The 72089-nt window shown below is 39.2% G+C and overlaps 2 protein-coding genes and 1 long non-coding RNA gene across 5 annotated transcripts; 2 read left to right on the top strand and 1 right to left on the bottom strand.

The window, feature by feature from the left end:
• The first annotated feature begins 29620 nt into the window (after window positions 1-29620).
• Window positions 29621-31560, top strand: LOC107777772 (acyl carrier protein 1, chloroplastic-like). Its single transcript, XM_075234247.1, has 4 exons — window positions 29621-29807; window positions 30215-30328; window positions 30439-30558; window positions 30814-31560. Exons 1-4 carry the CDS (start codon window positions 29706-29708, stop codon window positions 30937-30939), a joined length of 462 nt encoding a protein of 153 aa, XP_075090348.1. The 5' UTR covers window positions 29621-29705; the 3' UTR covers window positions 30940-31560.
• Window positions 31561-31728: 168 nt separating this feature from the next.
• LOC142171536 (uncharacterized) lies at window positions 31729-39558 on the bottom strand. Of its 2 annotated transcripts, none has more exons than XR_012701178.1 (3): window positions 38899-39558; window positions 34483-34722; window positions 31729-32336 (listed from the first exon to the last, which is right to left on the bottom strand). It is a non-coding gene; the product is annotated as an uncharacterized LOC142171536 (long non-coding RNA). The 2 variants fall into 2 exon arrangements; XR_012701177.1 differs by lacking the exon at window positions 38899-39558 and adding an exon at window positions 37898-38033.
• Window positions 39559-46932: 7374 nt separating this feature from the next.
• On the top strand, window positions 46933-57589 carry LOC107759474 (protein transport protein SEC24 A-like). Of its 2 annotated transcripts, XM_075234248.1 has the most exons (12): window positions 46934-48443; window positions 48545-48683; window positions 49754-49944; window positions 50881-50988; window positions 51066-51269; window positions 51429-51660; window positions 55271-55420; window positions 55503-55659; window positions 55889-56016; window positions 56118-56440; window positions 56523-56711; window positions 57388-57589. In XM_075234248.1, exons 1-12 carry the CDS (start codon window positions 47322-47324, stop codon window positions 57418-57420), a joined length of 2976 nt encoding a protein of 991 aa, XP_075090349.1. In that variant the 5' UTR covers window positions 46934-47321; the 3' UTR covers window positions 57421-57589. The 2 variants fall into 2 exon arrangements, with proteins under 2 accessions (XP_016432913.2, XP_075090349.1); XM_016577427.2 differs by lacking the exon at window positions 57388-57589 and having other exon boundaries at window positions 46933-48443; window positions 56523-56870.
• Window positions 57590-72089: the final 14500 nt, after the last annotated feature.

Raw genomic sequence — 72089 nt, forward strand, 5'->3', positions numbered from 1 at the left:
ACGAAACTCGTCAATCCATGCCCAAGTTCACTTAAATGTCAATATTACAAACCATAACAAATTCGCAACTATCCCTCTGCCCTAACTGTGATCCTACATGCCCTATAAACACAATCAATAATAGTAGGCTCTCCACTTGGGTAAAATTATACATTTTTGAGTTGTCACGTCATTTCGTCAATATTCAAGCTTTCTCAACCCATACATTACTAGATACAACACATATCATGATGATTGTCAGAATGGAATACTGAATTCGATAACATTCGTGTTAATTCTTTTCAAGTATTTGAACTCTTTGAATTATCTATCGCTCTTTAATATGGTGCATGACAGTCTTCATATTGTACGTCTTACACTTATTTTAATAATTAATCATGCCACTATTCGCTGAGTTTCATACTCAACCTTTTACTATATTGGTGCATTAAGTGTTATACTTAAGTCTTACTTTCTCTCACATATCAAAATTTATTAACGGACCCAAAGTAGTCAATGATGTACACTTTACATCACACAGTGCCACTATCAAGGTCATACTCAACGCACTTAAATTAGAATAGTCATACCACAATTATACTTATAACATTACCATCACGATATCACTAGTAATATCGAATCACTTAAAAAGGCATTAAGCTTATAATCATACAAGCACCTTCATCAGAATGTCTTTCACACCAAGCCTAACAGTCTAGTGGTGTTTAAGCTATTATTACCTTATACTTCTTACTTCTGCATTCAATTCTTTTATTCTCCAAATCAAACGCATAACATGGAGTTATTTTAAAATATCATGCTTATCTGGTTTAACTGTTGTACATAATCAGCTGACCTAGTCTTAAAGACTAGGTACCATCACAACGCCTATGGTAGGATTTTGGGTCGTGACAAGTTAGTATCAGAGCTCTAGGTTCATAGGTTGTATGAGTCACAAGCAAGTTTAGTAGAGTCTTGCAGATCGATACGGAGACGCCTGTACTTATCTTCGAGAGGCTATGGAAATATTCAGAAAATTCCACTTCTTTCATTCATGTCGTGCGAGTTTGTTGATTTCAAAGTTTGAGCCTTTGTATCTCTATTCTCTCACATATGGTGAGGATACGCGCTACAAAATCAGTTGAGTAGACACTCGCGTCCCCTGCTAGATCCTCGAGAGGTCAGGGCCAAGGTAGAGGCAGAGAAAGGATACGTGCTCCAGCTAGAGCACCTGTCAGAGCAGCAGCTGAGGAACCACAAGTAGCTCTGATTGGGGGACAGGCACCGGAGGCGCCTATTACTACTCTCAGACTTCAGGAGACTTTAGCGCAGTTCTTGGGCATGTTTGGTATATTGGCTCAGGCGGGATTGATTCTGGTTACACCAGCCACTTCACAGACTGGGGAATGAGCTCAAACTCCCATCGCCTATACTCCAGAGCAGCAGACTCATATTGGTCAGGTTTCGAGTGTTATGCTGGTACAGCCTGCTATTCCAGTTTAGCCTGATGTCAGGCCATGGGCATCAGAGGAGGAGTAGAAGAGGTGGATCAAGAAGTATGATCCACCTACATTTAGTGGCACAACTACCGAGGATGTACATGATTTTCTAGAAAAGTGTCAATATATTCTCCGCACCATGGTTATTGTGGAGGTGAGTGGAGTTGCTTTTACTATATTTCAGCTATCAAGAGCAGTGTATCAATGGTGGCAGGCTTATGAGGAGGGTAGGCCAGCCGATGCAACATCACTCACTTGGGCTCAGTTTTCAAATATGTTTTTGAGGGAGTTTGTTCCCTAGACTCTCCGAGATACGTGGAGCACAGAGTTAGAGCAACTGCACCAGGGCACTATGACAGTGTCGGAGTACGCCATCAGGTTCAGCGAGCTATCCCGACATGCACCTGCTTTGGTTCCTACAGTCAGAGAGCGAGTCCGTAGATTTGTCGAGGGGCTCAGTTATGGTCTTAGATTGTCACGACCCAAAATCTACTAGTCGTGATGGCACCTAACCCAACCCGCTAGGTAAGCCAATTAACAATAATCCAATTCAAATGAGATTTACTGAGAAATAAATGATGAAATAACTAAACTTTATACAATAATCAAAGGACTGGTAGTACAAATCATGAACTTCTAAGACTTAGATTTTACAAAGCTGGTATGAAATAAATACATCATCTGTTGCAAATATACATAAAAAGATTTATAAATCTAAAGCTACCAGAAATAAGAGATAGTTATAACCAGAACGTAGGTACATCTTCAATTTCAACTCCCTCCATACACAGTAACATCAGCTCCAAAATATACACGTAAGGTGCAGAAGTGTAGTATGAGTACAACTGACCCCATGTACTCAATTAGTAACAAACCTAACCTGAGGTTGAAAGTAGTGATGAGCTTGGAAAATGGTTAGAGTCCAACACCAATAGCCAAGAAAAACTTGTAACAATATAATGAAAGCAGTATAAGTAATAACTCAAAAGATATTATGTTCAGCTAGTTCACAGTTACGGAAAAATAGACTTGTTTTTCAAGTACAACAGTAAAACCCAAGTCTTTCACTGAAATCACCAAAATATGAGAGTATATAAAAAAATTGTGATTTTCCCAAACTTTCAATAACAAATAAGATATTTCATTATCAGATAACATGAGGAAAGTATATCTCTATGCTTACATGTCAATATGTATGACAAGTCATCAATTATCATATACCGTCTAGCATGAGGAATATACATCTTGGTGCCTACATATCAAATGTACCTGTCAATCATGAATGTCACAATACCGTATGGCATAAGAAAGATGCATCTTTACGCCTACATGTCAATATTCTTGTCAAATGAATGGTTCCATGGTGATAATCCCAGATGCTCACACTCTTAGAGTACTCAATATGTCTGTCTCAAACTCCCACTCATCATAACAATCACTCAGCATTGTACGATACCTGTGCTCACTGTTGGTGTGTCAGACTCCAAAGGGGCAGATCCTACCCAAGCGCTAACATAAAGCCATTATGGCATGATGTGGCGTGCAGCCCGATCCCATAATAAGTCAATAACTCATGTTGTGACGTGTAGTACGATCCCATAAATGAGCAAATAAGGCCTTACTGCAGCGTGCATCCCGATCCCATAAATAAGCCAATCAGGCCTGCTGTGGCATGCAACCCGATCCCATAAATATCACTCACAATCCGGCTCTCAAGCACCAACTCAGTCGTCAATCTCTCCAATCTCACGGGCTCACAAATGTCATACCACTCAGCCCAAATAATGAAAACATGATATAACAATAAATGATAACAGAGACTGAGATGTGATATGCAAATGCATGAATATGACTGAGTACATAATTGCAACATAAGCAAGTAACTCAACAACAAAGATGACCTCAGTAGGTCCAAACATGTAATGACCCGATCGGTCATTTTGAGCTTTAGCACATCGTTCAGAGGTTTGAGGCCTTGAGTAGCTTCTCTTGTACGTGTGGCCGGTTTCAATTTTTGGGAAGTTTGGAGTTGATTTGGAAAGAAAATTCTCAATCCGGAAGCTTTAAGTTAAAAGAGTTGACCAAGGTTTGACTTTTGAGTAAACGACCTAGGAATTGGGATTTGAAGGTTCCAATAGGTTCGTATGATAATTTTGGACTTGGGCATATGTTCGGGTTAAGTATCAGATGGTTCGGGAGCATTTTGGCGCTTATTGTGGAAAGCTGGCATTTTGAAATTTTTAGAATTTTCTAAGTTCGAGTTGAAGTGGGTTTTGGTGTTATTGATGTACGTTTGGGATTCTGATAATTGGAATAGGTTTGTATTATGATTTGTGACTTGTACGCAAAATTTGGCGTCATTCCGAAATGTTTAAGTATTATTCGGACGCGTTCGGCGAAGGATGAAGATTTGAAAGTTAAGAGAGTTTAAGAAATTGAGTTTGATCTTTAATTCTTGGTTTCGATGTTGTAATTTATGTTCTGAGCCTCTGAACAACTTTTCATAGGATATATAAACTTGTTAGAATGATTGGACGGGGTTCCTCGGACCTCGGGTGAGTTTTGGGGTGGTTTCAAACCACTTTTAGGCCTTTTTGAATTGTTGTTATCTGATGCCAGGGGTGCTCTTCGCAATCGTGGAGGTCTGGGTCGTGATCGCGAAGAGAAAAGTGCATTCCAGGCCTTTGTGAAACGCGATCGCGGAGGGTAGGCCGCGATCGCGTATAAGGATTTCCTGTTGTCAGTAGTCTGACTTCGGGAACTTATATCTTCCAATATATAACGAATTTAGGGATTATCCAAAAGTGAAAGTTGTAGACCTTTGAATCTAGTTTTTTTTAAAACTAAACCGTTTGTCATTTTGTATTTTGTACCAAAAGTTATGACCATTATATTGAAAGGTGTCTGTGAAGAAGAAAACATAATTTGTACATCACGATCGCGGGATTTTCGCCGCGATCGCGATGAAGGAAATGATGCTGGAACTTTTGTTAACTATGATCGCATGGATAATGATCGAGATTTCAAAGAAGGAGGCTTGTAGGTGTATTAAACATCTCAGTTCGGGATTTTGAGCTCATTTCTTCACTTTTAAGTTCTTGGAGCTCATGTGGGGCGATTTGGGGTGATTCTTGAAGATCTTTTTCACCATATATCATAAGGTAAGTTATTCTTACTTGTTTCGAGTTAAATACATGGGTTATACATGGATTTTAACATGGACTTTGATAGAAATTGTGAAAGTTTTGGAAGAAAACTTTAAAATGGTATGTTTTGGATTTTGACCTCGAAATTGGACATGGAATTAGGAATTAATTATATATTTGAGTTCGTGATGTTATAGATAATGTTTATCTTAAAAAAAAATTGGAATCCGAGCACGTGGGCCCGGGGGTTGATTTTGTTGACTTTTTGAGCGGAGTTGGGAATTGTTATGAATTGTTAAATTATGAGTATTAGAGTATATTTTTATTGGTTTGCATGTTGTTTGACAAGTTTTGGATCAATGAGCATCGGTTTGGGTGTTAGAGAGGCTTGGAGCCGGTTATAGAAGTTCGAAGTGAGGTAAATCTCCTTTCTAACTTTGTGAGGGGGAATTTACCTCGTAGGTGTTATACTTATTACATGCTACATGTTATGGGAGCTACGCATGTATGAGATGACGAGTGTCCGTTCGTATGCTATAGTTCCTGATTATATCCGGGTAGACTTAGATTCACGCCATGTTTTAATTGTACTAATTGAGTTATTCTTGCCTATTTAATTACTTTAATTCGCATTATGACCTGAGACTAGACTCGCTATTTTAGATATTTGACGAGCTACTTGATTAGCCGTAAGAATTGTATTTCTCTTTTGGATTTTTCCCGCATTGTGCGTATTCATCGGAAAGTTTCTCTTGAATTCCATAACTCACGCGTATATTCGTGAGTTCATAGACCCATAAAAGCTTCACACTCTTATGGTATCGGGTCGTTCGCCTCGGCAGGATATTGTAACACACTCTTATGGGATCGAGTCGTTCGCCTCAGCTGGATATTGTAACACACTCTTATAGGATCGGGTCGTTCGCCTAGACAATATCACGTATCATATTCTTATGGGATCGGGCCGTTCACCTTGGTATAATTATGTATCACACTCTTATGGGATCGGGCCATTCGCCTCGTCAGTTCTATGAAATACTTTATGAGATCGGGCCGCTCGCCTCGGCAGAATTGTGCGAAATACTTGATAATGAGTCCGCGTACTCATGAGTTTCCTAACTTGAGATGTGACCGTTGATTTGGTATTGACCATTACGTATTCCATTTGAGGAGGTATCCGATAATTGAGGACTTTTGTGTTCATTGTTCAGCTGTAGACCGTATTATTTGCCTATATTTGTACTCATTATTTACTTACCATGTTTCATACTTGTCTACTTTATTATATTTGATTTAATGGACCACTAGTAAGTGTCAATGTCGACCCCTCGTCACTACCTCTTCGGGGTTATGCTAGATACTTACTAGGTATGCATTGATTTGCGTACTCATGCTGCACTTCTGAAATAAATATGCAGGATCGGACAGGTTCATTTGGTGGTCATTTGGGAGCGTAGGCGCAGCTGTTGAGGGGACTTTATGGTGAGCTACATTACATGCTACGATTCGCAGCACACAGTATTTCCATCATAATTATTTACTTTATCCTGTCTATCTTGTATTCTAGACAGATATTGTATTGTTATTGTACCTCCTAATAGATGTTCATGCACTTGTGACACCGGGTTTTAGGGTGTTCTAGAATTTGTTTATGGTTTGATTTACATTGACACACTATTACTTTATATTATAATTAAATTGTACGTATCTACGATTTTTAATGCATTGATCTCTCTATCTAATAAGATTCATGATTTCAAAAATAATAAAATGAATAATTAAGTTGGTAGTTCACCGTTGGCTTGCCTAACAATGACGTTGGACGTCATCACGACCTATATTGAGATTTGGGTTGTGGCACAACAGAATAATCACATAGCCTAAATATGGTTTCTAACATGAATCACAGCTCAATTAATCAAACAAGTAGGGAGAATATGGATGTAACAAGATATAATAGCAAAACAAGTCCGATCATAGTCTAATAGTGAACTAAAATCATGATTTCCCCTGTGCACGCCCACAGGCTCATCACCTAGCATGTGTGTCACCTCAATACATCTCTTATAACATAGTTCCCAGGGTTAAATACCCTCAAATCCAAGTTTAGATATGTTAATTACCTCGAACAAGAAAAATCCAATACCGAGCAAGCCAAACAATATTCTAGAAATGCCATCCTGTGCATAACAACCTCTGAATGGCTCGAAACTAACCAAAAGCAACTCAAATACATCAAATAATGCCTAAGGAAACAATCCCAAATGATAAAGGTCGATTCTTTACATATTTACTAGAAGTCAACCAAAGAGTTAGATTCGAGCCTGCACCTCGGAACCTGACAAAACTCACAAAATCCGACAACCCATTCAATTACGAGTCCAACCATACTAATTTTACTCAAATCTAACTCCGAATCAATGTTCAAAACTGAAATATTCACTTTAGGAAAGTTTAGACAAAACGAAGATGGAATCACGGAATATAATCAAAACCGAGTATAAGACACTTACCTCGATCCATGTGGTAAAAATTGCCTCAATCCGAGTTCCATAGCTCAAAATATGCTAAAATGTTCGAAACCTTAAAAAATAGAGTACTTATAATCACACAACACACCCATAAAAAAGACTCTACTAGACACAGCCTGTAGACTCCCTAGGATAGAACTGCTCTGATACCACTTCTGTCACGCCCCGAACCTGGGGGGCGAGACCGGCACCCGGTGCCTCACCTATCCTTGCATACCAACTTGCGACTAAGGGAATCTGAACATATAATGTCATACTTTCGCCATGGGCCACATTGCAAGACAATTTGCAAAGCAAAATATAAAACTGAATGTATACCAAAGCTGACTAAACATCAATATAAAGCTGGGCCGACAAGGCCGTCATAACTACTACAGCTGACAAACCAACAAAATATACATACAAGGCCTACAAGCCCAACATACTGCACTAACTGACAGGATATGTCTACAAGCCTCTATTGATGGATGTACCATAATCGGAATAGGGAACCGACCTACTCATAACCTATATACATATATACACAAGATGTACACAAAACTCCTAGACCCGGCAACTCCGAAGGACGTGGAGCTTACCGATAAAGCTGAACTCGGGCAACACCTACTGAGGAGGTCTACCCGCCTGCATGTCTGAACCTGCATGCATGAAATGCAGCGTCCCTAGAGAAAGGGACGTCAGTATGAAATAATGTACCGAGTATGTAAGGAAACAGAATAACTGAAAACTGAAACTGAACTGATAATATAATAACTGAAAGTAAGTGGGAGTCAAATATAATCTGAAGATATTCTTACCTCCTTATACTGACTCAACTCTCTCAATATAGTAAGTAAAATAGTTGTCCGGCCCTATAAGGCTCGGTATATATACAACTAGTCTGCCGTAGTAGGCTCGCTCATAGGTGCTCGGCCATACTAGTCTCTGTATCTCGGCCAATTGGGCTCTCTCATAGGCGCTCGGCCACAGTAGGCTCGGTATATAACTTACCATATGATCAGAGGTTGCCCAATAGGGGCCTGCCCATCGATTATAGCTCGATGGTAATGAAAATACTGTAATACTGTATATATAGGCTCTCTGCTCTCTTGACTGGAAGAAGACAATACTCAATTAAATATGAAGTCCCGATAAGGAGAATACTGTAATTTATGAGACTAGGATAATGTTTATAAATTCGGGAGTATGAACTTCTCTTTATGCCTCGTTATCAAACACATATAATTACGAGATCATGCCAAAATGAAGGAAGGACTTAGCCTTAACATACCTGGAGTAGGGAAAAGTCCGTATGATATTCTTGAGAAGGATTGCATCGTACTCCCTTAAAATTGTAAAATCTCACGTTGCTTAAGATGCTATGAAATCTTTGTTTGAATTATTGAAGATTCGTACCTTACTTGTTGAAGATCACGGTGTTTCAGATCACACCATACTTAGAGTCTTTGCTATTTTTGAATTGTTGAAATATATGTATCTTTCTTTGAATTAAAAAGGCCTTATGTTTGAATTGGTGTGGGGCCCACCCATGTGGTGGATTAACCACACCCCTTAATCATTGATTTTTGCCACATAATCCATAATGACTAAGAGTCATATATTTTGGTGGTGGCTTGCTGCCTCGTGGAGGTGGGGGAGGTTTTACTCTTTATCCCATAATTCATTAGTTAATTAGATAATATTTTGTTACCCAATAATTAACCAATTACCGCATAATTAAGAATTATCTCAACTTACTTAAAATACTACTCACTTTTAACATACCTTATACACCTTACTATCATGTTCATATAGTACCTTGTATGACACTAGTCCATAAATACCGGGTATTATGGCTCGTACCGTATTTTATCCCAAATCAACAACCTTCAACGAAACTCATTTTCTTTGATTCGTTTACCCTTTATCTTTCACGACACTTACTTATTGCTTGTTATAAATAGCATAAATACTTATAACCTCAAGAAAATCACACCCCTGAGTCTACGTCAATTAACTGAAGACGAAACTTTAACATACGAAAATGCGAGATGTAACATCCTTCCCTCCTTAGAAACATTCGTCCTCGAATGTTTACTCTTAGAGACTTTGGGAAAATTTTGCCAGTCTCCTCCATGCACTAGACTAAAACCAACCTGTACGCAGCCAGAAAACATACTATACATTCCACACATGGCCAATGTCTATAATTAGCAACACTTGGCTTCACACAGCTGTCCATTATAAATTCTGAAAGTCAAAAATAAGAGCTTACCTGATGACCTACTGGCCTGAATAGAGCTGTGCTAAGGTATCCCACCTCGAGCCATATCTTTAGTTTGAAATAGGTGGGGGTATTTAGACTTCATTTCTTCCTCCGCTTCCCACGTCATCTCTTCCACATTCTTGCTTCTCTATAAAACCTTCACGGAGGCTACCTCCTTATTCCGTAGCTTGCAAATTTGTCGGTCTAGGATTTCAACCGGAATTTCCTCATATGAAAAGTCCTCTGTAATCTGTACATCATCCGTGGGCACCACTCGGGTAGAATCGCCAATGCACTTTCGTAGCACAGACGTGAAAAACGGGATGGACAGACTCCAATTCTGAGGGTAATTCTAACTCATATGCTACTTGGCCCACTCTCCGAATGATCCTATAAGGCCCAATATACCGTGAGCTGATCTTTCCTTTCTTGCCAAACCTCATCACTCCCTTTATGGGTGACACCTTTAAGAATACCCAGTCATTAACCCCGAACTCTAAGTCTCGTCGCCGCACGTCAGAATATGACTTCTGATGACTCTGGGTTGTCAACAGTCGCTCCCGGATAAGCTTTACTTTCTCTACGGCGTGTTGAACCAGGTCTAGCCCATGTAACCCAGATTCTCCAGCATCAAACCACCCTATATGAGATCTGCACTTACGCCCATACAAAGCCTCGTACGGAGCTATCTGGATACTGGAGTGGTAACTATTATTATATGCAAACTTGATAAGAGGTAGATGTTCATCCCAATTTCTTTTAAAATCCAACACACATGCTCGTAATATATCCTCGAGCGTCTGAATTGTGCGCTCGGATTGTCCATCAGTCTGTGGATGAAAAGTTGTGCTGAGATTCACCTGACTCCCTAGACCTTTTTGAAATGACCTCCAAAAATGTGTTGTAAACTGGGCCCCACAGTCAGATATAATAGATATTGGTACTCTGTGTAGCCGCACTATCTCCTTAATATATAACTTTGCATAGTCTTTTGATGTATATGTAGATCTGACCGGTAGGAAATGAGCTGATTTCATGAGCCTATCGACTATCACCCATATGGAATCGAACTTACAATGAGAACGAGGTAACCCCGTGATAAAGTCCATGTTTATCGCCTCCCATTTTCACGTCGGGATCTCTATAGTCTGCATTAGCCCTCCCAGCTTCTGGTGCTCTACCTTAACCTGCTAGCAACTAGGACAGTGCGCGACAAACTCAGCAATGTTCTTCTTCATATCGTTCCACCAGTACACATCCTTAATGTCATGATACATCTTCATCGACCCAGGATAAATGGAGTACCACGAATAATGTGCCTCTAACATAATCCTATCTCGTAGCCCTGCTATATCTGGAACACAAATGACCCCTATATCTGATAACCCCATCTCCCCTGAGCTCTAAAAACAGCTTCTTCTGCTTCGAAACTCGCTCTCTCAACTCGACCAACTCTGGGTCCTCGCACTGCCTCTCCTTTACTTCAGCTATGAGAGATGATTTTGCAGTATTTTGGAGTACAACTCTACCATCGCCAGAGTGTACTAACCGAACCCCCAAACAAGTCAATTGATGAATCTCTCTAGTTAATTGTCTTTTCTCAGCCTCTACATGTGCTAAACTACCCATAGATCGGTGACTTAAGGCATCTGCTACAACATTAGCTTTCCCTGGATGATCGAGAATTTAACATCGTAATCTTTCAATAACTCAAGCCATCGCCTCTATTGCAAATTCAACTCTTTTTTCTTGAAGATATATTGCAAGTTTTTGTGATATGTGAATACATCAACATGAACACCATATAAATAATCCCGCCATATCTTAAGTGCATAGACAACCGCAGCTAACTCAAGGTCGTGGGTCAGATAATTCTGCTCGTGCTTCCTTAACTGCCTTGAAGCATACGCAATTACTTTCCCATGTTGCATCAGGACACATCCTAACCCGACACCTGAGGCATCATAATATATGGCATAACCATCTGGACCCTCTGGAAGTGCTAGAACTGGCGCTGAGGTCAACCTGTTCTTAAGCTCATGGAAACTCTGCTCGCAAGCCTCCGTCCACTGAAACTTAGTTTCTTTCTGCGTCAACTTTGTTAATGGTGCCGAAAGGGAAGAAAAACCCTCTACGAACCTTCGGTAGTATCCTGCTAAGCCTAGAAAGCTACGAACCTCTATCGGAGTGGTAGGCCTAGGCCAGGATTTCACAGCCTCAATCTTCTGAGTGTCTACTTTTATACCTCCATCGGATACAATGTATCCCAAGAATGCTATAGACATCAACCAGAACTCACATTTAGAAAACTTAGCATACAATTTACTATCACGGAGGGTTTGGAGTACCGCTCGTAGGTGGTCTGCATGCTCATCCTCTGAACGTGAATAAACCAAAATATCATCAATAAATACTATCACGAACAGATCTAAAAATGGCCGAAATAGGCTATTCATCAAGTCCATAAATACGACAGGTGCATTCGTCAACCCGAAGGACATGACAAGGAACTCGAAGTGGCCATATCGGATCCTGAAGGTTGTCTTGGGAATATCTTTCTCCCGAACTTTGATCTGGTGGTACCCCGACCTCAAATCTATCTTTGAAAAGCATCTAGCTCCCTACAACTGATCAAACAAGTCATCTATCCTTGGAAGTGGATACTTATTCTTAATAGTTACCATGTTCAGTTACCTATAATCGATACACATCCTCAGCGAGCCATCTTTCTTCCTTACAAACAGTACCGGTGCACCCCAAGGTGAGGTACTGGGCCTGATGAAACCTTTCTCCAGCAAATATTTTAACTGCTCCTTCAACTCCTTCAATTTGGTAGGTGCCATTCTATATGGAGGGATGGATATTGGTTGAGTTCCTGGAAGCAAATCGATGCCAAAATCAATCTCTCGCTCTGGAGGAATACCTGGAAGTTCATCTGGAAATACATCTGCGTACTCTTTGACTACTGGAATAGATTGAAGTATAGGTATCTCAACATCTGCATCTCTAACTCGCACAATATGATAAATGCACCCTTTTGCGATCATTTTCCTCGCCTTCAGATAGCAAGTAAACCTACTTTTGGGTGTCGCTGTATTACCTACCCATTCAAGGACTCGCTCACCCAGAAAATGAAATCTGGATGTCTTTGCTCGACAATCAACTGTGGCATAGCAAGCGGCCAACCAGTCCATGCCCATGATAGCATCAAAATCCAACATCTTTAGCTCAACTAGATCGGCTGAGTTCTAACTACCACAAACTATCACCGTACAACCTCGGTAAACCCGTCTAGCAATAATCGATTCTCCGACTGGTGTAGATACCGCAAAAGGATAATTTAGTATTTTAGGCACTATACTAAACTTCCCCACGACAAATGGGGTAATACGCGATAAAGTAGATCCTGGGTCTATCAAGGCATAAGCATTGTGAGAGCAAATGGTCAACATACCTGTCACAACGTTTCGTGAAGACTCTTGGTCTTGTCGACCCGCTAAAGCATAGCTACGATTCTGGTTACCACCTTAACTGAAACCTCTACCTCTACCTCAACCTCTACTAGCCGAAGACTGAGACTCATGCCCTGAAGGATGCATAGACATAGATGATCCTGTTGCTGAATTCGCTGGTTGTGCCATACCCCCAGAATCTCTATTTGGGCAATCTCGCATCATATGACCCAGACGTCCACATGTATAACAAGCATCGGAACCGGCTCGACATTGGCCCAAGTGTCATCTACCACAGATGTCACACCGCGGTGAAAATGGCCATGTCTACCCTAAACCTCATTGTCACTGTAAACCCGATGCTTGGGAGCTTTCACCTGGTCTTGACCGAGTATAGCAGTCATAACTGTAACCGTGTAACTGAGGTGGCTGAGGCCTAGGTGGTTGTTCGAAGTACTGGGGCCTATAACTACCTTGAGACTGCTCCTGAGACCTGGAAAATCTCATCCTCTTACGCTGTCCTGACTCAGTCCTCTTTGTACCATGCTGTCGATGCCTACCTCTTTCTATATTCTAGGTGAATGCCTAAATCTGGGAGATATCCATACTATCCTGTAATGCATCGGTGGCACATGCCTTAGTCAACTCTGGGGCCAATCCTGCTATAAACCTGTGAATCATGTCCCGCATAGTAGTAACTGTGGATGGTGCATATCTGGCCAATGAGTCAAAACGGAGACTTTATTCTCGAACACTCATATTGCCCTACTTGAGGGCTAGAAACTGATCGACTCGAGCATGTCGGATCTCCCGCGGTAAGTACTGGTCAAGGAAGGCATCCGAAAAGTTCTCCCAAATAGCTAGAGGTGCATCACGTCCCCTAAACCTCTCCCATCCCTCGTACCAAAGGATGGCTATATCTCGGAGTCAAAAAGCTGCTAGCTCAACTTCCTCTTTCTTTATGGCATGCATAACCCGAAATATCCTGTGAAGCTGGTCTATGAAATCCTATGGGTCCTCCCTCTTATCTGTCCCCGTGAACTCTAGGGGACTCAAAGAAATAAACTCTCGGACCCTTGAACTCCCAGACCCCTCAGAAGATCCTGCACTAGCGGATGCCCTAGCCTATTGTTGGGTAGCTACCAACTGTGTCAAGAAATGCACCGCACTCCTCAAGTCCTGATCTGATGGAAGCGGAGGGGGAACTAGATGTGTGGTCTCCCTAGGAATCTCCTCAGGTGGTGGAGGAACTGGTAATGGCTGAGTACGGGTCTCTCCCTGGGCCCCATCTACTTGGGGTACCCTGTTAGTCCCCTCACCTACTGTTGTATCTCTCCTATGGCTAACCGTAGTCTTCCTAGTCACCGTCATCTGTGCATACAAATGCCAGCACGTAAGTTTAACTCAAATTTCCTATAACTCAAATCTACAGCACGATTTAGATTTGAAAGAAGGGTAACCAATTCCTAAATGCCTTGTAGTCCCCTACTTATATAATGTGGTGCACCACACATATATAAACAAGACCCTACTAGACACGGCTTGTAGACTCCCTAGGATAGAACTGCTCTGATACACTTTTGTCACGCCCCAAACCTGGAGGGCGAGACCGGCACCCGGTGCCTCACCTATCCTTGCGTACCAACTTGCGACTAAGAGAATCTGAACATATAATGTCATACTTGGGCCATGGACTACATTGCAAGACAATTTGCGAAGCAAAATATAAAAATGAATGGATACCAAAGCTGACTAAACATCAATACAAAGTTGGGCCGGCAAGGCCATCATAACTACTACAGCTGACAAACCAACAAAATATACATACAAGGCCAACAAGCCCAACATAATGCACTAACTGATAGGATATGTCTACAAGCCTCTACTGATAGATGTATCGTGATCGGAACAGGACCCCGACCTACTCATAACCTATATACATATATATAAAAGATGTACACAAAACTCCTAGACCCGACAACTCCGAAGGACGTGGAGCTTACCGATAAAGCTGAACTCGGGCAACACCTACTGAGGAGGTCTACCCGCCTGTCTGTCTGAACCAGCATGCATGAAATGCAGCGTCCTTAGAGAAAGGGACGTCAGTATGAAATAATGTACTGAGTATGTAAGGCAACAGAATAACTGAAAACTGAAACTCAACTGATAATATAATAACTGAAAGTAACTGGGAGTCAAAGATAATCTGAAGATATGCTTACCTCCTTATACTGACTCAACTCTCTCAATATAGTAAATAAAATAGTTGTCTGGCCCTATAAGGCTCGGTATATATACAACTGCTCTGCCGTAGTAGGCTCGCTCATAGGCGCTCGGCCATACTAGGCTCTGTATCTTGGCCAACTGGGCTCGCTCATAGGCGCTCGGCCACAGTAGGCTCAGTATATAACTTACCATCTGATCAGAGGTTGCCCAATAGGGGCTTGTCCATCGATTATAGCTCGATGGTGGTGAAAATACTGTAATACTATATATATATATATATATATATATAGGCTCTCTGCTCTCTTGACTAGAAGAAGATAATACTCAATTAAATATGAAGCCCCGATAAGGAGAATACTGTAATTTATGAGACTAGGATAATGTATATAAATTCGGGAGTATGAACTTCTCTTTATGCCTCGTTATCAAACACATATAATTACGAGATCATGCCAAAATGAAGGGTTTAGCCTTCACATACCTGGAGTAGGGAAAAATCCGTATGATATTCTTGAGAAGGATTGCACTGTACTCCCTTAAAATTACAAAATCTCACATTGCTTAAGATGCTATGAAATCTTTGTTTGAATTATTGAAGATTTGTACCTTACTTGTTGAATATCACGTTGTTTCAGATCGCACCATACTTAGAGTCTTTGCTATTTTTGAATTGTTGAAAGATATGTATCTTTCTTTGAAGTAAAAAGGCCTTATGTTTGAATTGGTGTGGGGCCCACTCCATGTGGTGGATTAACGACACCCTTTAATCATTGATTTTTGCCACATAACCCATAATGATTAAGAGTCATATATTTTGGTGGTAGCTTGCTTCCACGTGGGGGTGGGGGGAGGGGGGGTTTAATCTTTATCCCATAATTCATTAGTTAATTAGATAATATCTCGTTACCCAATAATTAATCAATTACTCACATAATTAAGAATTATCTCAACTTACTTAAAATACTATTCACTTTTAACATACCTTGTATACCTTACTATTATGGTCATGTAGTACCTTGTATGACACTAGTCCATAAATACCAGGTATTATGGCTCGTATCGTATTTTATCCCAAATCAACAACTTTCAACGAAACTCATTTTCTTTGATTCGTTTACCCTTTATCTTTCACGGCACTTACTTATTGTTTGTTATAAATAGCATAAATGCTTATAACCTCAAGAAAATCACACCCCCGAGTCTACGTCAATTAACTGAAGACGAAACTTTAATGTACGAAAACGCGAGATGTAACAGAATGCGGACAACCCCACGCGAATGCGATAGAGAAATCACCAGCTCCCAACTCTCAGCTCAGCTCTATGCGAATGCGCTGCACTATATGCAAACGTGAACAATAACCAGACCAAACCTCCACGAACGTGTACTATATGTCGCGTCCACGATGAACAAACCACCAGTGGCCAAAATACACTTCTCAATCGCGGCTCGACCTTCGCAATTAATACCAAAAGCAACATGTAATAGTAGAAAACCAACAATATCAACATAGCCCAAAGTAGTCTGAAACACGTCCGAAACTCACCTAAACCCCTTGGGACCCAAAACACAACACGAACCTAATCGAGGCCTTAAATAACATATAACAACATCAAATCCATGAATCCCACCTCAAATCAACTTAATGAACTTTTGAACTTTCAACTTCCAAAACTTGTGCTGAACCATATCAAATCAACTCAGAATGACCTCAATTTTGCACACAAGTCCAAAATGACATAACAAAGCTATTCCAATTCACGGAAACACAATCCGAACTTGATATCATCAAATTCAACTCCCGATCAAACATATGAACATTCCAAACATTCAAATTGTCAACTTTTGCCAATTTGTGCCGAAACCTTCTAGAAACATCCAAATGCAAATCCGGACATATGTCCAAGTCCAAAATCACCATCCAAACCTAACGTAATAATCAAAACTCCGATCTGGGGTTAAATACACAAAAGTCAAACTTGATCAACTCTTCCAACTTAAAGCTTCCTAGTTGAGAATCATTCTTCCAGATCAATTCCAAAACACCTGAAAATCAAAACCGATAATTCACATAAGTTATAATATATCATATGAAGCTACTAAAGACTTCAAATAGTTAAATATAATGTAAATGCTCAAAATGATTGGATGGGTTATTACATAGATTCAGCATGGCTTGGGAGTTGGACATTGATACTCCATTTCAGTAGGTTATGGAGATTGCCAAGAGGTTAGAGTGTATTCAGGGTGAGAAGAGGGATAATAAAGAGGCCAAGAGGTCTCAAGGTTCTGTAGGATCCATTGGATTCTACTCTTCAACTACGAATCATCATGGCGGAGGCTCAAGCAGTCGGCCAGTCCAGTCTGCACTTCAAGCTACGTCAGGGATCTCACGGTACATATGGAGCAGTTGTCTTTTAGTGCACCACTTGCACGGGGTTCCTACAATAGTTACCCCAGTCATCCCGCACAGACTCAGTACCAGCATCCATGCTCGTAGATGGGTGGTTATGAGTGTGGCGATACTAGACACACCATGAGAGATTATCCCAGACTCAGGAGAGGTGGATTTCATCAGGGCACTCAGGCTATGGGCTCCATTCCAGTTGCTACTCCACCTGCACAGCCTGCTAGAGGTGGAGGACAAGCGGGTAGAGGGCATCCTAGAGGGGGAGGCCCGACCCGTTGATATGATTTCCAAGGTAAGGTTGAGACCGCTGTACCAGATGGTGTCGTTGCAGGTACGATTTCGATTTTTCATAGAGGAGTATCAGTCTTATTTTGATTTGGTCCCATTTATCGGTGTGATTACTCCTATCTTGCTTCATATATGGATGTATTTCGTGATTGTTGTACTCTGTTTATGTGTTTACCCCTGTTGAGAAATTCTATAGTTGTAGCCTATGTCTATCATTTTGGTCTGCTCACTATAGAGAGTTATGTGATTAGGATGAACTTTTTGATACTTAATACAGTAGGTTTTGATGTGATTACTGGATGGTTTCCCTACGACTTGTGATTTAGGTACTCTACTGGTATGGGAAGTCCGTTATGTGTGGTAATTTTGTTTTGCAAAATTGAGTTAGTGAAGGGTTTTCAGTTGGTGTGATGTCTATTCTACTTGTGATTTAGAGCTGAGGATGGGATCCTCGTGTTTTCATATGGATTGATATGTTTGGACTGGGCTACATGCCGTGGTGGAGTTATATTAGTATGAGATCTTTGTGATTAGTTCATATGTTTTGTTTCTCCCTTGAAGATTAGATTCATAGTAGGATACCGATGGGGAGTTTTGCCTGTTGGATTTGTTTTATAGTTCTCTCATGAGTTTCTCTTTCCATAATCGAGTTGTGTTTGTGAGTTTAGATTGAGAGGTATGTTCCCAGGTGGCGTTGGGTGTGACTTGTTGATTGGGTGAGTGGTTATGAGATCTTCATGTTTCCTATATCATTAGAAGTGTTGGGAAGGTTTGGGGACATAACTCTAGATGATATGAGTTTGTTTATCAGTATTAGATTTGGTAATGGATAGTTATTGCGGTGTGTTATTGCTATGGGTATGTGGATGATGTGTTACATTATATGGTTATACCTTATGGGTCTATGATTGTGCTGTTGAAGCTGGGTGAGGTTGATACCATGTGTTTATATTGGAATCCAGTCTTTGGGGGATGATCGAATATTGAAAATTTTAGTTCTAAGGCTTATCGCCATGGGTGGAAGGAACAACTTTCAGTTGAGATGGTGTTGTTGGGCTTATGTGGATTGGGGTGACGTGGGATCAACCGCAAGTATATATATGGTGACTTCATTCAGTGATTTCATGGCTTCGAAATGGTTCTTGGCACGTTCAAGGACGAACTTGTTTAAGAGGGGGAGAATGTAATGACCTGATCGATCGTTTTCATCTTTAGTATTCCGTTCGATGTTTTAAGGTCTTGAGAAGCTTCGTATTATGTATTAGGACTTGTGTGTATGGCCGGTTGCGGTTTTCGGGCGTTTCGGAATTGATTTGGAAGAATGATTCATGTTTTAGAAGCTTAAGTGGTAAGAGTTGATGTTGTTTATACCGGTTCAAGAGAATGAAACTTGACATTCATTGATCATGCACATTTATTCTTGTATTACCTGCTTCCATTGTGGTATTAAGCATGTGATCACATCGGGCGGATTGTGATTGTGAGCTTGTGACCATGCCGGGCGGATTGAAATATTGGCACGTGAGTTGTCCGTGTGGTTGTGATTAATAAGGTGGGCACAAGGTGCCATGGGTATATGTATTTTGAAGTGAGACTCGTGACTTGTGTTATAGGATGAGGTATCTCGGAGAAAAGTTGTGGTGAAACTTATGTTAGAACAATTTGATTATTCAGTTGCCATTTGTTTTCCTTAATTGGTTACACTGGTATTTTAACGGTGTTCAGATTATTTGCTGTTTATATTACATGTTATTCCTTGTTGCCAATTTCTAATTCTTGTTTTCATTATTAGCTTTATACTTATATACTGCATAGGTTTTATGGCTAGTAGGTGCCTTAGCTCGTACCTCGTCACTATTCCACCGAGGTTAGTCTTGATACTTACTGGGTACCGACCGTGGTGTACTCATACTACACTTTTGTACATTTTTGTGCAGATCCAGGTAATGGAGATATCGGACTCAGGCAAAGTTAGCTTCTTGATCGCGAGGATTCGAGATAGAGTTGTTTGGTCGCCGCAGTCCCTTGGAATCCTTTTCCTTCTGATTGTACTGTTAATTAGTTATCCGAGCAGTATTGTATTTCATTTTTGAGATATTTCTATGTATTCAGGTAGAGTTTGTGACTCTGTATTACCTAGTCTTGGGAGGATTGTTATGGTTTTTTCCACATAGGCTTGTATCACCTTTATTTCAGTATTTATATTAAACTCTATTTTAAAATATCATGCTTAACTGGTTTAACTGTTGTACATAATCGGCTTACCTAATCTTAGAGACTAGGTGCCATCACGACGTCTATGGTGGAATTTTGGGCCATGACATAATCTTATCTTTGTTCTCATTTACTTATGTTTTTAGGTCAAATCGATTCCCTTGTCTATAAATCATGCTATAAATTTAACTGTAACGTTTTACTAGTAAACTGTTTGGTGCCCACCGGGGGCATAGACAACTGTGTAATTTCTTTGATCCATTCATTTGCTACTAACAAGTTTTGACTTTTTCTTTAGTAAAAATCTGATGTGGCAGCCAATGATGTCAACAACGTGTACAATGTTGGAGCACACGATGAACGGGAAGATGTGTTCCATCATGATGATTCAACCAGCAAAACTCTCAACAAAGGGGATGAATCAACCCCGGTTTGCAAAGGACAATATCCTGGCATGTTCACGACCCGACTCCTGATGATCCAGAGGATGAGCATGTTGTCGAAAAGGAAAAAATCTTAAGAGAACAACAAAAGGAAATTATGGATCACCTTTTAAGGTAAGATCGTGTGATTATGGAATTGAAATAGGAGTTATCGGGTGCTTCCATTAACGCTAATGAAAGTGCTCGTGTTCCTCCCAGCGTTCCCGCAAATCAGATGGCCCAAAAAACCAATAACAACACTCCAAGGGATGAAGTAGGTTTCGACGAAGCCGGAGGGACCAGTAGCGGATTTAGGAACAACAACTTGAATGATCCTTTCAAAACCGAGTTCATGAGGTTCATAAGAGAAATAAATGAATGAATGAATGAATGAATGAATGAATGAATGGACCAGAAAACGACGGAGTTTCATGATCGGATGGATCAGATCCCGGGAGCCCTGTCGGTGTTAAAGGGGCCATATTCGAGGAAGTATACGTAGTTGTTGTTTAAACCAAGCGCGGCACTGGAATTAATCCCAAAGAGGTTTAAGATGTCGGATATTCCAAAGTATGATGGGACGGCAGACCCACAAGAGCACATCACAACCTACAATACGGGAGTATAAGGAAATGGCTTGGTTCAGCATGAGATCGACTCGGTTTTGTTGAAAAAGTTTAGCGAAACCCTCACGAAGGGTGCCCTGACATGGTATTCTCTCTTACCTGAGCATTCAATCGATTCTTTTGAAATGCTTGCAGATTCATTCATCAAAGTTCATGTTGAAGCAAGAAATGTCCAGGCCAGAAAGGCGGATATATTCAGAATTTTGCAAGGAAAATCCGAGTTGCTGCATGAATTCGTGATCCGGTTCTAAAAAGAATGAATGTTGTTACCAGCGGTTCCGGACGAGTGGGAAGCGGAGGCATTCACAAATGGCCTCAATCTGTTGAGTTCCGATGCCTCCCAGAAATTAAAGGAGAGTTTGCTCTCTCGAGTTTCAGGCTACATGGGCGGATGTTCACAATCGCTACGAGTCAAAGATAAGGATAGAAGATGATCAATTTGGCTCTTCGGTGTCCTTCAAGGGACGGAGTCGCGATAGGAATCAAGATAAGTTTAAAACTAACTTTGATTCATATCAGAGGCCTCCAAAGGTCGTTTCTACCTTACGAGAGGACCGATGGGCATATTAGTAAAGGATTCAAGTCATCAAATAGGCTAGCTTTTGATAGAAGGATGGATCGTGGCCGAAATAACAGATCGTTGCAAGAAAGAGGTGTCAAGGTCCCGAGATCCCACATATCCTAGGTTATCATATTACAACTTTAATATCAGCCTAGTAGAGTTGGTGTCGGCAATGAGGAATATTAAAGAAGCTCGGTTCCCAAAACTGATCCGATCAGATCCCAGCCAAAGGGATCCGAATCTGTGGTGTGAATTCTATGGGACTCATGGCCATAGGACTAGGGGCTGCCGATATCTTCATGAAGAGGTAGCGACATTGTTGAAGAAAAGCGACAGCACCAAGAACAACTATGATAGAAACTGGGACAATGCGACACCATCGAATCCGAAAGCAGGGTCACCTCGGATGACAATCAACATGATCTTCGTAGGGGACGAAGTCAATGGGGTGACATTTTCAGCAATAAAGAAGATGAATATATTAGTGACTTATGGAAAGAGGATCCGGGAAGTCTCGAAATATGAAATCACCTTCACAGAAGAAGATGCTGATGGACTTCTTCTACCGCACAATGACGCACTAGTAATTTCATTTAATGTTTTAGATATCAAAATTAAGCGTGTTTTGGTTGATCCAGGGAGTTCGGCCAACATCATACAATCGAGAGTTTTGGAGCAAGCAAAGTTAACCGGGAACATCATTAGGTGACAAAACTTCTGGATGGCTCCAACATAACAAGTATGACTACCCAAGGAGAAATTTTTCTACCCACACATCCCGAAAGAGTAACAAATACCACCATGTTCGAAGTGGTAGATGGTGACATGGGTTATAATGTGATCCTCGGAAGGCCGTGGATACACGAGATGAAGGTTGTTCCCTCGACCTATCACTGTTGAAGTTTTCAACACCAGAAGGGATCAAACAGAGACGAGGAGACCAACTGGTGGCAAGGGAGATTAATGTTGTAACCATTTCCAGCAGCAAGGACAGAGAAACCACCAAATAGCAATTACAAGAACCGGTGCCTTCTCCCATCCCAATTGAAGATGATAAGAATGAGGAGTCATCGGATTTATATCAGGTACCGAGATCTTTTCAGGTACCGGAGAAGACGGATGCAACCAAATCAACCGTAGAAGAGCTCGAACAAGTGGCTTTGTTTGAACAATTTTTGGAAAGGAAATTTCACTTAGGAGCAGGGTTGAGTCCCGAACTCAAGTTAAAACTTATAGATTTTCTTAAAGCTAACGTTGACTGCTTTGCATGGTCGCATTCAGATATGATAGTTATTCCATTGGAGGTAGTGGTCCATAAACTGAGTCTGGATCCAAACTTCCCACCAGTAAGGCAAAAGAAACGCATGATAATAGAGGCCAGAAACAAGTTTGTTAAGGAAGAGGTAGCCCGATTACTTAACATCGCTTCGATTCGAGTGGTAAAGTACCTGGAGTGGCTAGCTAACATAGTAGTAGTACCTAAAATGAATTACAAATTTAGGATGTGTGTAGACTATAAGGATTTAAATAAGGCATGCCCCAAAGACTCATTTCCGTTGCCAAACATCGATCAAATGATTGATGATATGGTCGTGCACGAGCTAATGAGTTTTCTTGATGCTTATTTTGGGTATAATCAAATTAGGATAAACCCAGAAGATCAAGAGAATACCTCTTTCATCACAAACTTTGGCACATATTGCTATAATGTAATGCCTTTTGGGCTTTAAAATACCGGAGCCACTTATTAGAGGCTCGTTAATAAGATGTTCAAAAACCATATAGGTAAGACAATGGAAGTCTATATTGACGACATGTTAGTTAAGTCTCTTAACATAGGTGATCATCTGGAACACATCCAAGAGACATTTAACATTCTGAGAAAGTACAACATCTCAACCCGGAGAAGTGTGCCTTCAGAGTTGGCTCCGGTAAATTCGTGGGGTTTTTGGTCTCACAAAGAGGGATCAAAGTGAACCCCGACAAAATCAAAGCCAACGAGGATATCCCGGACCACCTAACAAGTGTGAAAGAAGTATAAAGATTGACCGGTAGGTTGGTGGCTCTAAGAAGGTTCATATCGAGTCCTCAGAGAAGTGCCACCACTTCTTTTCACTTTTGAAAAAGAAGAAAGACTTCGTGTGGACTTCGAAATGCCAACATGCACTGAAGGACCTAAAAAGGCACTTTTCCATCCTTCTGTTGTTGTAAAGATCGGGGAAGGTGAGCAACTGCTAATTTACCTAGCGGTCTCGGAAGTAGCGGTAAGCTCCATCTTGGTTCGAGAAGAAGAAGGTACGCAATTTCCTATTTATCACATTAGTAAAATATTATCAGGAGCGGAGACACGATATATGCAGCTCAAAAAACTGGTCTTAGCTCTCGTAGTTTCCTCTCTAAAGCTTAGGCCTTATTTTCAATATCATCCAACTGTCGTTATGACAACCTTTCTCTTAAGGAATGTCCTTCACAAGCCCGAGTTGTCGGGTCGATTAGCTAAATGGGCAGTCGAAGTTAGTAATTTTGACATAAAATACAAGCCCAAGACTGAAATCAAGTCGCAATTATTGGCCGACTTCGTGACCGATTTCAGTCCGGGATTAATTCCTTTGGCTGCTAAAGAAGCAGTGCTGGTATCGGGAATAGTATCGGTAGTTTAGACCTTGTTTACTGATGGAGCCTCCAATGTAAAATGGTCCGGTCTCAGGGTAGTTCTAGTCACTCCCTCAGGGGAAATCCTAAGACAGGCCATTAGAACTATACCGTTAACTAACAATGAATCTGAGTACGAGGCTTTGGTTGCAAGACTTGAATTAGCTCGGGGACTGAGTTCCGAGGTCATCGAGATAAAGTGCGACTCCCAACTGGTGGTAAACCAAGTGTATGGAATTTTTAACACAAAGGAGGAGCGCATGCAACAGTACTTGAACAAAGTTCAAGAATTACTTACACTCAGTCATCCACATTTCGAGGGAGGAAAATGTGGAGGCAGATGCATTGGCTAATTTGGGTTCATCCATAGAGATGAAAGGATCTGATTCCCGTGTGATCGTCCAGTTACTGCATTTGATATTGGATGTGGATGGATACTATTAAGTTAATTCAACCAACTTAATTTGGGACTGGAGGAACGAGTTCATTGAATATCTCAGACATAGTAAATTACCCGAGGACCCAAAAGTGTCTCGGGTACTATGGACCAAAGCGGCTCTTTACTATCTTGTTGATGGATAGTTATACAGAAGGTCACTCCAAGGACCATTGGCTCGATGTCTAGGGGCCTCGGAGGCTGACTACGTGATGAAGGAGGTTCATGAAGGGGTTTGCGAAAACCATTCTGGTGCAAACTCGTTGGTTCTCAAGTTGGTCAGGGTTGGCTACTATTTTCCCCGGATGGAACATGACGCAAAGACATTCGTACAAAAATGCGACAAGTGTCAATGCCATGCACAGTTAGTTCACCAACCAGCGGAACTTCTGCATTCGGTAGCATCACCGTGGCCGTTCATGAAATGGGGGGTGGACATAGTCGGTCCCTTACCACAAGGGCCCGAGAAGGTAAGATTTCTTTTGGTTTTAACTGATTATTTTACTAAATAGATTGAAGCAGGTCCTTACCAAAAGATTGAAGAACGTGAAGTGGTTGATTTCATATAGGACCAGATAATCTGTCGATTTGGAATACCAAAAGAGATTGCTTGTGACAACGGGCCACAGTTCGTGGGTTCTAAAGTCACAAAGTTTTTGGAAGGATTAAAGATCAAATGAATTACGTCTTCTCCATACCACACGAGTGCTAATGGAAAGGTGGAGTAAACCAACAAGGTAATTATCCAAAACCTTAAGAAGAAGTTAGAAGATGCTAAGGGAAAGTGGATAAATGAGCTACCGCGTGTTTTATAGGCTTATCGGACCAAAGCAAATCCAAGCACGGGAGAGACACACTTTTTTCTCGTGTACGATTCAGAAGCTTTGATATCAGTATAAGTGGCGGAACCGACCCTAAGGTTTTCCTGATGAAATAACGAGGCAAACAATGAAGAGTTGCTAGCCAAGTTAGATTTTCTTGTAGAGCACCGAGATCTAGCATGTGTGAGGATGGTGGCACAAAAACAAAGGATGAAAAGATATTACAACCAAATCTCATATATTTAAAAGTAGGGGATTTGGTTCTAAGGAAAGTCATTCAAAGCACCCGAGAAGTCAATGCAGGAAGTTGAGATCGACATAGGAATGACCTTATCGGGTTTCAGCTATAACCGGTAAAGGCTCATACAAATTGGAAAATCAAGATGGAGTTAAATTGCCAAGTAATTGGAACTTGACTCACCTCAAAAGGTATTATTATTGTAGATCCTTGCTGGTACTGAAAGTATGTGCTGCAATATTTTTTCTTCGACCAGTTTTTGTCCCAATTGGGTATTTCCGGCAAGGTTTTTAATGAGGCAGCGATGTAAAGCATACTACAAAAGAAGGGTCATCGGTAAGCTGGTGAATCAAACAACCAAAAGCTCTATGTGGATCAACCCGTATGGCAATCAACTCGTGGATGGTTAAATAATCTTTGGCCCGACAGCATAACTCGTCTCCCAAGATTCTCATCGGCCTCCGATAACAGATTGTTTACCCATTCACAAGCTGTTTCCATTAACGAGGAAGCAACGAAAAGGCTCGCTATGAAAGGAGTGTCATCGCCGAATGCAAAACCTCTAGTGTTCGAATCCTCATGCTTAGTATCCGAACACTAGGGGGATAATACATGACAAGACACTAAAAGTGTTACGAATATCGGGAACTGTTAGAACCAGAATCAATGTCTTTTCAGAACCGGGAGTGCATGATAAACCCTCGGAGACAAGAAGGTTAGCCTAAAAAGGGGATAGAACCAAAATTATTACTTCAAAATATAAAGTGAAAGAAGATAGAAGGAAGTGAGATTGTTATTTGCGTCGAGCAATGCATGTTGTTATTATTAAGCACTCCCCAGAAAAGGATTCCATATTTTTCCAATCCTTTGTAGAGGCCAACGGCTTCAAATAGTTGGCGAATTCTTCTGGCTTGGAAAGCAGATGGCACCCACTTGAAATCGACAGAACAATATTTCTTCTTTTGTGGGAGTCTTGAGGTGGTGCCAAATAAGTACTTCCCAAATTTCTGTGATCGAGAGATCGTGGGGGAGAGACATTCCCTTCTTGTTCGAATGATGCCGGTGGAGCAGAAGCAATTGATACTGCTGGAAAAGGAAAAGCTGGTGCGGATGGAGAAGAAACAGCTGGTGTAAAAGGAGTGACAGTTATGGCTGGCTCAGTAATCGATGACAGAGGAAGGTCAGGGATCGAACTCCTCAGACCGGAGACATCGACAGCGATCGAAAAGTGAGAATCAACATTTTTAACCAAACTCATTTTCCCCCAGAGTGCTTGAACTTCCTCTGACGATGGATTTTGAGGCTCTATCGGTTGAGCCGATGAAGACCTTTTTCTTCTTTGAAGAGGGACATCTTCATCATTAACCCATTATTAATCATTAATGACCACCGTGACCGGCTTGGTTGATGATCTTCTCACTCTCTTCTCCTGAGTCGCAGTCGATGAGGTACGCTTCCTCTTCCGTTTCTTATTTCTAGATTGGGGACTCCGGGAGGAGGCGCCCTCACTGGAGGCATGAGCAGATATGCGAGCCCTACTCCGACTAAGGGAACTCTGCAATACCCGTTCGGCCTCTTAGGGGTCATCGAGAGCCTCGACGTCGGGACACACGATGAAACCCTTTGGAAGTCCTATGTGGAACAAAAGGACAGTTAACAAATTGTCCAAAGTTGTTAAAATTGAAATAAATAAGAATTTTTGCTTACCATGGTTCTTGGCTTTCCACCCATACTTGGGAGCCATCTCTTTCCACTGTCGGGATTCTATACCCATCGGTCTAGAACTCGTGGTGGTTCCCAGTGAGTAGCTGGAACAAAGGAAATAAAGTGTCAGCTAATAAGAAAGTTTTTTCACGAAGAAAAGAAAAAAACACACGAAGACTTACGAAAAAGGTTCCATGATTCGGGAAAAGTTGGCGATGTGGCCGGGATGATGTCTCTGGTAGCAATAACAATAAATCGTTACATCCATCCATGGTCGTTGTCGTCATCAACGCTGGTAAGAAGGGTGTGATGAACACACTTGCTAAGATTTAGTACACCCCCACGAAAAATCTTGGGGGAGTTAAAACTCATCATATGCGCGAGAGTTAGGGTCTCCCAGTTTCTGCACATAATTGGCGGAGACAGGCCACCGTACGCCATATGGAGGTACTACCTATGCCAATCAAACTTGGTACCGGTGGAAAAATTTCAAGATTATTGGGTCAATTCCTTCACCCACTCCCAAGGTGAAAGGACCCAAAGTGAAGGGGTATGTACATGAACCCTGACCTGGCGTAGGTAACTCGTTCTATCACATCTGGGGTGAGGATTTCGACATTACCCCAGTTACACTCCTCCTTCACAACAGTCATGCTAGAAGGACGAATGGAATAGGGGTATCTGCGAATATGCCAGAACCTGTCACTTTTAGAATTTCCAGGTGGTTTATGCTCTTGAAGGTCGGATGTCGTGCTAAGATGAAGTGGAATAATGGTGTTTACAGTTGGAGGTTCAGAATCGACGTCAACCTCCTTGGTTTGTTCTTCTTTGGACCTCCGCCAAAAAGAAGGCCAGGGTTTCTAGGGACAACAGTGTTTGAAGACATGTTTATGAAGAAAAAGGTTGTTTGCTGAGAATGTTGAATACTGTAGAAGAACACTAAGGAGATTCAAAGAAGAAGAAGAAGAAGGAGTTGTAAAAGTAAAGAGTGAAATGATGAGTAGTGGAGAAGTTATAAACGGCAACAATCGTGGTCATGATTACCTCGAAAACTGGCAAAAATATTTGCTAAATCACTGGGCAACACGTGTTCGGGTCATTAATTGCGAGAAGACATGCGTCCTTTCGTGGGACTTGATTCTTTTTTTGCTGAAAATGCAGGGAGTAGTCGTCTTGTTGCTGGTAGGTGCGACATGATTAGGCGAGACATCATGGCAAGTGAGCAAGAGGGCATTGCCGTGACCTCAACCGGTCGTGGACGTGAGGGAATGTCAAAGACCATTTAGAAGCTTTCCCGCCAAGAAAAGGAATTCTTATCTACTTCCCGGTAATACTAAGTTGTGTCACTGAAAAGTAAGGTGACTATCTGTATGGGGTAAAATTGGTTAATGACAGCTGGGCAAATGACGGAATGACACGTGGAACTGTAGACAAGTGGATGTGAGTCAGCAAATAGCTGGTACCGGGTACAAGCGTGCAATCAGTGCTGAAAAGTCCCGAAGACAGAGCAACCGGTAATAAAGATTCAAAGCATTGTCATCGGTTAACATTCAATTGGCGGCCGTTACAGAGAATCTCTGCATTTACAGCCAACTGTTATACACCCATCAATGACGATTTTAGTTTCATTCAAGAGAAGTTTGATTTGAGGATCTTGTCTCCCTTAATAGGGTTATAAATAGAAAAATTAACATCCATTGTACACACGAGTACACAAAAAACTATAATGTATTGTCTTATTACTCTCAATTTGCGCACTTGAACATTGCATTCAATCTTGTCATCAAAAAGGTTAAGTTCCTAGTCATGCTTGTTATCTCCTTTAATTTCATTTGATAATCTTATCTTTGTTTTCATTTAGTTATTATTTTTGGGTCAAATCGATTCGCTTATCTATAAATCATATTATAAATTTAACTGTATTTTTTTACGGGTAAACACTTAGACGCCCGCAAGCGAAAAAAGTTAGAATCCGGTCTGGTATGTTGTTTTGGAGATTACTAGCACTCAAAAACAAGAAGCATAGTGTGGACCGCCACTTTAACTGGCAAAAACGCTAAAAGTTTTGTTAAGATCGCCATTCAATTCAAGTAGTGCCAAAGGCCCCAGTACAAAACAGGTATATATATGATGCAAGTTTTCCGTTTTCAGTATATAAATTTGGAACAAACTAAAGCAGTTCGGTCACAAGCAAATATAATAGAAATTAAATCTCTTTTATAGCTTTTTTTCCTTTAACCCAATATCTCTTCACATGGCTTCCCTTGTTTCTACTTCAGCAGGTCCTTCTGCCACCCTTCTTTACAGTTCTACTAAAACACAATGCCACGTTAGGCAATTCAACCTTGGCAAAAATGTAAGTCCACCTAATTTTGTGCTCTCTATTTTCATCCATTTTTACTTAAAATGGATTTAACTAATTATATACACTATAAAGAAAAATATTATTATTGCTTTTTAACAGGGTATAGCATGGAAGTTTTACTATTACTTTTCAAGTTACTAATCTTATCACCCTAAATAATAATGATGTAGTAGTATTTCGCACCCACTGATTAAATTTTAAATCCATTATTATATCAAAACCTACTCTTCCTTAATTTTTATAGCTTAGAAATCCCTCCCCAAAATAATCTATTATGGTCGAGCGGGTCGGTCGAACCAAAGATGACCCCTTTCGAAAATTATTGGTTTCACTTTATTTATCCTAACTCCTAAGAGTTGCCAGTACCTTTTTATTTTTATTTTTAAATAAACTCGCAGTTTGGTTCAAAAGTAAGTGGGCTTAGACTTGTGCCAAGCATTCAAATCTCCGGAGCAGCAACGAAATCACCCAAATTCTCCCATGGTTTCAAGAATCAAATTTCATGCTCAATTGTAAGACACTGAGTTTATTTTCCTGCGAAACGAATTTCTTTAGCTTTTCAGTTTTCTCTAACACTAAGCAATTAAAAGAAATGGTATTTCGCATGCATCATTTTCAACAGGCTCAACCTGAAACTTTGGATATTGTCCAAAGCACAATTGCCAAGCAGCTTTCCATTGATGAGAGCACAGTGACTCCTCAAACTAAGTTTGCTGATTTGGGTGCTGATTCCCTTGACACTGTACGTATGTTCTACAAGTTTAATATAGAGTTTCACTTTTATATTCTGACGGTGTAAAAGAATTTTTATTATATTATCAGATCATTAAAAGAGCTATACATAAAGAGTGGGATTATCAGTAATATGGAGAATAAAGTAGATTACCCTACTACAACATATCCACATTGACAGTAGATTTACTTTACATAAGTTAGTTGCTTTTACTTAACGTACAATGTCGCTAATCTAATGTTAAGTTACTCTAAAATTGAATAGGTCGAAATAATGATGGCTTTAGAAGAGAAATTTGAAGTGTCAATTGGAGAAGAGGGAGCTCAGAACATTGCCACTGTCCAAGATGCTGCTGATTTGATCGAGAAAGTGAAAGCAGCTGAAAATTGATAAGCTTCAGCCACAACAATCTGAAATTTGTCCAATTCGATACAAGACATACTTGGCCAAAACTCATTTCCTAGTTGTAAATTAAAGTGGGAGTTTCTATCCATCCTTTTAAGGTTTGCTGTATCATTTATCAATAACAAGCAAATAAAAGTGTTTCGTTTGACTCTTTTCGTAAGTAATATCGTCAGTTCAAGATTTGTGACAAAGTTAGTCTTGATCTAATTGAGTGTTCCTTTTTTTTCTTTAGGGTAGGGAAAACATGAGTCATGCAAAGTTCTCTTTTCTTGCTTTGTCGTCGTCATTTCTCTTCGTCGTACTCTCAATTTGGTAGCAGCCAGCGGAATGGTCTAAATTACAAGGGATCTATTCATGAAAATGGGAATCTATTAGTTTTCGTCTTCAGCTTATGATACCACCTTGATCATCTTTTCTAATAATCTGGCATACAAGCAAGGAGTCCTAAGTTCCTCTATAATATATAGCCTTTTCTTTCAAGGTTTGTAAACTTGAGAGAAATTTCTGATGTTGTGGAAGAGGTTTTATTATGAAGATAGCATCGTTTATGTTGGCATTAATGCCTGTACTGATAACGCTTTTGATAGGTCTGTTGCCAACACCAAATCAACTTTTTCTCAAACAGTGTATTAAATAAATTCATTATATATGTACACATTAAATTTAAATCTCAGTCATTAGCACTTGAAATCATGCTTCTAAAATTCAGAACCCATAAAGTTCAAATCCTAGTTCCGCCTCAATATATTGGCTTAATCCTCATTCCAGTAAGTATAACCCAAAATAATAAACAAATTTCATGGCATTTTGAATATCGTAACGTATTCCTCCTTACAGAAGTTTCCTGGCGCTACTCGCTTAAGCAAATACAAAATTGTTCCTGGGCAGGAAAATTTTGGGTTACCCCAACTAAGAATGCGATGTACAAAACCTCATACCTACCTACATCTAAGTAAAAAGGTCCCAGGAACGCATGCAAACTCACGTTCTATCCCACCCAAAAAGAAGAGGAAAGACAATCAACTCCACAAATGTTCAATTTAATAATATTCTGAACCAAGAAACCAACAAATTAAAAGACCTTCATGCTCAGGCAGTAGAGCTAGGAAATGGGGTCTCCCTTCTTCCAATATTTCGAAAATGCTCCAACACGGGTCCTCGGGTCCAGGCATATTTTCGAAATGATTCCAACTTGAGAAGCAAGCTCTAGTAGTTCATCGAGTTAATGTTACATCATAAATCAGGTAAATGAAGCAATCAGCAGTGTCAAGGCATACTAATAGCAGAGTTTCTTACATGAAAGCTTTAGCTCATCCGGCAGACCATATATAATGATCACTTCCAATGTCCTCGGAGAACAACAGCTCAGCGGACCAAGAAAACTGGAAATAAAGAATACTGATAAAATTGAGGACTGCAACCAGAAAAGTAACCAGGAATTGATGGTGCAACTTGCAAGCACATAAGAAACTGTGTACGAATAAGTTATTCGTCATTCATGTCAAACTGAAAGCAGTAAATGTCAATTCAACCTTATTGGCTTGTTATTTAGTAACTTGTACTTCATAGAATCACTAGATATAATGTTTAATAATTGGCATGTAAAAATAGGTCATAACACCTCATCAATTAATGAAAAACCAAGTAAAAGTTATAATAAGGTTCACTCTCCATAAGTTACCGCATTAAGTTATTTCGTTAGAAATGAAAAAGGTGAACAAGTTTGTTAATTCTCTGAAATCCCAGTCATAGGAAGTAAACTGTACAGTTTTAAATATGCAGTTAGAAGTATTTTATCTATCCTGTTCTTAAGTACTTTACCTATGTTGTTCTTCATTTTCCACATTATACTTGTGCAATAAACGACACAGAGTTTAATATTAATTACTATGTATATATTGTCTTAGATCTTTGGCCAATATTGTCCCTTATCTTTGAGGGTAGATCTATTTTGGTCTCTCAAATATAGCCCAAAGCATATTTAGTCCCTTAAGTATGCTGTTCAAAAACTAATGGTGTTACCCAACTCTGATTCATGAAGCTTGCTTCTGCTCACCTTTTTATTAGATAACGCAAATTATCACTTTAATTACTCATTTTTAGATAATATCTTCTAAAATTTTGACCTTGAAAATATCCCCTTCTGTGCCAGTTTTCAATGAGAAAAAATGACATTGTATAGCCGTTGTAAAAATAATAGCCGAAAAAATGTATATGTTTTTGAGATGGAAAAATTTGTATATTTTTTGTATATATATATATACATTTTGTATGTTAATATACAAAAATTATACAAATTTTAAATACTTTTTCCGCTACCGGATGTAAATAGTTTCAGGCACGGGCTAAAAGTGATAATACAACCAGGTTATTCGTTTGCTTCAATAATATGCCTATAAGTGATCTTGGCAGCTCTATTTTTTTCAAATTTTAACTTTTATTTTTGGAAAAATCAACCGAAATTTTTAAATGTATATATATACAAAAAAATATACAAATTTTATATATTTTTTCAGCATTATTTTTACAACGGCTATACAGTGTCATTTTTTCATTGAAAACTGGCACAGAAGGGGATATTTTCAAGGTCAAAATTTTAGAAGATGTTATTAAAGTGATAATTTGTGTTATCCAATAAAAGGAGAGTAAACGTTTTGCTTCAGAGCAGAAGATTTGCTTCATGAATCAGAGAGTTGGGTAACACCGTTAGTTTTTGAACATATTGTATCAGTGATACTAACGGTGCTCCACTTTAGCATACTTAAGGGACTAAATATGCTCAGGGTTATATTTAAGGGACCAAAATAGACCTACCCTCAAAGATAAGGGACAATATTAGTCAAAAACTCCTAAAGATGACATTAAATGTAATGCAACTAAAACTGAAATATAACAAGGGAAAAGGGACAGGAGACAGAAAACTATAGAATGTCAATTTGTGCTTTCTGATGCAGGAGAAATCAACAAATAACACTAGCACCGCATGACACAGACCAAAAGGATATTCCCTTGTAGTTAGCAGAACTCAAGATGTTTCTATGTGCATATATCTATATCACCCTTTTATAAAAGTTACCTCCATTCAGTAGAGCGCCTTTCATATTTCTTGACCTAGTGCATTTGAACACAAAAAAAAAACGAGTGGAATCCCACAAGTGGAGTCTGAACACAAACATAAAAATAAATAAATAAATAAATAAATAAATAAATAAAGAAGAGAGCACTTTCTTTTTTCAAGACTGTTGGTCTATGACAGACACGTCATATTATGTAATGATCCTAGTTAAGATGCGACGGAGCTGGCTTACTAGATTGTTGGTGATAGCTTTCAAGTGTTGATGGATCAGAATTAGGAACTACCAAACTCTATCAAATTTTTGGTAGAACCCTATGGAACATAGAGGTATAAGAAACTGAAAATGCAACATGCAAGTGTTGGTTCACTTAGATTAACATAGAGTGAGCAATCTGTTCAGATGTCATTTCCAAGAACACATAAAATACTAGCAAATGGCCCCTTGTCATTACCTTAAATTATGCATTTTGCTGGACTTGCCGGTGAAGTTGCATAATCCAATCAAGATAACCATTTGCACCAGCAACTGCATCCTCAATTAGATTTGCAAGCAGGAAGTATCCTTCTCTAGGCTGTTCACCTTGTCTCACAAGATAACTTAATTGATAATATGATCTGTCACTTTCCCTGTACTTGTTAAGCAAGCCCAACAATTTTCTTGACATTTCATTATCTAGTTCTCGAAGACAAACCTGGTTCTCAATGACAAAGAAGAATAACCACATTAGAGAATACTTGATAAGCAGATTGCAAGATTTATCTCAAATTATCGACAAAATGAAGGCCATTAAAGAAAAAGACAAAAAAGAGAGGCCATTCGGTTTAAATAACCCAGGTTGTCCAGCTATGTTAAAGCTATTAAGAAGCCAAACTCAGATTTTCTATAAGCACAACAACAAACAAGGATTTACAAATTCTAAGTAAGCAACATATTTCTGTTAATAGACATCAGTTAGCACAAAAGTAAGTTCCCCAAGGGATATATAAGATCCATCTCCATAAGAACTTGACTTTTTGGTTCTTTATTTTCATTTATGGGGAATTTATCAAGAGAAATGTTAACTGTTAGAATATGCCAAATATGGTAGCTAGATCATCGATTATCAATTCCTGGATGCATCGTCCAAAGAAATTCTTCAACATTCAATAGAGTTTATCCAGTGAAATTTACAATAAATCCAAATCTACGGATTATAGAAGAGAAACTACAAGGATATAAGTAATAGGACCTGGAATACTAATCTGAAACTAATAAAGAAAGGATGACACTCTAGTTTTTTTTTTTTTTTTTTTTTTGAGAAGGTAACAAGTTTTATAAAATAAGTAGAAAAACCTTTAGCATAAAGATTATGCTATAGGTTACAGATAGTTACAAGACCCCCGAAAAATAACAAAATGCAAACCCAAACTTGTGATAGTTACAAAGACCCAATAATATCCACTATAGACTCTACATCCTCCACCAGAGCTTCTTTACACCAAAAGTGAAACAAAAATATACAATTCGTCTTGATCTTCTGTACAGTGTTAGCTCTATCTTCAAAGCACCTTGAATTTCTCTCCAACCAAATTGTCTCCGCCAATGCTTCTGCCTCAGTAGAATACCTTGGTCATTCCAGCAAGCTAACATTTCTGCAATTGTCCTAGGTATTGCCCATTTCACACCTTTCATACTCATGAAAAGATACCACAGCCTACTAGTTACTTTGCAATGTATAAAGAGGTTACTATTTGTTTCAATCTCTTTTCCACACAAGAAACATTTGGAACACATAAGCATTCCTCTCCTCATTAAACAGTCATGAGTTAGAACAGCCTCTTTGACGACAGGCCAACAAAAGCAAGCCACTTTAAAAGGGATTTTCACCTTCCAGATGTGCTTCCAGTGCCATGTCCCATTGTTCATGTGGCCAGAACTATTCAAAATTCCATATGCTGACTTTACAGTATATATTCCTCCGTTGTTTCTTTCCCATATAAGCCTATCCTCTTCTTCTGTGGTGCCCTTAAAACCATCCAACATTTTGTAGAATTCAATCAGTCTCGTAACCTCCAAGTCATTGAGGAACCTTCCAAACGTAACATTCCATCCCCGTATACTCCATACCTCAGCCACGGTAGCTTGGGGTTGCTGCACTATAGTGAACAAATCTGGAAAAGCCTCTTTAAAAGGTCCATTACCAATCCAATCATCATTCCAGAAGTTTTATTGCCATTCCCCACTTTGATACTGACATTGCTAATAAGTCCTGGCCATAAATTTCTGATTTAGTTCCATACACTTACACCATAGGATCCTGAAGCTCCTGCTGTACACCACCTTCCATCTGCCCCATATTTTTCACGGATAACCTTCCTCTATAAAGCTTGATCTTCCAGAGAAAATCCCCATAGCCACTTCATAAGCAAACTCTTGTTATGTTGTCTCAAATTTCTAATTCCCAAACCTCCATCCCTCTTGCTTTTAAGCAAAGTGCTCCATTTTACCAAATTGTAGGCCTTTTTCTCCTTATTCACTTGCCATATGAAATTCCTCCTTAAAGCATCCACCCTTTTCTCAACTTTAACAGGAAGTGGGAAAAGAGACATTATGTAAGTAGGAAGATCATCTAGCACACTATTGACTAAAGTAATCCTCCCTCCCAAAGAGATATAATTACCTTTCCATATAGCAAGTTTCTTTTCAAACCTCTCCAGTACCTCATTCCATAACTCTAGAGATCTATTTTTTGCTCCTAAGGGCATCCCCAAATATGTTGTTGGGAGATTTCCCACTTGATAACCTAGCACCCCTGCCAATCTTTGAATGTTGGTGACCTCATTAACTGTGTACACCTGTGACTTACTCCAGTTGACATGTAACCCTGAGACAGCTTCAAAGACAGATAAGATCAACCTCAGATGTCTAACTTGCTCTTCATTAGCATCACAGAACACCAAAGAATCATCAGCATAAAGCAAAAGAGTAATCTCCAGATTGCTACTGACATTATTCACTACTTTGAAACCCCTTATCCACCTCTCCTGGTTTCCAAAGCTATTTACAAAGTAGACTTTCTTGTGACTCTTCAAATAAATCCGTTACCAGTGTTTTGGATAGCGTGCGGCGACAAATAGCGACGAGGGCCCGCTTCACTGAGGCGAGAGGCGTGCAGCGAAGCGCTCGCCTTTTTGATGTGAAGCGACAATTTATACAAAAACATAAAATATTATATATATATATATATATATAAAATATTATATATATAACTAAAAACTCAATAGCAATAATATATTAATAAATATATAAATTCAAAAATTAAAAACTCAATAGATAGTCATAGTAGATTCATAAACTAAAGTCTAAAAGTCTAAAACAAGCAACATCTATTCTTCTTCAAGATTTTCAAATTCTAGAACTTCAAGAATGTAAGTATTATATTGGCTATCATCTTCTTCATCCTCGGAGTCTTCATCAATTAGAGACCGGCTTGAACTTGCTACTCCCTTTCCCTTGTAATTTGAACTTGAAGAACTCCCTCTAAGACCATAGATATTCTCCTCAACTCCAGCCACCATAGAAACAGTACCCCAATCAAGATCATCTCCTACGTACACTTGTTCATCTTCATGATTTTGGGGGGCTTCAGTTAACCATTCATTTGCCTCGTCAATGTTATCCAACAAAATTGGATCACTGGTATCGCAAGCTTCATAACGTCACCTCAACGTTCTATTGTATTTAATATACACTAGATCACTGAGACGCGATAGCTCAAGCCTATTCCTTTTTTGGAGTGAATTTGCGCATAAATTGTTTAGATTAATTAATAGATACTAATAATAATACAATATAAAATATATTAATACAATAAATATGCTTCTTACATGCTCAAATACGCTCCAATTTCTCTCGCATCCAGATGCACTACAAGTTAGGCTTAATACTTTGATGGCAAACTTTTGCAAGTTTGGAGTTTGATGTCCAAATTGCATCCACCATTCAACTATAGAAAAATATTTTAAAAGTTAATAAGTATAAATCAAAAAAACTAAATTAAAGCTATAAGGATATCTATATTAAAGTTAGTTACCTAGCGACCTTATGTCACTTGCTTTAATGGCCGCCTGTAAACCAAATAGGCTATCTGTTTGTGAGTGCCTACCAAACTCCTCCCCTATTTGATCTACCATCGCTGAATCGGGGACCAACTTCTCAAGACATTGATGGTATCCAACCCACACCTCTGAATCCAAAGTGTCATCTCTAGTGTTCTTGTAAAATAATTCCGGGTTCAGAAAATGGCATGTTGCATACAAAGGTCGATGGAGTTGATTCGACCACCTGCTATCAATAATCTCAAAAACTGTCTCATATTTCCTAACATCTCCCTCAAATGACGTTTCAATAGTCTCTTTGACTCTATTCATAGCTTCATAAAGATAGCCCGTTGGTGGTTCTCTCTCCATCCACCATACGAAGCACCCTAATCAAAGGACCACCAACTTTAAGAGCCCGAACGATGTCATTCCAAAATGATGGAGAAATAAGAACTTTGGCAGTTTCTTTCCCCGCAGCTTCCTTTGCGTATCTATTATCTTTCCATTCATTTGAAAGAACTAGCTTTCACAAGTTTTTCTTTTGCAAGTAAAAACTATGCAAAGTTAAGAAAGTAGTTGCAAATCTAGTCTTGGCCGGTCTCACCAAATTTCTTTCATTTGTGAATTTCCTCATCAAATTCAACAACGGCCTCTGACTGATGTAAGAATATATCTTGACGACCTTAGTGAAAACTGGAAAAGTAACAATAACAATTTTATAGTTAATACTTAATAGGACATAAGTATAAATAAAGTTAAAGCTTTAAAGATAACTATATTAAAGTTACCTGAAGCATATGGGTTTTCCTTGAATATGTCACCAAACATCAAGTTGATAGGCAACACATGGAGTCTAATAAATGTGTGGATACATAGCTTCCATCATCTTACCTGCACTAACATTCTCACTAGCATTATCGGTAACAACTTGTACAACATTTTCCTTTCCAATTTTATCAATAGTCTTTCTAAACAAGTTGTACATTTTGCTTCCATCCGTAAAAGAGTTGCTAGCATCGTAAGATTCAAGAAAAACACTCCCTCTTGGAGAGTTCACCAACACATTTATGATCATTTTCCCATTCTGTGTTGTCCATTTATCCATCATAATGAAACATCCAAACTTGTTCCATTCCACTTTATGCTCCTTAATAATTTTATCTATCTTCCTCACCTATTTTTTAAGATGAGTTACTCTAACTTCATGATAGATAGGAGGCTTCATTCCTGGGCCATATTGTCCTACGGCCTCAATGAATTTCTCAAAAATTTTGTAGTTAACACATCGTACATCCATGCTATAAAGGCACTTACGGCGCGATCCCTCAAAATCTTTTTGGCTTCTAAACCTGAACTAGAATCACATTTTCCCTTTTTTTGTTGTTTTGCTGAGAAATAAAGATTGAGAGGACATTTTGTCACCGTACATGCCGTGGATGACCAACTAGAACTATTTGAAGATATCTTTTGAGTTATTTGTTTTTTGGGGGGTGAGGGGCGGAGGTCCAATTTTATCCTCTTCATCCATTTCATCATCTTCATCAATTAGATTCACCGATGCTTCATAATTCATTTGAGTTTTTGTCACATTTTTCTTCTCAACAAATGCTTTTACTTTCTCCCTAACCTCGGGCGGACAAAGAGGACATTGTACTCTATAAGTCTATAACTGAAAAAACAGAGCAAAAAAACAGAGCCTAAAAAGAAACTCTACTGCCTCTGCTGTTGGTCGAAAAACAGAACCAAAAAAAATAAGAGAAGAAGAAAGAGGAAGGGAAGTTTTGAAAAATATTCATCAAATCCTCTTTCACCACATCCCAGCATTGAATAATGCACGAGCCTTCAATCCCTCAATGATTTCTTGCTCTTCAAACTCCCTCTGTAGCCATTGCTCCTCTGCCTCACTAATTCTAGGACAATCTGGAGAATTGAACTCTAGCCTACATGCTTCAGATTCAGTGTATAAGTGCTGATAAAAGGCTAAGATCTCACCCTTAACTTCCATATCATCCACTTGTATCTCATTAATTTGTCAATGTTGTTGAACCTTCTATGGGCATTTGCAATCCTCTGAAAATATTTAGTATTTCGATCCCTTTGTTTTAACCATTGAACTCTTGATTTCTGCCTCCAAATTAACTCCTCATTTTTGGCAATCTCTTCCAACTCCATGAATAGGCTAGCCTTTTGCACCAACTCATCTTTATAAAGATCCTCGAATTCTTGAGCCACATCTAGTACAAGAATTTTGTTCAAACAGATAGTTTTCAAAAGCTCCAAATTTCCCCCTTGACCTGTCCTCCATTCTTTCAGCTTATCTTTCAACAACCTGAGTTTTTTTGCTAGAACAAAATCAGGTCTGCCCTGTACTTCAAAAGAAACCCACCAGGAAGCTATTTTATCCATGAACCCCTCCGTCCCCAACCACCAATTTTCAAACTTAAAATATGATTTTGTGTTCTCCCAGAGAAATAGGAGCATGATCTGAGGAAACTTTTGGAAGAATAACTTGTTTGATATTCCTAAAGTTTTCATCCCGGTCAGCAGAGAACAGAAACCTATCCAATCTCGAAGCTATACGAGAATTAACTCCCCTACTCCATGTGTAAATTCCCCCTACAAGTGGTGGATCAATAAGCTCTAAATCCTCTACAAAATTAGTGAACTCTCTCATAGCTCTTGAGATTCTCTTACATCCCCTCCATTCCTCCATAAATCTTGTAACGTTAAAATCCCCACAAATAACCCAAGGCCCTTCAAAAACTCCCCTAGAAGCAGCTAACTCCCACCAAACATTCTCCCTTTCTATTCTACAATGAGGCCCATATACCCCAGAAATTTTGATATATAGAAAAGAAACTACAGGTTATGGAGTAGCTCCCAACATTGACTACTTCCCCCCTCCATACTCTGCTATCCCATAATACCAAAATGCCCTCCCTTGTACCGCTAGCCTCTAGACACCCAAATTTTACCTATCTATAACCCCATATCTGTTTCACATACTCCTGTACATCCCCTTGTGAGAAGGTACGGGAGAAAATATGTTATTGATATATTGAATGAATAAATACAATACAAGAGGTCCCTATTTATAGCTATACACTACAAGGAGATATTACTCCTCTTCCAATGTGGGACAAGACTACACTATACATATCTATAAACTAACACTCCCCCTCAAGCCGGTGTATACACATCATATGTGCCGAGCTTGTTACACATGTAACTAATACGAGAACCAGTAAGAGACTTAGTGAAAATATCTGCTAGTTGATCATTCGACTTTACAAACTTTGTAACAATATCTCCTGAAAGTATTTTTTCTCTGACAAAGTGACAGTCGATCTCAATGTGTTTAGTCCTCTCATGGAACACCGGATTTGACGCAATATGAAGAGCAGCTTGGTTATCACACACTAGTTCCATCTTGCTGATTTCTCCGAACTTTAACTCCTTGAGCAACTGCTTGACCCAAACTAACTCACACGTCGCCATAGCCATGGCCCGATATTCGGCTTCGGCGCTAGATCGAGCAACTACATTCTGTTTCTTGCTCTTCCACGAGACGAAATTACCTCCTACTAGAACACAATATCCAGACGTAGAACGTCTATCAAAAGGTGATCCTGCCCAATCAGCATCTGTGTACCCAACAATCTGCTCGTGGCCTCGATCCTCGAATAGTAATCCTTTGCCTGGAGCTGACTTTATATACCGAAGAATGCGAACAACTGCATCCCAGTGACTATCACATGGAGAATCCATAAACTGACTTACAACACTCACCGGAAAAGAAATGTCAGGTCTAGTCACTGTGAGGTAATTCAATTTGCCAACCAACCTTCTATATCTCGTAGGGTCTCTAAGAGGCTCCCCATGTCCAGGCAGAAGCTTAGCATTCGGATCCATAGGAGAGTCAATAGGTCTGCAACCCATCATTCCAGTCTCCTCAAGAATGTCTAAGGCATACTTCCGCTGTGAAATAACAATACCTGAGCTAGACTGAGCGACCTCAATACCTAGAAAATACTTCAATCTGCCCAGATCCTTAGTCTGGAAGTGCTGAAAGAGATGTTCCTTCAGATTAGTAATACCATCCTGATCATTACCAGTAATAACAATATCATCAACATAAACCACTAGATAAATACACAGATTAGGAGCAGAATGCCGATAAAACACAGAGTGATCAGCCTCACTACGAGTCATGCCGAACTCCTGAATAATTATGCTGAACTTACCAAACCAAGCTCGAGGGACTGTTTCAAACCATATAGTGACTTGCGCAATCTACACACACAACCATTAAACTCCCCCTGAGCAACAAAACCAAGTGGTTGCTCCATATAAACTTCTTCCTCAAGATCACCGTGGAGAAAAGCATTCTTAATGTCTAACTGATAAAGAGGCCAATGACGTACAACAGCCATGGACAAAAAGAGACGAATAGATGCTACTTTAGCCACGGGAGAGAAAGTATCACTATAATCAAGCCCAAAAATCTGAGTATATCCTTTTGCAACAAGACGAGCCTTAAGCCGATCAATCTGGTCATCCAGGCCGACTTTGACTGCATAAACCCAACGACAACCAACAGTAGACTTACCTGCAGGAAGAGGAACAAGCTCCCAAGTGTCACTCGCATGTAAAGCAGACATCTCGTCAATCATAGCATGTTGCCATCCTGGATGAGATAGTGCCTCACCTGTAGACTTAGGGATAGAAACAGTGGACAAAGAAGATATAAAAGCATAATGTGGTGACGACAGACGATGATAACTTAAACCGACATAGTGGGGATTAGGATTAAGTGTGGATCGTACACCTTTGCGGAGTGCAATTGGTTGACTAAGAGGAGACAAGTCCGCAGTAGGTGCAGAATCTGATGCGGGGCGTGAATCACCTGAGCCTGATGCTGGATGTGGACGACGATGATAAGTCAAGAATGGTGGAGCTGCAGAAGGTTGAACTGGATTATGTGGAGGAACTGGAGCTATAGGTGGTGGAGCTACAACCGGAATTGTAGGTGGTACAACTGGAGCTATAGGTGGTGGAGCTACAACTGGAGCTGTAGGTGGTGGAGCTGGAGTGACTGAATCTCCAAAAGATGAAACTGGTAGTACCTCAGAAATATCTAAGTGATGACCTGAACCTGTGAAGTATGATTGGGTTTCAAAGAAGGTAACATCAGCGGACATAAGGTACCGCTGGAGGTCAGGAGAGTAGCATCGATACCCCTTTTGTGTTCTCGAGAAACCCAGAAATACGCACTTAAGAGCACGAGGAGCTAACTTATCTGTTCCTGGAGTATGGTTATGAACAAAACAAGTGCTTCCAAAGATACGGGGTGGAAGAGAGAACAAAGGTAAGTGGGGAAACAAGACAGAGAATGGAACTTGGTTCTGGATAGCTGAAGATGGCATACGATTAATAAGATAGCAAGATGTAAGAACGGCATCCCCCAAAAACGCAACGGAGCATGAGATTGTATGAGTAGGGTACGAGCAGTTTCAATAAGATGTCTATTTTTTCTTTCAGCTACCCCATTTTGTTGAGATGTGTACAGACAAGATGTTTGATGAATAATCCCATGAGATTTCATAAACTGCTGAAATGGGGAAGACAAATACTCTCGGGCATTATCACTACGAAATGTGCGAATAGAAACCCCAAATTGATTTTGAATTTCAGCGTGGCAGGTCTGGAAAATAGAAAACAGCTCAGATCGATTTTTTATCAAAAATATCCAAGTGCACCTGGAATAATCATCAATGAAACTAACAAAGTAGCGGAATCCTAAGGTGGAACTGACCCGACTAGGACCCCAAATATCTGAATGGACTAAAGTAAAAGGTGACTCTGCTCGATTATCAAGACGTCGAGGGAAATGGGAGCGGGTATGCTTACCAAGCTGACATGACTCACACTCTAGAGCTGACAAGTGAGATAAACCAGATACCATTTTCTGAAGTTTTGACAAACTGGGATGTCCCAACCGTTTATGTAATAAATCTGGTGAATCAGTAACAGGACAAGTTGTAGAAGGAAGACAAGATGTGAGTCCATGTGATTTAGCAAGGATAAGGTAATAAAGTCCGTTTGATTCACGCCCGGTACCAATGATCCGCCCCGTACTGCGTTCCTGTATAAAAATATGGTCATCAAGAAATAAAACAGCGCATTTAAGTGATTTGGCTAAGCGACTAACAACTATGAGATTAAAAGGACTATTGGGAACATAAAGGACTGAATCTAAAGGTAAGGAAGGAAGTGGGCTTGCTTGACCTATTGCAGTTGCCATGGTTTGAGACCCATTGGCCATTGTGACTTTTGGAAGAGATTGAGAATACGAAATAGTAGTGAAAAGAGATTTGTTACCAGAAATATGATCTGATGCACCTGAATCAATGACCCAAAACTCAGAGGATGAAGATTGGGAGAAACAAGTCACGCTATTACCTGTTTGAACAACAGAAGCTATCTCAGACGATGTCTGCTTACATGCTTTATACTGAAGGAACTCAATATACTCTGCTAAAGAAACCATCCGACTATTCAAAGTATCGGTCCCCATGTCGCTACAATTTGTAGTAGTAGCTGAAGAAATAGCTTGAAAAACACTGTTTACAGCAGGAAAGCAGTAGTTCTTTTTCTCCTTTTCTTTCTGCTTTCTGCTTTGTTTTCTATTCTCCAATTATTGATTTTATAAATGGATTGCTTGGAAATAAAAGGCGACTCTTGCTAAAGCTGATTATTTGTAGAGTTACTAAAGTAATCAAATTATGAAATAAAAGATACAAGTAATTCTTTTATGTCTAGTTAATTGAATATTGAAAATAAGTTTTGCAGTTAAAGTTTACTTTGTGTGGAGTGATGTTAAATTTGAGTTGTTGAAATTAATGTTGTCATTACTTTATGTTGATGCTGAGATTAGTGGTGTTAATTGCGATTAGGGGTGGCAAAATGGTTAAAAGAAAACAGTTAACCACCCATATTATCCACTAAAAATGGGTTGGATAATGAATTTTTTAAAAACGGATCAAATATGGATAAGAACCATATTATCAATTTAGAAAATGGATAACCAATGGATGACCAATAAGTCTAACTTTTACATTTGTAAAGCCTCAAATTGGGGGTTACTCAGGTTAGGGAGACTAAGAATTCTCTCAAATGTGATCATATGCAAGAAGTCATGGATAATATGGTTACCCATATTATCCGCCGGTTAGCTAGTTTTTTATCCGTATTAAATATGGGTCGGGTCGGACAATTTATCCGTTTTTTCATTACCCGTTTTTGATCCGAACCATATCCGCCCCGCCCCGCCCGTTTGCCACTCCTAATTGCGATGTTAATGGTTAAGTACAATTTTTTTTTGTTGCTAAAAGACATTTTATTGAAAAGTGAAGGTAGTTATTACAACATGGAACTGAATGAAAAGTTATAGTTCCTTAAGAGTCTTGTTCTAAGTGCGATGAAGTAAAGTTTGGAGGGAGATAAAAGATTACCGAAATCCTGCCTATTTTCATAGGCTAATGTCTATCCTAATCTTGTCAGTAAATCAGCCACACCATTACCCTCTCTGTAGGTGTGGCAAATTTCCAGCATTCGGAGTTCATTCAGCAGCGACCTGCAGTCAGAAAAATATGAGTATTTCTGATTTCCATTATGAATAAGCATACGAATTTTATATTCGGAAAAGGTCCAAATATGCCCTTGTACTATACGAAATTGAACACATTTACCCTTCGTTAATACTTTAGCTCAAATATGCCCTTACCGTCACATAGTTGGTCCACATATGCCCTTAGAGTTACACAGTTGGCCCGTATATGTCCTTTTCGAAACGGAATCCACCCAAACTAATTAGCTCTTTTGTTAATTGTATTAAAGTGTATTACAAACACTATTTCCTTTTTATTAGTACTTTTTTTTCTTTACCTTTCTCTTTTCTTTCTTCTTTTTTTTTTTTCCTTTTTCTTTCTCTCTTATCCGATTTCCTCCATTACTGATGTCTTCTCCATTTTCGTCACCAATTTCACTTGACAAAACTCATGAATTCCAATTACTAAGAAAATTCTCCCATAAGAATATTTTTATAGATCATATGTTTGTCAATTTTTTAATTTTTATTGAACATATATTTTGTTCTAAAAAATTTAACAAAGTAAGATTGAAATAATATTTATATAACAAAAAACCCGAAAAATCCAACAAAACTGAACAATCCAAACCGATATAATTGGTTTGGTTCGGTTTTTAACCAACCCGTTCCACCCCTAATTTACATAGTTAATAAAAAAATAAAAAATGTCCAGCTGAAAAAAGATGAAAAAAGACTAACAACTCAAATTTATAACACTACAACTTGAACTCTAGGCTTTTAATCATTAAATTATCTTTCTGGAAACAATTTAAATATTTTGGTCTTTTGAGTATTGTTAAAGGTTGAGATGTTTTTATTATTTTAAAGTTTAAACCATAATTGTTGGAACAATTTAATTTCGTTTATTTGGAGGGCCAGTGAGTAGTAATTGGAATTCATGAGTTTTGTCAAGTGAAATTGGTGACGAAAATGGAAAAGACATCAGTAATGGAGGAAATCGGATAAGGGAGAAAGAAAAAGGAAAAAAAAGAGAAGAAAGAAAAGAGAAAGGTAAAGAAAAAAAATACTAATAAAAAGGAAATAGTGTTTGTAATACACTTTAATACAATTAACGAAAGAGCTAATTAGTTTGAGTGAATTCCGTTTCGAAAAGGGAATATATGGGCCAACTGTGTAACTTATATATGGACCAACTATATGACGGTAAGGGCATATTTGAGCTAAAGTATTAACGAAAGGCAAATGTGCTCAATTTCGTATAGTACAAGGGCATATTTGGACCTTTGACCTTTTATATATGCAAGATGCTTTTCTTGTATTTTCTGAAAATTTATGTTTCACTTTGAAGAAGCTTGCACTTCACTTTTTGCTTAAAGTTCAACGGGTCTTCTCGCTCTTATATGCTTTTAGCTCTTATGTTAATGTGTTATTGTTTAAACAATAGCTTCTTGTTTTTTTTTGGTATACTTTTTTTCCCTTTCCAGTCTTGGGATCTTGGAACACCTGCTCTTTAGCTAATGTACAAGTCTAGTTTTACTTTTTCTGTGACATCTCTGTTTGTTGCTGCTAGTATTTTAACAGGAACAGTTCTTTGAAAACATGGGCACTGAATATCCTAATGGTCCTGCCATTCCCTCGAGGCCTGTTTCTCCCTTTAGTGTTCCACAAAGTTCAACACCCTTTCAATCATCTGGCCCAGTGGTTGGATCCGAAGCTTCTGCATTTCGGCATTCTTCTCCTAGTTCTTCCCAGATTACGTCTCTTTCCTCTGCATCTGGCGCCATGGTTGGAACTGAGGCCTCTGCTTTTAGAACAATGCCATCAGGTATGCCTAATGATGCAGCTAGGCTACCTCCAACATCTCCATCTCCATATGGACCACCAGCTGCTGGGCCTTACCAACGCTTTCCAGCACCACAGTTTTCTTCTACAGCTGGGGTACCTCCACCACGCTCTTCACTTGCAGGCCAACCTGTTTTACAACCACCAGTTAGACCCGTTTCAGGTCCCTTCTCAACATCTCATGTTTCCCTTAATCCCCAAATCCAACCTCCTCATGTTCCTATGGGATTCCCCCCTCAAAGTGCGAGCATGGTGCAACCCGGTCCAGTTGTTCCTCGGTCACCCGTAGATTCCCAGTTTTCTGCTGCCAGGGCGACCATGCATCCATCTTCACCACCAGCAGGTCCAGCTTATCCTGCTGCCAGACCCGGCTTTCAATCTGCTTTTCCAGGGTATATAAGTCATCAAAATACAGCGGGTGCACAGGTTCAACCAAGACAATCTTTAGCCTTTCCTTCTCAGCAAGGTGGTTATGTTCCGACAATGCCAGCAACATCTAGCCCCTATCTTGCCCAACAAGGAGGCTATGCAGCTCCACCATCAGTAGCATCTCAACTGGGTAACTCAAGGGAACAAATGCAGCATCCCGGGTCTACACCTCCTACGGCAGTTATGCAGGGTTTAGAAGAAGATTTCAGTTCCTTCTCTATTGGGTCTGTTCCAGGATCATTTGATCCGGGGCTTGATTCTAAAGTTCTACCAAGGCCATTGGAAGGTGACCTGGAACGGAACACTTTGTCCGAGATGTATCCGATGAACTGTAGTTCAAGATATTTGAGGCTAACGACTAGTGGCATACCAAATTCTCAGTCCTTGGCTTCAAGGTGGCACTTAACTCTTGGAGCAGTTGTTTCTCCTCTTGCTGAAGCTCCTAATGGGGTTTGTACCCATGAAATGTAACAGTTACATATTTGATACTGAAAGCTTTATTTCGTTGTGCAAATCTCTTATTGCTCTATCCGCAAAATTTCTTTATCCAGGAAGAAGTTCCAGTAGTTAATTTTGCCCGAACTGGCATCATACGGTGTAAAAGGTGCCGGACTTATGTAAATCCCTATGTGACGTTTACAGACAGTGGAAGAAAGTGGCGATGTAACTTATGTGCATTGCTTAATGATGGTAAGTATTGTCAACTCCTCAGTATTGATTCTGCTCTTAAATCTCTTCTCTATTACATTTTTTTGAAGCCGTATCGTCTGATTTTGATGTGCTTAAAAGTGCTAATATTGTGTAGCGAAAACAGGTCAAGTCCACCAATATTTTATACTCCCTCCGTTTCAATTTGTTTGAACCTTTTCGGAGTACGAGGGTCAAATTGCCTAATTTCAGTGTGAATTCGGACATAGATTCTTTAAGTTGTTTGAAATAAAATTCACATATTTAGAAACTACATAAAAAGTACTATAAGCCACAATAGTTAACAATTCAAAATATTTAAAAAATATTTGCAAAAAATACGGTCAAAGAAATTTTGTTTGACACTTTGAGTCCCCAGATAGTAATAGGTTCATTCTTTTTGAATCGGAGGGAGTAACATTTCTAAGCGAACTTCTGTGTGTACTTATCGGCTTTCCAATGTTAGGTAGGATGGAAGGAGTGGAGTGGGGAGTGAAAGAGAGAGAGAGAAGTGGGGTTAATGGGAATGAAGCGTCACACCCTTCTACACTTATGACTTTGTGTACATGGGATTATGGGAATGCAAGGGTTGCAATGTCGCAAGATGACCTTGATTAAGTAACTGTAGATACTCTCAGATCTATGGAGCGAATTCAGAGATAAATTTAAAACTAGTTAAACTAAGAGGCTTTTTTTTCATGATGTTGCCTTACATATTCTAAGTAGGCCTTTTCCACTTATTTGCATCTTTTGTTAGTCTTTCTTCAGTTTTTCACTCACCTTTTATTGAAAATGCTGCTAATAATATTTTAAAACTCAACCAATGCCCTCTCTCTATTTGTGACTGCTGAAGAGGTCATGGCCTGATATGGTTAATTTGTTAGGTTAACATCTCAGTGTATGTTCATATTGATGTTCCATTCCATGTCAAACCTTCCAGCTGGGTAGCAGTTGTGTTTTTATTTTTATTTTTAAACTTGCAGATTTCTCTCTTTGCTACCGTAACATATATACGAGTAGATTCACTTGTCCTATTTTGAGGTGCATTGGCTCATCATTCTCTTTATGTCCAGTTCCTGGCGAATATTTTGCCTATTTGGATGCCAGTGGCAGAAGAATCGATTTGGATCAAAGGCCTGAACTTACCAAGGGGAGCGTGGAGTTCATTGCTCCCACTGATTACATGGTCCGGCCTCCAATGCCTCCACTTTACTTTTTCCTCATCGATGTATCTGTATCTGCTGTGAAGAGTGGAATGCTCGAGGTATGCATTTGTGTTGTAGTTATCAAGCTTTGCAATTTGCATCTAACTGAAAAGCATGTCAATCCAGACTTTAATTTACTTATGACAACTTATCCTCCTTGTATACATTTTGCTCACTAACTGATGCTCCTCATATTGTCCATTTTTTGATAGGACCTCTACTTTGCCCATTATAATACCCAATAAATATTGGAATGCTTTCCCGGAAGCAGAGGAAAATATGAACCTGAAACCATATAGGTTTAGTCACAGGGCCTTCTCTATTCTTTTTTTGGTTAATTATTTTTTGCTTAATTTTCAGTGCCTAGTTATTCTTGAGGTCAGCTAATTCTTACACTTTTCTTTTCTAAATTTTTTGGGGTAGGGTTGGCCCTTTGAATAACTGGGTTGGGGAAGGTAGAAGAGGAAAGGCCTTTGGTGGGATTAGAACCCTATACCGAAGTACTTATTAAAAAAAAGGAAGAACCCTATACCTAGGTGAGGCAAAGTGGTGTTGTAACTGCAAGGCTGGAATCTCAATATCTACAAATTTCTCTTTGTAATGGCTACTGGATGCAATTTCTCCTGGTTAAACCATTAAAACTTCATAGACATATTTACTTTATTCTCTTTCTTTCTTTTTTTTTGGGTAAGAAAAGGTGGGCATGAACCCTTGAAAACAACAACCTGACTCCTATGGAGTCTTGAATCTGCCAGAAGCCTAAGCCATAGGAGGTTCAGCAAGAAATTGGACACCAGGGCCGAAATAGTAAGCGAAGTGAGACTGTAAATCTACTGAGAACTGAGAAGTTTGTTTCTCAATGAATATGAGAGATCAAAATTTGATCAAAGGAACTCATGGCTTGAACAATACTATGGATGAGACCAGAAAGCGACGCATTGAGAGCACATTTCTACTTTAGTCTCTTTCTTTACCAGTTTACAAATCTTTTTCAGGTTGTATCACAAACGATCAAGAGTTGTTTGGACAATTTGCCTGGCTTTCCCAGAACACAGATCGGGTTTATAACTTATGACAGTACATTACACTTTTATAATATGAAGGCAAGTGATTTGATGTGGGCGTACTTTTAATATCCTTCTAGTGTATAAATTATAAGGTTCTTTTGCTCTTCTGCCAGTCATCCTTGACTCAGCCACAAATGATCGTCATGTCAGATCTGGACGATGTATTTATTCCGTTGCCAGATGATCTCCTTGTCAATTTGTCGGAATCAAGAACTGTGGTAGATGCATTTTTAGATAGCTTGCCTTCAATGTTCCAGGAGAATGTAAATGTGGAATCAGCTTTTGGTCCAGCTCTTAAAGCAGCCTTCATGGTTATGGTGCGTGGACTTCTTTCTACCATCTCTGTACATGATTTGTTGATTGAGTTATGTCCTTGGTATCAGAGAAGTTTGCTGTCCAAATTTAGTCAATCGTAAAATCACCTTTTTTGCCATATGTTGACTCCACACTGACTAATCTTGCTTCTTTGCTTCCAGAGTCAACTTGGTGGTAAATTGCTGATCTTTCAGCACACTCTTCCATCATTAGGTGTTGGCCGCTTAAGACTGCGAGGAGATGATCTTCGTGTTTATGGAACTGACAAGGAGCATACATTGAGAACTCCAGAAGATCCTTTCTATAAACAGATGGCTGCCGATTTCACCAAGTATCAAGTAGCAGTTAATGTATACGGTTTCAGCGACAAATATACTGATATAGCTACATTAGGTAGTTGATCTTTCACTGTAACAACATATTGATATATCTATATTAGGTAATTGAACGTCCACTATAACTAACATCTAAAAAACTAGAATGGAAAAGCAAAACTTCTTACAGCCTGTCTTCTATGATGTCGTCCAACTAGCTTTCTTTCTCGACTTGTCTCTACTTGTTTGATTGATATTTCTGTGTCGTTGCCTAAAACTCAGATATACCATCTATTCCAGACACAAACAGTTTAATAATTTTAAGATGTGAATCATTAGTTTTTGCGCCTTATGATTTTCCAAATGTTTAAATTCACTTGCCGATGTATGTGAGGCCTTTTAATTAGCCAAACTAAATCTGGTCTCTATAAAGAGACCTCAAAGAGATGTTCGGCGCAGAAGGCTGATTTGGCAACCGCCTTGATAATTTCAATAAACTGTGCTTTTACTTTTAAGTTTTATATAAGTGTAAGTAGCTCTGAATGTTATTAGTGCATATGCGCCGCAAGCGGGCTTAGATGAGGAGGTTAAAAGAAGCTTCTGGGAGGGGCCGGACGAGATGGTGCGTAGTGTGCCGCTTGCGGAGAAGTTATTCACAGGAGGGGATTTCAATGGGCATATAGGGTCGTCTGCTGATGGATATGGCGAGGTGCATGGTGTCTTCGGCTTTGGGGATAGGAACGGAGGAGGTACCTCACTGTTGGATTTTGCTAGAGCTTTTGAGTTGGTGATCGCGAACTCTAGTTTTCCGAAGAGGGAGGAGCATTTGGTTACTTTCCGGAGTACGGTGGCTAAGACTCAGATTGATTACCTTCTCCTCAGGAGATGTGATAGGCGGCTGTGTGTGGATTGCAAGGTTATCCCGAGTGAGACTCTCGCGACACAACATAGGCTCTTGGTGATGGACGTCGGTATATTATTAAGGAGGAAGAAGAGGTTTGTCTAGGGTCAATTGAGGATCAGGTGGGGAGCCTTGACGAGGGATAAAGCTCAGGAGTTGAAGGGGAGGTTGATGGCTATGGGCGCCTGGAGGAGTAGCAGGGACGCTAGCGAGATGTGGACAGCTACGACAGACTGTATAAGAAAGGCAGCGAGAAAGGTGCTAGGGATCTCGAAGGGTTACTCTGGCGGGCACCAAGGCGACTGGTGGTGGAATGATGTGGTACAAGGTAAAGTGGAAGCAAAGAAAGCAGCGTATCTTAGGTTAGTGAAGAGCACAAACGAGGAAAAGAGGAGAGTGAATAGAGGAAGATATATGGAAGCCAGGAAGGAGGCGAAGTTAGCGGTCACAGAGGCTAAGGATGCAGCGTTTGGTCGTCTGTACGAGGAGTTGGGGGACAAAGGAGGGGAGAAGAAGCTATTTCGGCTGGCCAAGGCTAGAGAGTGGAAGGCTCGTGACCTGGATCAAGTGAGGTGCATCAAGGACGAGGAAGGCAGAGTATTGATGAAAGATGCCTAGATTAAGCGGAGATGGCATGATCACTTCTATCGGCTTATGAATGAAGAAGGGGACAAAGACATTGTACTAGGGGAATTGGGTCACTCCGGGAGTCACCAAGACTTTAGGTATTGTAGGCGTATTAAGGTTGAGGAGGTCGTGGGAGCTATGCGCAAGATGAGTAGGGGCCAAGCGACTGGGCCAGACGAAATTTCGGTGGAATTGTAGAGGTGTGTGGGTAGAGCAGGCTTGAAATGGTTGACTGCGCTATTTAATATTATATTCAGGACGAAGAGTATGCCAGATGAATGGAGGTGGAGTACGATGATACCGCTGTTCAAGAACAAAGGTGACATCCAGAATTGTAACAACTATAGGGGCATCAAGTTACTAAGTCATACCATGAAAGTTTTGGAGAGGGTGGTGGAAGGAAGGGTGAGGAGGGCAGTGTCTATATCCGACAACCAATTCGGATTCATGCCGGGTCGGTCCACTGCAGAAGCTGTCCACCTTATTAGGAGGTTGGTGGAACAGTACAGGGATAGGAAAAAGGATTTGCTCATGGTGTTTATTGACCTAGAGAAAGCGTATGACAAGGTTCCTAGGGAGGTTCTTTGGAGATGACTGGACGGGAAAGGTGTGCCGGTAGCTTACATTAGGGTATTAAAGGACATGTATGAGGGAGCTAAGACTCGGGTTAGGACTGTGGGAGGTGACTCGGAGCACTTTCCTGTTGTTATGGGGTTACACCAAGGGTCTGCGCTCAGCCCGTTCTTATTTGCCCTGGTGATGGATGCGCTAACACACCATATTCAAGGGGAGGTGCCATGGTGTATGTTGTTCGTTGATGATATAGTACTGATTGATGAGACGCGAAGCGGCGTTAATGAGAGGCTGGACATTTGGAGACAGACCATTGAGGTTAAAGGTTTTAAGTTGAGTAGGACTAAGACAGAATATCTGGAGTGTAAGCTCAGCGATGAGTCGGGAGAAGCGGACATGTATGTGAGGCTTGACTCTCAAGTCATCCCTAAGAGAGGGAGTTTCAAGTACCTTGGATCAATTATTCACGGGGATGGGGAGATAGACGAGGATGTCACGCACCGTATAAGAGTGGTTTGGATGAAATAGAGGTTAGCATCTGGAGTCCTGTGTGACAAGAAAGTGCCACCGAAACTCAAAGGCAAGTTCTATAGAGCGGTGGTTAGACCGACCATGTTGTATGGAGCTGGAGCTGAGTGTTGGGCAACCAAGAATTCCCATACCCAGAAGATGAAAGTGGCAGAAATGAGGATGTTGAGGTGGATGTGCGGGCACATTAGGCTGGATAAGATTAGGAATGTAGATATTCGGGAGACGGTTGGCGTGGCTCCCATGGACGACAAGATGCGGGAAGCGAGACTTAGATGGTTCGGGCACGTGCGGAGGAAAAGCATAGATGCCCCGGTTAGGAGGTGTGTGAGACGTTAGTATTGGCAGGTACGAGGAGAGGTAGAGGACGACCTAAGAAGTATTGGGGTGAGGTGATCAGGCAAGACATGGCGTGACTTCAGATCTCCGAGGACATGGTTCTGGATAGGAAGGGGTGGAGGTCAAGCATTAGGGTTGTAGGTTAGGGTTGTTCCGGGGGCGGGGCTGGCCTGTTGTTGTTTCGCTGTGAGTTGTTAGTGGTTTATGTAGTTTCCTCACTATTTTCTATGGTAGTATTGTTGTTTATAGTTATTGCTTTTACATCTATTTTTCTATTTCTTACGATGCTGTTAATATTTTTTTATCTTCTATTGCTGTCACTGATCTATTGTCTATTGTTTATTTTTCTTCTTCTCGAGCCGAAGGTCTTTCGGAAACAGCCTCTCTACCCCTCTGGGGTAGGGGTAAGGTCTGCGTACACTCTACCCTCCCCATACCCCACTTGTGGGATTATACTGGGTTGTTGTTGTTGTTGTTATAAGTGTAAGTAGCAAGACAATATCTCTATAATAAAGACATCGTAAAAAAGCTTCGGTGTCTAAATGTCATGTCGTACTTTTTAGTTTACTGAAACCTCTCCTGTTTCTGTGATTGGTTTAGCTTCATTAACTTCTTTGACAATAACTTACATCTCTGTAATTTGTAGTCTTTGATACTCTTTTGTTTGATGTGACCCTTTATGAGATATTGGTATATATTGATTTCCAATTACGTTGTCTAGGGACTCTTGCGAAGTATACAGGTGGTCAGGTATATTACTATCCAAGTTTCCAAGCTGCTGTTCACAAAGATAAATTACGTCATGAGTTAGCCAGAGATCTTACAAGGGAGACTGCTTGGGAGTCTGTCATGCGTATAAGATGTGGAAAAGGTTATCTTATTATAGTACTCCACCAACTAGACACACAGGTTCCATCATTGGACACTAAGGTGTTCTTTCCTTGTGCTTTCAGGTGTTCGTTCCACTACGTATCATGGGAACTTCATGCTGAGATCTACTGATCTAATGGCACTTCCAGCTGTTGACTGTGATAAAGCATATGCGATGCAGTTATCGCTTGAGGAGACACTGCTTACATCCCAGACGGTCTATTTCCAAGTAGCCCTATTGTATCCTTTAGCATAATAACAGCTTCTGCATCATTCTTCAGAGAATTTGAACCCAATTCTAGATTTCCTGTTAGCACTCTTCTTTTTTTTTTAATAAAAAAAGATATATAAATAGTTAAAGCATTCTTTTCCTACATCTTGTATATGTTTTAGAAAACAAAGTAACTTGCCTTAAGAGAATTTATCTTTCCTCTTGGTTCCATGAAACAATTCTTAGTAAATAAAAAAGATACACTTCATCTTCTGGAGAAAGGCGCATTAGGGTGCACACAGCAGCAGCACCTGTGGTCTCAGACTTAGGAGAAATGTATCGCCTGGCTGATACGGGTGCCATTGTTTCTCTTTTTACGAGGCTGGGTACAATAAGCTAATATTTTCCTGCATTTGGTTCTTTGACTTTAATACCTGTGTTTTTAGTAGTTTTAAGTGTCTAATGTATGAGGTTATCTTATCTGCAGCTATTGAGAAAGCTCTGACCTCTAAATTGGAGGAGGCTCGAAGTTTTATTCAACTCAGGATTGTGAAAGCTCTTAGAGTATATCGAGATCTCCATGCTGTCCAACACTGCCTAGGAGGAAGGATGATATATCCAGAATCTTTAAAGTGCTTGCCCTTGTATGGATTAGCATTATGTAAATCGATAGCCTTCCGTGATGGGCATGCTGATGCTCGGCTTGATGAACGCTGCACTGCTGGATATACCATGATGGCTTTGCCTGTTAAAACATTGTTGAAACTTCTTTATTCTCAGTTGATTCGTGTAGATGAATACCTTCTAAAAGTATGTTTCTGTATACCCTTTTTCATTATATCTAGTCATATTTAAGAATTTCTAAAACCTAATCTGCATCACCTTTTTCCAGAAACCATCTTTGGCTGAGGATTCTATAGACATATGGAATGGACTTCCACTTGCTGCAGGGAGTTTAGATCCTCAAGGTCTCTATCTCTATGATGATGGTTTTCGGTTTGTCTTGTGGTTCGGTAGGATGCTTTCACCTGATATACTTAACAATTTGCTTGGGGAAAACTTTGCTGCTGACTTCTCTAAGGTAAATTTATTGACTACCATAGCTGTTGAAACGGTTGAAGTTCTTCTATCTAATTGTTATAATACTAAGGATGAGTTTGATGGCTGAAAGAAAAAGGGCTGCATTTGTTTTAACAAAACATTCTTTGACCATGTAAAACATCGTTTTTTGTCTTCATTATACCATGTTGGCAAGGTTCCTCATAGTACAGAATGAACCAAAAAGCAAGCTTTGCGAATTTCTATCCAACTCCCACTGGCAACTTCAATTTTAATTTTGGTAGGTTAAATGTTAGAATCTGGGCAACTTTCTAATAACTGATTAAAGTATAAATTGTTGAAAATGAAAAAAATATTCTGTCTATTTGTTTTAGTGGTTTCATCTGTGAAGCCCATCTAGTGAACGCATCTGCATCTGCGGATGCTGTTCTTCTATTTACATATGGCCATATTCTCTTTCAGTTTCTTTATTAGCATTAGTCTTCATTTTTCTCTATCCTAACAAACAACTAGGACAGCAACTCTTGTTGTTCTAATGCTCCCAGGCACGAGTCCCTAGGAAAGAGTCATGAACACTTTCCGGCGAGTGTGTCTACTGTCGTGATGTTAGTTTGTGTTTAGACCAACTTAGTTTTTTCTTCAATCATTCCTTAGTGACTGTGTTAAAAACTTAGTTCTCTTTTAATCATGGAAAACAGAATCTATTTCAACGCTGGTGGCAAGTCTTTTGATATTACAGAAAATAAAGATAGAGCAGAGGTTTGGTATGAATGGGTGGAGAGGAAGTCAAATTTCATGAGAAAGATGACTTTTAGTTGGAAGGTTATGCTGTGGTTATGTAAGCTTCTGCATATTGCTTCAGATGGGAAAGGGAATGAGTTCAGGAGATGGAGGACCCGGGATCATGTCTTCAGTTTTTACTGTGCCAAGAAGTTCAATGACCATAGCAGTTTCATAAGTGTGGTTGCAGTGCAAGGGGTACGTAGAGCAGTTATTATCCATCCAGAAGTTTCATTCAATGCAGGGTGGAAGGTACTTGCTTTAAAGATAGAAAGGTTCATTAATAGGGAGCCTCCAGCTACACAGAGACAACCTACTGTAGTTCCAGTTGCGAATCTTTAGTACAGAGGTGCTTTCAGGTCCGACAAGTGGGAAGCAAAAGGAGCCTCTACATCATCGTCGGAGAACCGGTCGACAGTACAACGCATAGTGATGAATGGTCCAGTTATAGGTGATGAAGACGTGTTGAGCAGGTGTGTGATCGGGAGCTTCGCAATCAGCAACGAGTTGCCTACTCTTTCTGATATCCGGAGATGGACTAGCAACAAATGGAATGCAATTCCGGGGGTCCAAATGTATGAGTTACATGGGCCAAAATTCTTATTTGAGTTTCCTTCCAGAAAATTAGCTGAACACACTGGGAATGGAGTTGGAGAAATAATTTAATGAGTCTTGAGTGGTGGTTGCCGGTTGCAGAGTGTTTCCCGGTCACTGCCAATCTCGAGTGGGTGTGGAGAAGAGTATTGGGATTACCACTCCATCCTATGGTCACAAAGAATTTTCAAGGAGATCGGTGATAGATGTGGTGGTTGGATTGAAACAGAGGAAGAAACTTCTCTGCGTAACCATCTTAAATGGGCTCGTCTGAAAGTGAAGGGCCCAGTAGCAGTAGTTCCCAGTAGCATTGAGGTAGAAAAAAATGGAATTATCTTCACAATTCCGATTTGGTGTGAGGCGCCGGTGATATGGAAATCTTTTTCAGAGGTTTCGACGGTGAACAGAGGAGACACAAACAGTAACTATGACGTAGGGGTTAAAAGGGGTGATGGGATGGGTCACGTGACTAAGGGTAGCTGCAGTTTGAATTTGAATCATGGCCCAGTGGATAAGGAGGTGCCAGATGGGAAGTATTCAACTGGGCCACAGGGTATGAGCCAAGGGGTTTTTCTAATTTCTGGGCCCAATTGTGGGTCATTAAAGAGTCCAGATCTGGGAATTAAAAATAGATTTTCGGTTCTGGGTTCTTTTAATAAGCCCGACCCGATGGAAACAGAGTTATTAGCGAACATTAGCACAAGGGAATCGCTTTCTATGGTTGCACTGTTGGAGAGAGAAGAACAGATCTGCAACACAGAATCAACAGAACTAATGAACGTGCAAAGGTTTGAGGAAGTGGTTAGAACAACATGTCCTGAAAGAGAAACTACTCCCTTTTCATCTCTTATTTCTGTCACAAACAAACTGCAAGATGTAGTAGTACATGAGGAACCAACAGAAGTAATGAACATGCAAGGTGGGGAGCAGGTGGTTGGAGCAACTTGCTCTCATTGAGAAATTATTCCATTTTCTTCTTTCTTCAGGAATAAACCAATTGATGGATGAAGAAGACCACGAGACATGGTCCGTCATCCGTGGATGATGCAGAACCTCTAGATGTGCAATTTATCGAGGCAGAGATGGAGGCTTCTTTGTGGGTTCATAAAAACGTTCTAAAATTGAGCAAGACACGGGGTAAATTTTCAGGGCTGTGAAAGGGAAGCTCTATCACTATTTCTCAAAATTGATAGGCGTAGACAAGAGTTGAAGGAAGTGTCAACAATGAAGACGTGCACGACTCCAAAAAGGAAAAAAGGGAGTTTGGAGGTTCAGAATTTGGTGTTCAATATGAATTTTCCGGAGTCAAGCTCTAGGAATAGGGGGAAATCTATTAGCAATGTGTATCAATGAAGGTCAATATTATCTCTTGGAATGTTAGGGGATTAAATCGTGTCAACAAAAGAAGAGTGGTGAAGCTACTAATTGAGAATTGGAAGGCAGACATTTATTGTCTTCAAGAATCCAAGCTAGGGGAGTGTTAGTTTATAGATATGTATAGTGTAGTCTTGTCCCACATTGGAAGAGAAGTAATATCTCCTTGTAGTGTATAGCTATAAATAGGGACCTCTTGTATTGTATTTATTCATTCAATATATCAATAACGTATTTTCTCCCGTGCGTTCTCACATGGTATCAGAGCAATTGTGAGAGATTTATCGCTGTGCGTCATTCCAGCGTTAACCGGGAAGAAAGAACTTAGTCATCGTGTAATTTTTTCGGTGACCTAAGGCTTGTCTAAGTGAAAGTCACTTTCTGTCGGTGTTGTGCTAAAACCAACACCACCATCAGGTAGATCACCCTCCGACTACCAACCCCTTGAAATTTTATCCGGCAGAAAAGCCGCCACGCTCCTCCACGCGCCGGAAATAACTTTTCCGGCGAGGGTTCCGGCCACTTTCCGGCCATTTTTTCGCGAAGCTTCTTCAGGACAGTGTGTTCTACTCAACATTCCGAGCCTACCCATCTAATTCAAATCAAATTCCGGCCACTTTTATATTTTTCCGGCGTGAACAGTGACTTTTCTGGCCATTTTTTGAAAATATTTCTTCAGGACAGCTTGCTCACAAAGGAATTCCGAGTCTATCCATGCTGGTTACAACAAATTCCGACAACTTTGGAATTTTCCGGCGAGCTACAGTGTTTCCGGCGTGAACAGTGTTCTATAAGAGAGGAAAAAAAGCTAAGGTAATATTTCATCGATGTTTTGGGGTAATGAAACCCTGTATACAAGTAGTACATCAGAAAGTAAAGAATCTACACCAAAATATGGATTTCTACAAAAGACAATCAATCGTCTACACAAATTGAGATCTCGTGGGTGCACTAAAAACTTATCAAAAACAAAAGAGATGTCTTAATCTTTGCAAGATCATATTCCATCCCTTCAAAGTTCATTTGTTCCTTTCCCTCCAAAGCACCCACATAAGTGCTAGTGAGTCTACATTCCACGCTCTACATTCTCTTCTTCTAAAATCAAACCAAGAGAAGCGAAGAAATTACAGAGGTAGAAAAGGAGTCATCTCAAAATTAGAGCAGAATAAGAAGTGGGGGATGATAATACTTAAGTGTAAGGAGAAGATTCCTATCACTCATATATCAAAGAGCTTTGCTTTTCTAATATTCTATCTCTTTTATTTTCATCTTTTAAATTCATCCAAAGAAAAACATCCTTCTCTTTTCAAGTGTATTACCTTGCGCCTCATAATTTCTAAGGAGGTCTGGTTGACAAAGCTTGGTTTTTATTTCTTGAGTCAAGAGTAAATATTCCCCGCAGCATGCTAATCTGTGGTTACTTGAAATTCCAACCTGAAATGCATTGCCCTCTATAAAATCTTATCACTGCACCTACGATAAATGATGGTTTTGCATTGCTCTTTAGCTTAGGCGGAGCGGAGCGATCACTTTTAATAACTGTTTTCAGTTTTTCCCATTACAGTGAATTTGCATAGAAAATAATGAATTGTTTTGAGATGGAGAGAACATAGGTGAATGCTTAACTGTGAAGGCGATGCTAAAAGATCCATTCATTTCATTTAGCTGGTGCTCTGCGAAGAAGAAAATTCATAAGTTGCCTATAGCAGCTAAATCTCACAGGGAAACACTCGAACGCATTGATCAGTGGGACAGTATGAGCGGTGTGATTAGAGGAAGATATCACACCGCTCATACTGTCCCACTGATCAATATCCAAGATATTAGACCAAGTATACAACAAGAACAATTACCACTACTACTATGTCTGAATCCCGAATAGTTGAGGTTAGCTCTATGAACCCTCAATATCCATTCTTTTCATTCTAATACCCAATAATTTCTCTTCTACTACAAAAATCATAGTGTCTCGACATTTTCTACTAATAACTTTTATTTCACAAAGATATTCATTCCAATTAATAGAAATTAAACTAATACTAGCATCAACACCTGAATAAATTGCCAAAACATATGTATTTTAACTAAACGCAGTAATCAAGCGAATCACCAAATTCAAATATTCAGCAATATGGTTAAAGGAAAATCACAATTAGCCTACAACTAACATTCAACAAGTTTGACTGAAATAAAATCTCATTCGCAAAATTAAAAGAAAATCCGATTTTTATTTTTATTTTTAAAAACAGTGCATAATTGAAGGAAATAAAACTGGCATACCTATGAAAGAATTTGGAGTGCAGGTTGAATTAACGTGATTAAAGATCTCGCCGTGAAGTCACCGGGAAAATGTGGAATCGGAGTTGAGAGAGTCGGCGATCAGCTTCAGCGAGATCGAAGTAGTGGTCAAGTCTCCAATAGTTAACAGTTAAAATTTGGGCAGCAAACATTGATGAGTATGACTTATAAGCATGAAGTATTTGAGTCAAGTAAATTATCTATTCATTCGCATATTTGTATCAATATGACTATATATTAATCTTTTAACTTTATCTAACAAACGAGGGCATATCAAATTTTTGGTGTATTAGTTTCAAAGTGTTGTGCCGACGAAGACAGAGTTTCTCTTCAAATATTTTATCTTATTTAGGTTTCTTTTTTTTTATTGAGAAGCTTTCGTCAATTTATTAATTATTATAACTTATGATTATATGCTTATCGTAAAATAAATTATATTTATCATAAAAATTATCTTATTTAATCACAGTTGTATTTAAAATATAATGACAAATAGAATATTTTATATTTAAATCGATCTGTAATCTAAAATTTTGAAGAAATTATGTCATTATAAGTATAAATAGTTCTAAGGTTATTCAAGTCATTTTAACAGAAAAAAGAACTTATCGGTACTTTTTTATCAAATACTGCAGCAGTTTATTATCAATTTCAGCACTTGTATCCAAACATGTAACTGCTTATTTGTTAAATCAGTTTCAGCACTTAAAAGTGCTTTTCAGTACCTAATGTTTATCAGCTACTGCAAATCAGTTAATCCAAACGGGCTCATTATTCTTTACCCTAGTTTTAGTGAGCGTTTGGACATAAGAATTGTAAAATTTCAAAATAGGTGTAAAAATATTTTCAAGTGAAAATAGTATTTGAAATTTAAAGTTGTGTTTGGACATGAATATAATTTTGGTTTGTTTTTGAAGTTTTGTGAGTGATTTGAGTAAAAAAATTAAAAAATATTTTTTTTGAGTTTTTAAAATTTTCGAAAATTTTCAAAATATATCTTCAAATGAAAATTGAAATTTTTATGAACAAATGTTGATTTCGAAAAAAAAAATGGAAAAAAAGAAAAAATTTCTTATGTCCAAACGGCTCTTAGTGTACATGTTTCCATCTCAATAAGTAATTGTTTTGTAAAAAAATTACATATATTTTTTTTTAATCTTATTTGAGTTATAAAATAAAGCGTAAGCTTATAAAATTGATAAACTCAATAAAGGAACAAAAGTGTTCATAAAAGTCTTATGTCATTCACCTTAAATAATTTCCCATTTATAATTTTATCAGTTCAATTTCACAAGTTCTTGTGCTTCTTTTTTAGTTTCTTAAAAAATACATAGGCCTTAATGATTTTAGATTTTTTGAAATTTTCTTCAAATTATATTCTCAAGTTCATTCGAAAAGACATAATAAGGTATAGATTTTTATTACGATTCTTTAAAGATTCGTCAAATAACATAAATTAAAATTTTGAGTCTTATGTTTTCTCATTATCTCCCTTCAAAGGTTTTAATATTATTCATTTACTAAGATTTTAGCTGTTGAAATAAAAAGAAAAAAAATTATAAATTCATAACTTTGTTGAAACGTGCATCGACAAAGAAATCATTACTAAAACATGAAAATTAAATAGGACGAATAAGTTACTATGAAAAACTATTGAATTCATGAGTGTGTACATACATATTAAGTTAGACATTTTTTATATATTATTCATTTTAAAGTCTTAAATATTTGGACTTTTTACATAGTTCAAATAAGAAATAATTTAGTAAGTAAAATTTTAATTATTTTTAAAGTCCTAAATATTAGTAAAATATTTATATTATATTTTTATTCAATATGAAATTTACTTTTCAAGGTAAAAAATTCAATCAATATTTCGTATAGAGATTACGTGCTTTTATAACATTGATTTAGGCTTGTATGATTTTGTATGATTAAATATGGTATCAAAATAAGTTTTTTGGGTGCCTAATCGAATTTGATTAATTATTTTGTATGACTGAAAGGAGAATTTTACAAATAAACATTTAATTATTTTTCATTGAAATAATATTAGTTTAGATGTTATTGTATTAAATAATTTTAATTTAATATGCAATTTTATGTCCCCATATTACAATTTTATTAGAAATCATTCAAGTCGCCGTATTAGTTCTTATCTTGATTCTATAAGACTGCACAAAGAAGTTATTTTAGATTAATACAAATTTTAAAAGGTAAAAGATTTAGTAATTTTAAATTCCTAAATATTAGTAATTCTTACCTAGTTTGATAAGGAAAGATTTAATATGCAAGATTTTAATTGATTTTATAAAGTCCTAAATATTAGGAAAATAATTCAAATTATAAGTTTATCCGTTGTAAAGGCTGTTATTAAAGGATAAAAATGGCGAACAACATTTCGCTAAGGGCCTTCGTGCTTTTAATATAACTAGTTTTCGGATACGTGCGTTACATGTGTAAGCCGCGTCTGTTTGTAAGAAAATTATATATCACACGAATGAACTATGTGTAATAGTAATTGATGTCGAAATGGATTGAACATGAAACTGAAATGATAAGAAGAGTGTCATTACATTGATTTAATAGGTGAATTCAAATATGATTAATTATTTTGAACCTGCAAACATCAACACTGTAATTAATTAAGGTCGTGATATGTATAGGATTTGTAATTATAAATAAATATATCGTATGAGTAAATAACATGTTATGTTGTTGTATCTTACCTAATATCTCTTTGTAGACAATATTCTTGGTGTATGTGCAAATTCGTCTCTTTGGTTCATCTGTCATGACCAAAACTCTTGTTGTTGACTCGGTATGTTGTAGTGCGACATATAGTTGTCCATGTGAAAAAATATGTTGTGGTAAGTACAATCCAACGTTGGGTATTGTTTGACCAGTACTTTGTTTATTGTCATTGAAAAACATAAATGTACTGAAAATTATTTTCTGACGAATTTAAATGGGTATCCTTCATTTTCTGGCGGCGAAAGTTAAATTCTCTGAATAAACACATGTTTGGAAGCATTTTGTCCCATCATCATTTCTGCATGTATAATGTTATTGTCAAAACTTCTGCATATCATTCTTGTACCATTGCATAAGCCGTTTGAAGGATCCAAATTTCTTGGTAGCATGATTGGTGCATTTTTCTTCAACACTAACTTGTATACCAATATAAATTAATTATTTGTATGTAATTGAATAAAAACAAAATAGAGTTATAAATAGTAGACAAGGATCTTTCGTTTTATAATTTTCAGAAGTCCATGTCTTTAGTTTAGTATTACAATCTTTTAGATTTTTTATAGTCCTTTCATTCTTTTGCGAAACATTATTATGAGAACTTGAATTGGATTGTTAACTATTTTGACATGGCATAAATAATTTCAACCACATCTTTTTCTTATATTATTCCTCAACTATGGATGAAAGAAGAACTGCAACATACATGTTTTATTTAATATGTATAGTTTTTGTTACTGTCTTAAAGTACATACAGTGGTATTGAAAATTAGAAAGTATCAAATGTAAATTTCACTAAGGGACACTGGAGAAAGTTAAAACTAATGGAGAAATTTAAATAATAGATATAGTTAAATAGCTTAAATAATTTTGGCAAATGTAATCCATTAATTTTACTTACCGACAAACTGTTTGAAGTGTAAGAAAGCACTGCGAAAAAATGACGATTCGAACGAAAAGAGAGAGCACGTCAGTTCAATTTGTACAAAAATTCCAAAAAACCAGTGTGACGGAGTACCTCAGTGGTGTAAGACCATTTGGTGTTAAAGTATTTAGGTATTCTTCCCGGTAATAATTGTTTGTTAAAGTATTTAGGTACTCTTCCTTGTAATAGTTGTTTGTATCATCCTTAGCAGAGTCGAAACTACTAAACGACATACTCTCACCAGAAAACTTGAAAATTAACATCTCATTTAGTTGATCGACATATTCATTTTCGCTCGCTAAAATAGCCCTTTCTGTCATGTATTTGGAGCAACTTGCATTTTCATCTAATGACGAAAATATTTCTCTTATTAAGCAATCTTCGGCAATACTATTACCAATATGTTTGACAATTAATTCTTCTGGAAGTTGAACCAAATCATCTCTTATGGTTGGTTCCTCCTCGTCACCGATGCGTAGTAGAAAATCACTGAATGCAGGATCTGTTCTTGCTCTCATATTTTTTGTTAACTTAATCTTTTTCATTTTATGCCACAAGTATGATTTTACTAAGCTTGCATTTATTGTTTCAGCTCTCGTAGATTTTTGTAACGACCCGACTTGTCGTTTTGAACATTTACGATCCTTCCAACTGTCACGACCCAAAACTAACCGTTGTCGTGATGGCGCCTATCGTAAAACTAGGCAAGCCGATTCATTTCCAAAACAAACCGTTATTTTCATTTTAAAGATAATTCCAAGGTTATTTAACATAAAACCTCCAATTAAAGAGTTCAAATCAAAGAAAAACAGAAGTGCGAAAAAGAAAAGCCCGACATCGGGGTGTCACTAGTCATGATCATCTACTACAATCTGTCTAATAATATCAAGGCTAACTCAGCCTGGAATATAGCTAAATATAACTAGAGGAAGATAAGAGGGAGAAGAGCAGGGGCTGCGATCGCCAAACAGCTACCTTGCTATCTCCAAGAAAATCTGCAACCAGAACACTTAATAATCGCTACCGTGTCCAGCTACACCTGAATCTGCACACAAGGTGCAGGGAGTAACGTGAGTACGCCAACTAAGTAAGTAACAACAATAAATAAAGATTGAGCAGTAGTGACGAGCAATAAAGCATATAACATTCATATCATGAAATCTCAGTAAAGTACAACATGCTTTAAAATCAGTGTTTGAATCAAATCATCTCTTTTAAACCCGGTTCCAGCAAAAATCATTTAAAGATATTTTTTCAACAGTTTTTCAAACAAAGGCTCAATGCAAAGGTGAGCAAATATGATGAAATCATAAACAGCCCCTCGGACAAACCTCACAGTCACTCGTGCCACTCGGGCATACCTCACAATCACTCTTGTCACTCGGGCATACCTCACAATCACTCATGCCTCCCAGTCACTCGCCACTCACACTCAGTAGGTACATGCGCTCACTGGGGGTGTGTACAGAATCCGGAGGAGATCCTTCAACCCAAACGCTATAATCTGTATGGACAACTCACGTGCTGCACGGACAACTCACGTGCTGCACGGACAACTCACGTGCTGCACGGACAACTCACGTGCTATAATAATAAAGTGTGCTGCAGGCGGGAAGCCCAGATCCATACTCATACTTACAAATCAGGCCCTCGGCCTCACTCAGTCATAAATATGCTGCAGGCGGGCAGCCCCGATCCACACTCATCCTCACAAATCAGGCCATCGGCCTCACTCAGTCATAAACCTCTCAAGCCACTCGGGCATTTCAGTAAAACAGGGCATTCGGCCCAAAACATTTATATGCATCAAAGAAGAGTCATAAAACTGAGTTATGCGGTAAATAAGTATAAACATGATTGAGTATAGATTTTCAATCGAAAACAATGAGAGGATGGTAAGAAATAGCCCCTAAGGGTCCAAACAGTATTGGCGCAAGGCCCAAATATGGCATTCGACCCAATTTACATAAATTATTTCTAAAATATATAAGTATCAAATGGTTTCAACAAAGTATGCAACTTTACAGTTGCTACGGGACGGACCAAGTCACAAATCTCCAATGGTGCACGCCCACACGCCCGCCACCTAGCATATGCGTCACTTCAAAATAGTAGAATGATACGAAATCTGGGGTTTCATACCCTCAGGACTAGATTTACAATCGTTACTTACCTCAAACCGTGAAATTCTTATCATGCAATGCCCTTTCCTCGTGAATTGGTCTCCAAATGCCTCGAATCTGGTCATAAATAATTCGTTTCAGTCGATAAAATTCATTGGAATTAATTCCATAAGAAAATAATAATTTTCCATAAAAATCCGAAAGTTAGCTAAAAAATCGTCAGTGGGGGCCACGTCTCGGAACTCGACAAAAGTTACAAAATTCGAAAAACCATTCAACCACGAGTCTAACCATACTAATTTTACAAAAATCCGACCCTAACTCGACCCTCAAATCTTCGATTTAAACCAAGAGGGTTTTCAAATTTTCCCAACTCAATTCACCAATTAATTGATAAAAATAACCATGGATTCAGGTAATTTAACCAATATTGAGTTAAGAACACTTACCCCGTTGTTCCCTCTGAAAACCACCCAAAATCGCCTCACTTCCGAGCTCCAAATTGCCAAAAACTAAAAATGGGACGAAGTCCCATTTTCAAAACTTAAACTCATTGCCCAGACTTTTCTTCTTCGCGAACGCAATCAGTGCCTCGCGTTCGCGAAGCACAAAATAGCTCTCGTCCAAATTCCTCCTTCGCGGATGCGACATCACCCTCGCGTTCTCGAAGCACAAAATGCCTCTGCCTCAATGCCTTCTACGTGAATGCATTCGAGCCATCGCGAACGTGATGCTTCTTTCCCCCTCACTACGCGAACGCGACACCCCATACGCGAACGCGTAGACCAATTGCTTGGGGTCTTTGGATGCTTCCTCTGTTCTTCGCGAATGCGTAACACCTTTCGCGATGCACACCCATTCCACCCTTCGTGAACGCGAGCTTCTCTTCGCGAATGGGAAGAGAAAATATTGTCAGCCTCTCAGGTCCTCTTCGCGAACGCGAGGCTTAACTCGCGAATGAGATGAAGGAAACCAGATGGTGAATCAGAAAAATTCCAGCAGAGTTCCAAGTCCAAAATCCAACCCGTTAACCATCTGAAACTCACCCGAACCCCTCAAGACCTCAACCAAATATACCAACAAGTCCTATAATATCATACGGACTTAGTCGAACCATCAAATCACCTCAAACAATACTAAAATCATGAATTACACCCAAATTCAAGCCTAATGAACTTTGAAATTTCTAATTTCTACAAACAACTCTGGAACCTATCAAATCACGTCCGATTGACCTCAAATTTTGCACACAAGTCCTAAATGATATAACAGAGGTATTCCAATTTTCAGAATCATATTCCGACCCCGATATAAAAAAGTCAACCCCCCGATCAAACTTCTCAAAAATTAAACTTTCAGCATTTCAAGCATAATTTCTCTACGGACTTCCAAATAATATTTCGGACACGCTCCTAAGCCCAAAATCACCATACAGAGCTATTGGAATCATCAAAATTCAAATCCAAGGTCGTTTACACATAGGTCCATATCCGGTCCACTTTTCTAACTTAAAATTTTCAATTATGAAACTAAGTGTCTCATTTCACTCCGAGTTCCTTTCAGACCCGAACCAACTAACCTGATATAACATAATATAGCTGAATAACACAAAAAGAAGTAGGAATGGGGAAAATGGGGTTATAACTCTCGAAATGACCGACCGGATCGTTACATCCTCCCCCTCTTAAACATCCGTTCGTCCTCGAACGGGTCTAGAAACATACCTTGAGTCTCAAATAGGCGTGAATATCTGCTTCGCATCTCCCGCTCGGTCTACCAGGTGGCCTCCTCCACAGGCTGACCTCTCTATTGCACCTTCACTGAAGCTCTATCCTTTGACCTCAAACTTCGAACCGGCCGATCCAAAATAACCACCGGCTCCACATCATAAGTCATATCACCCTCCAACTGAACCGTGCTGAAATCCAAAACATGGGACGGATCTCCAATATACTTTCGGATCATGGAAACATGAAACACTGGATGCACACTCGACAAGCTGGGTGGCAAGGCAAGCTTATAAGCCACATCCCCTATTCTTTGAAGCATATCAAAAGGCCCAATAAACCGGGGGCTCAACTTGCCCCTCTTCCCAAACCTCATAACACCCTTCATGAGTGATACCTTTAGCAAAACCTTCTCCCCAACCATAAAAGACACATCACGGACCTTCCTATCCGCATAGCTCTTCTGCCTAGACTGTGTCGTGCGAAGCCGCTCCTGAATCAATTTCACCTTATCTAATGCGTCCTGGACCAAGTATGTACCTAAGAGCCTAGCCTCACCCAGCTCAAACCATCCAACCGGAGATCTACACCTCCTCCCATATAAAGCCTCGTACGGAGCCATCTGAATACTCGATTGATAACTGTTGTTATATGCAAACTTCGCGAGTGGCAGAAACTGGTCCCATGAACCCCCAAAGTCAATGACACAAGCACGCAACATGTCCTCCAATATCTGAATAGTGCGCTCGGACTGCCCGTCCGTCTGGGGGTAAAAAGTTGTGCTCAACTCAACTTGAGTACCCAACTATCGCTGCACGGCCCTCCAAAACTGCGATGTGAACTTAGTACCCCTATCTGAAATGATGAAAACTGGGACACCATGCAGGCGAACGATCTCTCGGATGCAAATCTCATCCAACCGCTCTGAAGAGTAAGTAGTACCAACTAGAATGAAGTGCGCGGACTTGGTTAGCCGATCCACAATAACCCAAATAGCGTCAAATTTTCTCGAAGTCCGTGGGAGCCCAACTACAAAGTCCATAGTGATCCGCTCCCACTTCCACTTTGGGATCTCTAACCTCTGAAGTAAGCCACCTGATCTCTGATGCTCATACTTAACCTGCTGACAGTTTAGACACCGAGCCACAAACACAAATATATCCTTCTTCATCCACCTCCACCAATAGTGCTGCCTTAAATCCTGATACATCTTCGCACGAACAACCCACACACCAAGCCCAAAGCACCCAAGTCTGTGTTGGCTGGATAACTTATAAGAAAGAATGTCAGAGTCCCCACAACGATAGTGAAATTTGACCTGAATAACCAAGGACTCTTGCCTTCGCAGTCACTAAAAAACCTTCCAAACAAAGCTGTAGCTAGTGGTCCTAAGAAGTTGCACAATTTTCCAAAATGTTCAGGTATATTATCTCCCAACATACGTATCCAGGAATCCTCTATCCAACCGACTAACAAAGAGAAGGCTATTAGTGAGGTACCAATCCAGATGAAATTAGTTTTGCAGCTCCTCGTACCAATGGATTGAGCATGAAGTAGTAGGAAAAGGTCAGATAATAAAAGTAGAGCACGACCAGTGAACTTGAAAAAAGTTTTTACAGCCATGGCAGTAGCCAAGTGAAAGAAGAGGAGACAAATACGGAAGAGAGAAGAAAAGAGAGAAAAAAGTGATGTGTGATAGTGAGTGAAATAGTGTGTGATACTACTAAACCTTTATAACAAAACACCCCCAAATCCGGGTTCGGATTTGCTCCTCCAGTAGATATCAATATATACCATTGTTAATCAGTTTTTTTTAAGTTTTAATAAAAAATAAATTGCTTTAGAAAATTATTTTTCGGGTATGGGTAATGAGTCTTTTTAATTAATTATGAGATATTTAGAATTGGACAACATGATGATGACATGTGTCCCTCCGTTTAAATGAAGAGTATATTTGAACCCAAAGTATGACTGCAGGGGTATAGATAATCCAATAGTATAACGAGGGGTATTTTTAGACCATTTTCGAAAGTACAGAGATATATTTGGCACTTTGTTATTTCTTTTATTGAATGGGGTGAGGGGTTATTACCTTGGAGGCTTTTGGGCAATAATGAATTGTAATTTTGACCACAAGGGTGTATACAGATGATTGAAATCTGTTTTTCTTACCTTCTTATAGAACTTACTCCACTTCTAAGGTTCTTCTAAGGTTAATACTTAATAGAAAAAAAATTAACCATGCATTGAAAAGATTGGAAACATCCTCTCCCGAACAAATTCTACTCGCTTCAACTTCAAATATTCCAATATGATAATATAAGTCCGTCTTCCGACTTTGATAAATAGTTAGTCCATCTTTCTATTAAAACATAATTATCAATGTTTGTTTGTGACAGAATTTAAACTAACATGTTACGCTCTTACCATTAGATTAAGCCTTAGCCTTGAAGGCCCCAAATCATCTTATTCTTGGTTCACTATTTTTATGAATCCTAGCTTATCAAAGTAAATCGTTATACAAAGGCTTCCTAAGTTGATTGAATTCCAGCGAAGTAGCTCATATACTAACTTCTTTCAAGCCATATATTTTCAATATTTGACACACCAAGATTCCTCAATAGATACAAATCATGAGGTCAAGCAGATCTATAGATTTTGATTTAATATAACAATATTTTTTTAGTGTACATATTTTTTTTCCCTTTCTATTATTTGCTCTTCTATACTAGCTAGCATCATACACAACTCCAAGAAAATGTCTTTTTAAGGCTTCAAGAGGGGACTGCCTTCCTTGATCAACACAAATATACTGCCTCCATCTCCTC

This window comes from Nicotiana tabacum, chromosome 17 (assembly GCF_000715075.1).
Source record: "Nicotiana tabacum cultivar K326 chromosome 17, ASM71507v2, whole genome shotgun sequence".
Classification (NCBI taxonomy): domain Eukaryota; kingdom Viridiplantae; phylum Streptophyta; class Magnoliopsida; order Solanales; family Solanaceae; genus Nicotiana; species Nicotiana tabacum.

Excerpts from the sequence above, each read along its gene's own strand:
- LOC107777772 (XM_075234247.1), top strand. The coding sequence starts at position 29,706 with ATGGCTTCCCTTGTTTCTACTTCAGCAGGTCCTTCTGCCACCCTTCTT. Across the intron at positions 30,329-30,438 it reads ATCAAATTTCATGCTCAATT|GCTCAACCTGAAACTTTGGA; the intron begins GTAAGACACTGA and ends CATTTTCAACAG. Across the intron at positions 30,559-30,813 it reads GTGCTGATTCCCTTGACACT|GTCGAAATAATGATGGCTTT; the intron begins GTACGTATGTTC and ends AAAATTGAATAG.
- LOC107759474 (XM_016577427.2), top strand. The coding sequence starts at position 47,322 with ATGGGCACTGAATATCCTAATGGTCCTGCCATTCCCTCGAGGCCTGTT. Across the intron at positions 49,945-50,880 it reads TGAAGAGTGGAATGCTCGAG|GTTGTATCACAAACGATCAA; the intron begins GTATGCATTTGT and ends AATCTTTTTCAG. Across the intron at positions 56,441-56,522 it reads TAGATGAATACCTTCTAAAA|AAACCATCTTTGGCTGAGGA; the intron begins GTATGTTTCTGT and ends ACCTTTTTCCAG.